This window comes from Tursiops truncatus, unplaced genomic scaffold, assembly GCF_011762595.2.
Source record: "Tursiops truncatus isolate mTurTru1 unplaced genomic scaffold, mTurTru1.mat.Y mat_scaffold_93_arrow_ctg1, whole genome shotgun sequence".
Classification (NCBI taxonomy): domain Eukaryota; kingdom Metazoa; phylum Chordata; class Mammalia; order Artiodactyla; family Delphinidae; genus Tursiops; species Tursiops truncatus.
This window is the reverse complement of record NW_022983463.1, coordinates 235-70610: the sequence shown is the minus strand read 5'-3', so window position 1 is coordinate 70610 and position 70376 is coordinate 235. Positions and strand designations below refer to the sequence as shown.

Sequence of the window (70376 nt, the reverse complement as noted above, 5' to 3'; positions counted from 1 at the left end):
CAATCCAAGCCAATGCTTGAGGCACAAGACTCTGCAGTTTTCTGGTCTAGTTTGTTTGTGAAGAGCTGAGATTCGCTGGAGCATCAAAAAATGGAAATGTTCCTGCAGATTGTCACCAGAGAGAGCGGAACTGATGGATGTTAGAAGATAATCTGGGGATGGGTCCTCAGCAGCGGGGAGAGCTAAAGGGCCAATGTAGGTGGTTATTGGAGAAGTTATCTGGATTGTTTTTAATGAGAGACATTCTCACCTCAATGGGTTTCCTAATGAGTTTAGGTGGTGGAAAACATCATTAAAACAGAAGAAACATCAGTATTTTCCAGGCCCTGAGGGTAATCCACCTACTTTTCCTGGATGAAGTCCCTTCTGAAGAGATATACCATTCTCTTTTAAAAAGATGGGTGCAGAAGCCCAGGAATTCAACCCGCGGATTTCCCTGGTGGTCCAGTGGTTAAGACTCCAGGAGGGGCGTTAGCCTAAGGGGTCCCTGCGGAGAAGCCCCCAAGGCAGCGAGCTGAGAGGAGGCCCCGTTTTCTCCTCCGTCATCCTCATCACGGCCTCACACCTCAGCCTCAGCGATAGGCCCTCTAGAAGCTGCCACACAAACGATAAAATCCCCAGGTCCTGGGGCAGCACAGCTAAAACCCCTAAACCGCTGAGGGTGAGAGTGGAAGGAAAGAAAAGGAGAATAAGGAGAGCAGGCGAGAAGGAAGAAGGCGCAGCGGCGAGGAAGGAGAAGCAAGTTGCAAGGAACGGAGCAGGGCCGGTCAGTGAAACGACCACAGGCCAGGAGGCGGCATCTCCCGGGGAGAAACAGCGCCACCCAGCTGTCCAGCTCCGCGCGGCTTGCCAGGGCTTCTCTTTGTCCTGCCGTTTCCAGCCGGCGCTGCCCTTTCTGTGCTCCCGGCTACCGCCGCTGGTGAGTGGCGTTCATTGAGGTCCTCAGCCGGGAGCCTGGGGCGGTTTCAGGGTCCGGGTGGGATTCGGTGAGCGTCGCGGGGACCGTCTCACTTGCGGTGCAGCGGGGTGGGGAGTGGGGGCGGGGGAGTGGGGGGAGTCGGGGGCGGGGTGAGGCCGGGGAGGGGCCGGGAGCGGCTCGCGGCCTGTGGCCACCAAATAACGTTCCGGCTTTTCAGTCTCTTTCCGACTCCCACCCTCTGCTGCCCCTGCTGCACCCGCCCTCCCTGCTTTCCTCTTCCTCACACATCCGCGTCCTCTGACTGCCCTGGGTGGGAAGGCTGCCCCCAAGCCCGGGTTGCTCCCGTCAGAGGCGATCAAGGGCTCTTGGAGGTCCGACGCTCAGGCGGCCACTTCCCACCGGTGTGCGGGACGCCCTCTTAGGCCCCTGAGCGCTGTCCTCTCCTCCTGTTCTCAGTTCTGCCCTCTTCCCGTTTCTGGCCTCGGGAATCAGGGGGCTTCCAGGCAGGCAGCGCTCAAGGGCCTCAGGCCTTAGAGTTGAGGGTCTCTTTCTAGTGACTGGAGCTCTAGGAAGGGCCCAAGGGCCTGAACCACACTTCCTACTGCTGTGGGCACCGTGGCCGATCCTGGCTTTCACTGAGGGAAGCGACAAAAAATGTTTGCACATATTCAGATACAGAAAAGTCATTCTGTCTTATACATGAACTAAGTTCAATTTTGGGCTAAGTAACTTGCCTCTTTGTGGCCTGTCAGACATACATTGTACATCTGCTTTAATTATTAAAGGAAAGGGCACATTGACCAGAAGTAAAGAATGTCCATGTTAAAAATAAAGACTAGGGCTTCCCTGGTGGCGCCGTGGTTGAGAGTCTGCCTGCTGATGCAGGGGACGCGGGTTCGTGCCCTGGTCCGGGAGGATCCCGCATGCCGCGGAGCGGCTGGGCCCGTGGGCCATGGCCGCTGAGCCTGCGCGTGCGGAGCCTGTGCTCCGCAACTGGAGAGGCCCGCATACCGCAAAAAAAAAAAAAAAGACTAAATGCCCCTCTTCCTGGGACTCCAAGGCTGGTTCACCTTTGATGATAAGACTCCCTTCCCAGGTGCCAAGGCCATACAGTATGTGCTGCACGTGTACGTGCTGGTCTGTTTGTTTTTTTTAAACCTTGGAGAAATGTAGCCCTGACTTGTTCAATGTTTGTTCTGACAAGTTATAAAACTGTGCTGAAGGGGAATTCCCTGGCGGTCCAGTGGTTAGGACTCAGAGCTTTCGCTGCCGTTGGCCGGAGTTCAATCTCTGGTCTGGGAACTAAGATTCTGGTGCGAGGCAGCCAAAAAACTACCCCCCCCCCAAAAAAACAACAACAACAACAACAAACGACTGTGCTGAAAACCCTGCTTCTCCAGAGCAGTTTCTCAGAGTTATCTGGGAAGCTGGCTTCCCGGCTAGTCCTTAATTTGGCTCAAATAAAACACTCTACTCTTTTTTTTTTTTTACTATATTTTATTTTTTATTTTTTGAATTTTTGAATTTTATTTTATTTATTTTTTTATACAGCAGGTTCTTATTAGTCACCCATTTTATACACATCAGTGTATATATGTCAATCCCAATCTCCCAATTCATCACACCCTCTACTCTTATTATAGATTGTTTATTCATTATTTTCACTGAGAGAAGTTAGGGTCTGACCGTTTTGGAGCCAAGGGATTCTTCCTGTGATTTCTGTGGTCTCCACTGCCCCCGCCACCAATGTTAATTCTTATTTTCTGCTGTGCCCCTGTTGCCACCCCTGATTCTCTCCTTGCCTCCTCCCCTGCCATCTCTTGCGCCCCCTCAGGATTTGCCCTCACCCTCCCTGCTGTTCCCTCCTCCCTGCGGTTCTCTGATCCCTTCCTAGGGCGTCCTCACCCTCATCCTCTCGTCCCTCATGGATCTTTACCTGCAAGGATCAGTCACCTGTATGGCTCCTACCTTCCCCCAGCTTTCACTGACCTTACATTTCTGGGATTGACTTTTGCCCACACTCACTTTTGCCCAGTATGAATTCCCTACATCCCCACTAGTTTCAACACCAGGGGGAGCTGTGGTGATGGGCCTTGACAATTGTACCCTGAGCACAGTACACAGCCCCTGTGGGAGGACCTCTCCCCCGGTCTTGGCACCCATCCTCCTACCTCCGCCGCAGTGCAGGCACCAGCTCTTGGCCCTCATTAACTGTGGGCCTTTCACCCAGCACTGCCCCTTCCCCACTCCTGCATCCCAAACATCACCCTCTGGAGGCTTCCACTCTCCAGGCCTCAGGTGCTGGACTCCACTTGCCCTGGTCCCTCTGTACCTACCCCATGGCACCTTGCCCAGCTCGCACGCCGTGTCCACCTGCCGTGGGCCCTCACCACGTTCTCATCAATCACAAGCTTCCTCCCAGGAATCACCACACCATCCTCACCCTCCCTCAACCAGAGCACCCCTCCTCTCCTGTCTTCACCCTAACCCAAGAGCCCCCAGAGTCACCCCTGAGGCATGCTCATCCCCTGCCCCCCAATCCACCCTCACCACTGTCTCCTCTGCAGCCCCTTGCCCTTCCTCCCTCCCCAATAGGAATACTACCCTTGGTCCAACTGCCCACCTCCTTGGCCTTCATCACCCTCTCTTGGGTTCACTGACCCCAGTGGGCTCTCACTACATCAACCATGTATCCAAAATCCTTGTTGATGCCACTTGGTCAGTTGGCCTTTCCCTACAGGGGGGTCTTCCCCCAGCCCTGCCCCTCCTGTGCTGGCTGCCTGACCCATGCCCTCTGTGGAGGTGTGACCTGCCCCCAACCACTCCCACCATGCAGGTCCCTCCCAACGTGCACCTTGGCTTTTCAGTTCTATTTTCTCTTGCCAACCCTCCTTCTAATTCTCCATGACCCTTGGGCACATGGCACTGACTCAGGCCCCCAACACCCACCTCTCCCAGGGGACACTGGCAGGTCCAGCCACCTCCCCACCTGGGGCCTCACCATGCCTCTTGCACTCTGGGCCCAGACTGCTTCACCTCCACCAGGGGTACTGGCCCACCTTCCACTCTCTTAGGGCCACAGCCCAGCCCCTCAGGCCCCTCTGCCTCGTGCCTCACCCTCCCTTGAGTCCACCTTGTCCATGATGAGCCTGCCCCACGGGCAGCAGCCCTCGCTCTCCATCTCACCTGACCCGCCTCTAACCAGGGATGCCTCTGATCCTGGGCCTGACACTGCCCCTCCCTCCCCTCTGACTCCACCTCCCCTCACCCTGGTCTTCCTGCCTCTCCCTTGCCCCCTGCAGGCCAGCTTCTCCCCTTGGCCTCCTGCCTGGACCCTTAGGGAGCCGGTGCCTCCCTGTCCTGGCACTTGTCCTGCATGTTTGCCCATCTCCACCCCTCCCTCCACTCCTCAATTCCCCTCTCCTTCCCTTCTCTTTTTCTTCTTTCCCCTGTGTTGGAAAAATTCTCATTTTGGTCCCTTGTACATGTGCATGTTCTGCATCCTCAGTCCTGGAGCAGGTCAGGACAGCAGAACTTGTCTGGTAAACATTTGATGCGCACTTGTTTCCGGAAAGCTCTTTCATCTGCGGTTCCCCCTTCCCCAGGATCACACAGTCTTCATTACAACCTCACGGCGCTGTCCCGGGATGGATCTGTGCAGTCCAGCTTTTTCGCTGGGGGACACTTGGATGGCCAGGCCTTCCTGCACTATGACCGTGAGACAGGCAGGTAGAACCCCGGGGGCTGTGGGCAGAAGAGCTGGGAGCTGAGACGTGGGACACAGAGTCCAAGGACTTGACAGAGACGTGGAAGGACCTCAGAGAGCTTCTAGCAGAAATCCTGGCCCTGCAGGAGGAGAAAGGAGGTGAGAGTGGGGAGGGTCCGAGAGTGCTGGGAGGCCTTTCACTGGATTTGGGGGCAGGGGCCAGAGGATAGGGGTCTGTGAGTTCAGCAGGGGGGTGGCCGTGACTCAGCAGCCCTGGGAAGACATGAGGGGAGCAGGGAGGGGGCCCTCTGGCTGGAGTTTCTCACTTGGGTGTGAGGACAGAGGGACACGGGGACTGGAGGAGTCACTGCTGGTGGGGTGGGGTGCAGGTGTGAATTCCCTCCAGGAGATCTGGGCTGTGAAATCCGAGAAGACAACCACGCCTGGGGCTTCAGGTTTCGCTACTATGATGGGGAGCTCCTCCTCTCCTGTCACCCAGAGACCCACGGATGTACAGCGCCCCAGTCCTTGGCTCGGAACTTGGCCATGGAAATGGAGAAGTCCTGGGACACAGATGGCTTTCAAAGCAAGTATTACCAGGCCCCCGTGCAGGGAGAGCTTTGTGGAAGACTGCAGGGCTATCTGGAATCCTGGACAGGCTTCAGGGAGAGAACAGGTACTGCTCCTGGGCCAGGGCCCTTCCTCTCCCCCAGACCCCTAGAGCCTCCCCGCCGTGACTCTGCACACGGAGACCCTTCCTGTCCTCTGGGTGCACATTTGCTCTGCTGGCGTGGTGTCCTGCAATCTCCTGCTCCGTTAAATCCACTGTAGAAAGACGGGCAGGTGGGGAGGGGAATGAACCGCACCAGTGACGATCATCCAGGGGAGCAGTGGGCCCTCCGACAGAAACTGGACCAGGGAAGAGGGGTGTCAGGCAGGAGAGGAAGCCCCTAGACCAGGGTGGGCGCCCCTGGCTCCCAGCCTGCCCGTCCCAGAAAGTTCCCTCCTGGTCCCCAGGAGCCCACCCTGCACGGCCCCCTCCTCAGCATCAACACGTGGATCCAAGAGAGTGAGGCCCCATCCCAGCCGCTCCTCCTGCCCGGCTGAAGGAACGGGGCCCCAGGGTGCAGACCAGACTTGGAGCAGGTCTGCGGTGGACAAGGGCTCAGCCAGAGGTGGAGCGTGTTCTCTCCGTCTCCCTTAGAGGGAGCAGGGCTTGGCCCCAGGCCTCAGTGGCTCTGTGCTTTCTCCCACAGGGCCCCCAGCCGTGAACGTGACCCACAGCCAGGACTCAGAGGGCACAGTCAACCTCACATGCTGGGCTTTTGGCTTCTTTCCCCAAAATATCTCTGTGGCCTGGTTTTGGGATGAGGAACCCATGAGCCAGGAGGCCCAGCGGTCTGGGGGTGCCCTGCCTGATGGGAACGGGGCCTACCGGACCTGGGTGACCAAAAGTGTTTCCCAAGGAGAGGAGCAGCGGGTCCAGTGCCACTGGAACACAGCGGGAATCCCAGTGCACACACTGTGCCCTCTGCTGAGCCTGGGGTGATCCTGGAGGGGCTTGTGACCCTGGGTCAGAGGCCAGGGTCAGGGAGAGGAGAGCAGGCCTGTGGCTCTGGGGTGCCTGGGTTATATATAATAAGTCCCTCTCTCAGGAGAGACCCTGTTGCGTCAGAGTCAATAGTGGACCATCCTGGGTGTTGCTGCCTTTGCTCTTGTTTTTATCATCGGGCTTTGTGTCCTTTGCTACTCGAAGAAGAAGAAGAAGACAGCATTAGCTGTGGGGAGCCCAGGTGAGAAATCTGGGCGCGGGTGGGGATGGGAGGGGCTCTGCCTGGGATGTAGGGTCCCCCTCGTGTCCCTCTGCACAGATGTGAGAGGATGACAAGCCTCTATTCCAAGAGTTGGACATTGGGGTATTTGTGAGGGGAATGGGAGCCACGTCTGCTCTAACCCCTTGGTTCTGCCTAAAGCCAGGGCCAGGCTGGGGCCCTTAGTGTCCAGCGAGGCCTCTCCTTGCTCGGGTGAGACTGGGCAGCAGTGAGGGTTGCAGCTCCTTTTGTTCTCATCTCTTTTTCTCTACTCTCAGGCTCACCAGGGCTTGTCTGGGGAGCATGTGTTGGATCATGTGCTGGTTGGGAGGGTCTAGGTGATCCTGGAATCAGAGGGAACCTGAAGTAAAGTGTTTGTGACCTGGTGAGGAGGGGTTAAAAACTGAGGAGGAATTCAGAGGAAAGGTGATTTCCTGTCTGCATTTCTCTCCCCCAATTTTTCAGCCAGTATTAAGAATCCAAGTAGAAGAATCATAAGGCTCAAACTAGGGTTCAGTGGATGGTGCCAGAGCCCTGCCTGTGATGCTCCCTTGTGAGGCCCCACCTAGAAATGTTTTGCAACCTCTCCAGTTCCTCCTCCATGAGCTGTCTTCTGAGTTTCGATTCCTCTGGGTCACCCCCAGCCTGCATCCTTCTCAAGTTCCCATGCTTGCTGGGATTTCCTTCATATGGAGGAGTAGTGAGCAGATACCGCTTGACCATTTAGGGAGAGGAGACCAGCCAATCCTTGGACACCTGGGGTCACTGATTTTATCTTACCTCCAGGTTCTTTCCTGTCCAGCCCCTCAGGACACAGTCCAAGGGCTCTTTAGAGGAGGGCACTGGGTCTGCGTTCTGTGGCCTCACCCTGCCCTCCCTGAGCCAGTTCCCTTGCTCACGGTGGTCACTGCCCTGTAGATTTGGACAAGGGGATGGTCACACTGATTTCCCCATAATCAGGTTGCTTGAGGGGAGAGGAAAAGAGCAGCAGAGCTTTGTGTTTGGCAAAGAGCAAAGGCAGAGCGTGGAACAGTGAAAGGGTGGCGTGTGCAGGCTCAGCTCCTTCTGTTGATGCCACCTCTTTGTGTCACTGGCGTGCTTGGGAATGCGGTTTCTCATCCACGAGCCTAATTCCCTTATCATTTGGCCTTCAGCCTGGGCATACAGGGATGGTTAGTCACCCTGCCCCACAGCGAGAGGCTCTGTCCATGCAGCACCCAGAGCGGGGGACCAGGCAGCTCTGTAGTTGCTCCTGTTCTCACCTGGGGCACCCCGACCCCTCCCCACCCACCCCACCCTCTCCCTGAGAGAGGGACTTATTATATATAACCCAGGCACCCCAGAGCCACAGGCCTGCTCTCCTCTCCCTGACCTTGGCCTCTGACCCTCCCAAGGTCACAACCCCCTCCAGGATCACCCCAGGATCACCAGGGGGCGCAGGATGTGCACTGTGATTCCCGCTGTGTTCCACGTGACACTAGACCCGCTGCTCCTCTCCTTGGAGAACACTTATGGTCACGGAGGTCTGCTGGGCATGCTGGCACATGGGTTCCTCATCTGGAAACCAGGCCACTGAGATATTCTGGGGAAAAAAAGCCGAAAGCCCAGCATGTGAGGTTGACTGTGCCCTCCAAGTCCTGGCTGTGGGTCACGTTCACGGCTGGGGCCCCTGGGGGAGAAAGCACAGAGCCAGTGAAGCCCGGGGTCAAGCCCTGCTCCCTCTAAGGGAGACGGAGAGAACACGCTCCACCTCTGGCTGAGCCCTCGTCCACCGCAGACCTGCTCCAAGTCTGCTCTGCACCCTGGGGCCCCGTTCCCTTAGCTGGACAGGAGGAGCGGCTGGGATGGGGCCTCACTGTCTTGGATCCACGTGTTGATGCTGAGGAGAGAGTCTGCTTGGGTTTTGATTCCTACTTCCTGGCTTGACGGCCATTCCCCAAACTATTTTTTTTTTGAAGTTTTAAAATTTTTATTTTATATACGAAGAGTTAGTATTGTTTCTGAGGAAGGTAGATATGCGTGATGACCCATTTAAGAAGTTCACACTTAGTCCAACTTAACGAAGCCGATGTCCTTCGAGTACTGGCGGAAACACTGGCGGCACATATTGAGGCCGTATTTCCGGATCAGACCGTGCCGGTTTGAGCAGACGGGGCAAGAACGAGAACCCTGGCCGAATTTTCTCGGATGGCTCTGGTAAAGCTGCTGGTGCCCCATGTTGCTTTCTCGGCTGCAACAAGGCAAAAGCCCCAAACTATTCTTGTGTCGGCTCCCGGGCTCACTGCTCTCACTTTAGCTTCTCTTCTTTATATCTGAATCACAGGCATGTATTTCCTTGAGTTTCTAAAAATTGTAGTGATTTTTTTTCAATTCAGCATTTCTGAGGGCTTTCAGTAAGAAGAATTCTATGTTATTCTAAGAATTCTTAGAAAGAATTATTTCAAAAATCCAAGAAAATCATACTTGCATGAAGGACAACACCCATAGAGAAGTGGGCAGCTCATAAGTGTGCAGTGGATTTTCACCAAGTGAACACTGGGGTAAACAACACTCACAAGTAACCTTTCCAGCATCCCAAGAAACCCTCTTGCATCCTATTCAGTCATAAAGGAACCTGCCCATCCCACCCCTCAGAGTAATCATTATCTTGATTTTTAACGCCATACATAGGTGAGTTCTGCCAGTTTCTGATTGGAAAGAATTATGCAGTGGATGCCCCCCTGTGTCTGGCTCTCTCACTCAACATTATGTCACCGGGTCTCACCCCTATTGCTGTGTGTGGTTGTAATTTATTTACTCTCGTGGTGTTCCATTATAGGAATAGACCACATTTCTCGTCCTCTACTGTTCATGGGCATTTGTGTTATATCCAGATTTTACAAATCGAGCCGCTATGAATAATATTTTCATATGTTTGGCACACATATGCATGCATATTTATTGACTATATAACTAAGAGTGGAAATGCTGGTGAGTGAATGTTTGGTTACCACCAAAAACGTTTTCAAAGTATTTGAATCAATTTACTCTCCCACTAGCAATATATGAGAGATAATTAGCCCAAATTCTTGCCAGCAACTGATTTGGCGTGGTTTTTTCATTTTAACAACTCTGGGCAGTGTTCAGCGATGTCATATTACGGTTAATTTGAATTCCCCCTCTGACTAAAAATGTTGAGCAATTTTTCATGAATTTATTTGCCATGTAAATATCCTCGATAGGAAGGTGGACTGGACTACTTGTTAATGACTGAATGGGACTCTAGTCATGTGTCAGCATCTTTTAACTGTTATGGTCCTTCTGCTCTAAGGGATCTGTGGTCAAAGACAGGGGCTATCTGAGTGATAAAAGCATCTTTGGGGTGCTAGGGCGATGACTCTTGGCTGAAAGGTCCTAGAAGCTTCAGGATGGGGTCTGGTCACCAGAAAAACAAGCCATGATCAGAGGGTTGGAACTTGCAGCCTCACTCCCTGACCTCTGGGGAGAGGGGGGCTGGAGGATGAGGTCAATCAGTAATGGTCAATGATTTAATCAATCATGGCTACATCATGAAACTTTCATTACAAACCCTAAAATGACAGAATTTGGAGACCTTCCAAATTGGTGAACACATCCACATGCTGGGAGAGTAGCACACTTCAACTCCACGGTGACTGAGGCTCCTACACTCGGGACCTTTCCAGACCTCGACTTAGGTACCTCTTCATCTGGCTGCTCACTTGTGTCATTTACTATAGACTGTAATGGTAAGCATAGCATTTTCCTGAGTTCTATGACTTGTTCTACCAAATTATCAGTCTTGGGGGGAACCCCTAGCTTTGTAGTCAAGTCAGACAGAAGTGCAGGTAACACAGGGACTTGAGGCTTGCAACTTGCTTCTGAAGTAAAGGAAGTCTGCGGGACTGAGCCCTGAAACCTGTGGGGTCTGATGCTAATTCCAGGTAGCTCGTGTCAGAATTGAGTTGAATTGTAGGACACCCAGTTGGCGTCTGAGAATCAGAAAATTGGTTGCGTGAAGGAAAAAATCCCTCACCAGCTCACAAAGAAATTCAGAGTAAGAGTAGTAAGCAAGTAAATCTCTACCTTGGATGTCATTTATTAGTCACTTGTTCTTTCAACCAAACCCGAGTGCCTACAATGTACCAGATCCAGTTCCAGTCTCAGATCTTTGCTCTAAGAATTGAAATTTGACATTCTTTTTCCATCCCTCACCACCCCCTTACCTGATTAGGACAATTCCTAGATTAGGAGAATTCCACACTAAAAGAGTCTTGGTAGGAGGCAGAGACCACCTTCCTCCATAAAAGAGGAAAACCCACTTTCCCAAACATTCTTGCAGGTGGACACAGCATGGAGCTCAGGCCTCACCACTCAGGAGACCACATTTCAGGCTCTACTCAGGATGTGGTGACACAGAGAGGCTGGGACTGAGCAGAATGCATTTGGCAAGGCTGGTGTGAGTGGGAGTTACACAACCTCCAGCTGTCAGCAACCGCAGTGACAGCCGTCCTCGCCGCAGGGTCCACGTCCAGCATGCGGGGCTCACTGTGTGAGCAGTGACATCTGTGCCCAGCAACAGGGGCGAATGTTCCTATGTGGGACCTGGCCTAGGGTGGACACTGTGGGTTCTGTTCCCGTGGAGCCTCAAGCCTGGTTCTGTAGCCTTCCCAAAATGATATGAGCCCCCATATCATATATATATGGTACTTTAGGCCTAAATTAGAAAAATTTTGGATCCTATTGTTTGTTCCAAGAGTGAGTGAGAACTCAGTCTGGAGAATAACTTCAGAGAGCACGGATTTCATTAGGCTGAACTGTGAACCACTTCCTAAGTCTTCCACCCGACTATACCCCATAGTAGAGAGAACTACATGTATTTCCCAACATCACATCTCATAATTGACAATATAGGTTCTCCCTTTTCTTTCTGAAAAAAAAAACAAAACACTTTTAAATGTGGATTTAAGACCCTTCTCTGGCCACTCTCTGTCGCTGACCTTGGTGGTTCCCAAAGTGGCTGAGCATCAGGATTGCTTGTGGGGCTTCTTCCAAAATGCTCAGGCCTCTCCCCAGGACCACCTTCTCAGAGTATTAGGCACAAGATCAAGGAAAAGCTTATTCAGCAAGTCCTATGCGTAAGGCTGATGCACAGCCATGTGGGAATCCTGGTCTATGAACGTTCTTGCTACTAAAAGTGTGATCTGGGGACTTCCCTGGTGGTCCAGTGGTAAAGAATCTGCCTTCCAATGCAGGGCACTCAGGTTCAATCCCTGGTCGGGGAACTAAGACCCCACGTGCGGCGGAGCAACTAAGCCCGCATGCCACAACTAGAGAGACACCTGCACGCTGCAACAAAGAGCCCACGAGGGGCTTCCCTGGTGGTGCAGTGGTTGAGAATCTGCCTGCCAATGCAGGGGACATGGGTTCGAGACCTGGTCTGGGAAGATCCCACATGCCACGGAGCAACTAAGCCCTTGCGCCACAGCTACTGAGCCTGCGCGTCTGGAGGTTATGCTCCACAACAAGAGAAGGCCGCGACAGTGAGAGGCCCGCACACCACGATGAAGAGTGGCCCCCGCTCGCCGCAACTAGAGAAAGCCCTCGCACAGAAACGAAGACCCAACACAGCCCCAGATAAATAAATAAAAAGATATCAATTCTCTAAAAAAAAAAAAAAAAAAGAGCCCACGAACACCAACGAAAGATCCTGCATGCTCAGCAAAGATCCCACATGCCACAACTAAGACCCGATGCAGACAAAAATAATAAATAAATAAATAAATTTTTTAAAAAGTGTGATCTGAAGACCAGCAGCATCAACACCAACCTTGTTCTAAACCCAGAATTTCATGCTTTCTGACTTCCTGAATCTTAAAAAGATGTCCAGGGCTTTCCTGTACAAAGCAAAGATCAGACTCCCGGGTCTCTGTGCCGTCTAGACACAGTGTCAGAACCACGCAGTCTGCTCAGCTGTGTGATCTGATCCGATTGCATAGCGCTGGGGGGGTCCAGGGTTCAGTCCTTGTCCTTCCTCTTCTACAGCCATCACTCCCTCCCTTGGAGACCTCATCAGTTCTCAAGGCTTTAAATATCATGATGTGGCATCGCCTCCCAAATCTATTTCTCCAGCCCAGACATTGCTCTTAAACTCCAGACTCATTTGTCCAACTGCCAATCCAACTACCTGGCTTGTATTTCTAACAAAATCTCAGCTCCAACATCTCTTAAACCAAATGCCCATAATGCCCCCTCTCCCCCAAAATTTGCTCCTTCGTCTTCCCCATCTCTGGTGAGAGTAATGCCATCTTTTTACTTACATAGTCCAAACTTTAGGGTGTCCTCCTTAACTCCTCTTTCTCATACCCCAGATTTAATCCTTTAGCAAATGCTGTAAAATCCACCTTCAGGACGTGTCCAGAATCTAATTACTTCCCATTACATCCACTGCTCACACCCAAGTCGAAGCAACGGCCATCTCCAGCCTGGACACTGCACTAGTTTCCCACTGCTTCCCTATGGCTTCACTCCCTCCTTGCCTCACAGTTCTGTTCTTAGCACAGCAGCCAAAGTGATGCTTTTAAAGGTGAAGTCCAATGGAATATACTCAGCCATAAAAAAGAATGAAGTAATGTTATTTTCAGCAGCATGGATGGCCCTAGAGATTATCATACTAAGTGAAGTAAGTGAGACAGAGGAAGACAAATATCATATGATATCACTCAAATGTGGAATCTAATTTTTTTAAAAAGGTACAAATAAACTTATTTACAAAACAGAAACAGACTTAACAGATATTGAAAAAAACTTATGGTAACCAAAGGGGAAACGTGGAGGGGAGGGATAAATCAGGAGGTTGGGATGAACACACACACACTACTATGTATAAGACAGATAACCAACAAGGACCTACTGTATAGCAAAGGGAACTCTACTCAGTATTCTGTGATAACCTATATGAGAAAAGAAACTAAAAAAGAACAAATATATGTATAACTGAATCACTTTGCTATACACCTGAAAGTAACACAACATTGTAAATCAACTATACAATAAAACTTAAATATTAAAAAAAAATAGGGACTTCCCTGTTGGCGCAGTGATTACGAATCCGCCTGCCAGTGCAGGGGACACAGTTCGATCCCTGGTCCGGGAAGATCCCACATGCCACGGAGCAACTGAGCCTGTGCGCCACAACTATTGCGCCTGCACTCTAGAGTCCATGAGCCACAACTACTGGGCCCACACTCCGCAACTACTGAAGCCCACGCGCCTAGAGCCCACACACTGCAATGAAGGGTAGTACCTGCTAGCCACAACTAGAGAAAACCAGCACGCCGCAACGAAGACCCAACTCAGCGTAAATAAATAAATAAATAAGAGAGATAAAACCTATTAAAAATAAAGAAAGAAGTCATACCATGTCCCTCTTCTGCTCAAAACAATCTTATAACGCCCATCCCACTCAGAGCAAAAGTCGAAACCCTCCCAGCATCCTCCAGGCCTTACATGGTCTGGCTGTACCTCTGATCCCATCTCAATTAATCTCTGCTCCTGCCATACTGGCCTCCTCACTTTAACTGGGACACACAGACATGCTTCTGCCCTGGTGCATTTGCCTGGAGGTTCCCTCTGCCTGGAAAGAACCTCCTCCAGACATCCTCAGGGATAATTCCTCATGTCCTTCAAATCTTTCCTCAAAGGTCACCTTCCCAGTGAGGCCCACCCTGACCGCCCTAGTAAAACACCCATTTTCCCTGTCCCCGTACTCACACTCTGAATCACCTTCTCCACTGCATCTTTTCCATTGTACGTATCCCCTAGTAACAGAACACTTTCCTTATTTACTATGCTGATAGCACATAGTCTCTCTCTTCCCACTAGAATACATGCTCCACAAGGCCAGCAATTTTTCTGTTTTAACTTCAGTGAAGTTTCCTAGATGCAAAACATTGTGTCATGTATCTGGCACACAACCGGTATCAGCTGAGTGAATGTTCAATGTAGAGCACCTCCCTATTCTAGAGACAGCATCTTTACTAATGTGACCTAAGGCCAAACGCTGTTTTGTGGCAGCTACAGCACAACATCTACTCACATTGACGTCAGTGCTGCCGGTGTTTTTCTCACAAGTGCTGTTCTCCCCTTCCCCCCAACCAACCCTCCTCCACACTGCCTCACACAAGTATATTTTTCTTTTCAGAAAACAATGATCCTTGACTTATGAGTCCTATTTTCCAACCAAATATAAACCTAAATTAGACTCTGCTTTATAAGTCCATGAGTTTGTACTGGAGCCAGCACTGGGATTACTAGAGCTAAGGGCAGGGAGAGTGGGTAGGCGAGCAGAGCAGAATTCCAACAGGAACTTACCTAAGACGAGACATTATGGTTTCCCGCCTTTCTGCTAATTCCAGAATCTGGATCCTTTGAGAAGGTTGGGGGAAATATGGAAAGAACAATCAAACCCTAGACAAAGGGCAAGAGCTGGATGAATCTGAAAATCCACCTCTGGACACCACAGACTCTCCTGTGTGCAGGGGCAGCCTTGGGCCTTGTGGGGACCACGACAGGCCAAACGACTCCTCCAGCTGTCAGAGGTGGGGGACACCCAGAGGAGAATAAAACACAAACTCAGGCAAGAACCTCTAAAGAAACAAAGAAACAACAAATAACACCCAAAAGATAGGGGCTGAGGACTGGACACAGGCCTGAGCCGAGGCTGACCTGGTGACTTCTTCTGAGATCACAGCTGCTGGTGGGACAAGGTTCTACTGAAGGGACAAGGACAAAAGAGCTGAGAAGATGTGACCAGGAGTGACCACCTCAAAGCCCACGATGCGGTGAGCATGGAGTGGGCACAGGCCGCGTCCACGCTCAGCTCCTCACAGCCTCCTCCTGTCCCACCTGCAGCAGACTCAGCACAGCAAGCACATGGAATCTGGAAGGGTCTCCGTGCTTCCATTTATTTCCTCTCAAACTTCAGGAATCCTCACCTTTATTATCCCATCAACCCCTCATGGCATAAATAGCAAAAAACAAATTCATATCCTGATTTTTTTTAAGGCACAACGTGAGTATATTTTAATACACAACCAAAAACAAAACACCATAGTAAACTGATGGCAGTAAAACATGGTATTTCATTTACATTGCATGACAAATTGTTAACATCCTTAGTCATAAATTAGTTCTTAGAAGCCAGTAACAAAGACGTTGATAATGCCAAGGGAAATGAATTAAAAAAAAAAACCAGAAGGAAACGAAATAACAGAAGTAACTAGTAATGATTAAGCATATATGAAGATGACTAAGCTGAACAATAACAGAAGGAAGCCATTTCTTTGTAATGTCATATTACCAAAGATTAAATATCTAACATTTGTACAGTTTTAGGAAAAAGACCCAAACAACCAAACACTGGGGGACAAGACCGATGAGGACCCATCTATATAGTAGGGGGAGAGCTGTAGTTTGGATCCTGAATTTCAATAGGATATGAAAGACATTACTTTTCAGCGCAAAATGAAGTTAAGACAAAGATGGAGACGGCCCAGCCCCGCCTCTGTTCGGTCAGGAAAGGCCATCAGGGAAGAGAACCCAGGCCAGTGTGGGGAGGGGTCGTGGTGGGCAGTGGTGGGCCAGGCTCCCCACCTCTTCATTTTATGCTAACAGGAACACAGACACATTCAGATGACGTTTGCAGAAAGTCAGAAGATCTTGAAGTCACAATGCAGGGGTGGGATGCGGAATCCTGCATCACTCAGTCCCCACAAGGCAGCTGTCTCAAACTATAGAAGAAAATAATCATGAACAAATTCAGGGCAGTCACGTAAGTGCTGACCTTCTGACAGCCACCCACCTGCTCAAATGTCCCACTCAAAGAATCCCCGTCTCCCAGGGCATCCCCTCTGCCCCATCCCCCGTCCTAATCTAGACCCTCCAGAGCCTCACCCTTACGATGCCTGAGAGACACATCAGAGCCTTGGGCACGGTCACTGCCTAGCGGAGAACAAAACCAGGATGTGGTCAGAACACACAGGAGAGAAACTAGAGAAGGAACTTTAGGAGGGTGAGCCCCCCATGGCCTCCTCTCTGCACACTCACAAGGGTCTCAGGAATCACAGCCCCTGCACACTTACTTGCAGCCTGAGCGTAGCTCCCTCCTTTTTCACCTGTAAGAAGAAAACATCACGTGAGAGGCCAGGGAGAAGACTGAGTTGTGAGATCCTAGAGGAACCCTCTAGTCCTGGACCACAGAGAACTTTCCAGAACTGTTGACCAAAACCCATGATAGGATCAGGAACACGAAGAAAGGAGATGTGCGGGGACTGGATCAACTTCTTCCCTCCTGGGGGTCTGTCAGCAGGAACATTCCCTCTCTGATCTTCAAGTGCTGGTAACCTGGTCCCCAACTGGAATTATGAAGGTGAAAAAACCTGTCTTTCATTTCCACACGTGCTTTACAAAAGGGTAAGAGCCAGTCTGCAGACTGACAAGCAATGTCTCTGAGTGGTGCTGCCCAATACACACGCAGGCAAGCTTCCACCTGGGCTTGAACCCCCCAGTGACACAAGAAAACTCAGATCCCTCCCCCCTTCCCTACCTGAGTGCTTCTTCCTCCAGATCACAGCTCCAGCCACCACGGCTCCAGTGACCACCAAGAGAACCAGGCCAACAATGAGGCCTATGATGGCGATGGTGGGCTGAGGAGGTTCTGTGGAGGAAAGGGAAGGGGCCCTGACCTCAGGCCTGAATCCCGACCTTGCTGAACGTGTCCAGAAGGACTTCTGCTTTATCTGAGAGGAAGCTCCACCCCACATGTCCCTCCTTACCCCATCTCACGGTGAGGGGCTCCTGAAGCCCCTCGTGCTGCACGTGGCACGTGTATCTCTGCTCCTCTCCAGAAGGCACCACCAGGGCTGCCCACTTCTGGAAGGTTCTGTCCCCTGAAGGCCTGGTCTCCACAAGCTCCATGTCCTGGGTCTGATCCTCCCCATCACGCTGCCAGGTCAGTGAGATCTCCTTAGGGTAGAAGCCCAGGGCCCAGCACCTCAGGGTGACCTCACGATCAGAGATGGGGTGGTGGGTCACGTGTGTCTTTGGAGGGTCTGAGGAGGAAGAATCAGAAAATTCACACTTAGTGTTACCTTCATGGGCCACTGAAGCAACATCATGTGACCATCCTGAGAATGAACAGCACAACAGGTTTGAAAAGAAGCAGCAAAAACACCAGACACCAGCCTGGACTCCAGGGTCTGGGAAGATCTCCCAGTCCTTGTCAAGTTCTATGATAAGGATGAAAGCCAAGGTAGGAGGCTCCATGTAAAGGAGAGAATACAGAGCAATGATCCTGACTTTGGTGGAGGCTGAATGACTCAGAAAAGCTGGAGTCAGGCCTCCTAAGATGTTCTTAGGCTGAGAACAGGCTTGAGAGAGAAAGTCATGGTTCACAAGATGGGGGTCAGGGTCAAAGGGCGCCGCTGGTCAGTTATTTCAGGGATGGTTTCCTGCTTCTTCCCCAAAGAGACTGGATTCCTTCACTGTCTTTTAGAGAAGTGAGGCCACCGGCGAGTCACTGTCTTGTACCGAATATGAAAACCTGGGCGGATTCCTCCCTCTCTCGACAAGAAGTTGGGGCGGTGTTCCCACAGGGACCCCATTTCCTCCCCTTGTGGGAAGCCAGCTCCAGCCCGAGGGGACACCAGGGAGGCCCCGCGGCCCCTCGTACCTGCGCGCTGCAGCGTGTCCTTCCCGGTCTCCAGGTATTTGAGGAGCCACTCCACGCAGGTGCCCTCCAGGTAGTTCCTGTGGCACTCCGCAGCACCGGCCGCCTCCCAATTGCCCTTGGTCTTCTGAGCCGCCGCGTCGGCCGCGGTCCAGGAGCGCAGGTCCTCGTTCAGGGCGATGTAATCGGCGCCGTCGTAGGCGTACTGGCTGTACCCGCGGAGGAGGCGACCGTCCGGCCCCACGTCGCAGCCGTACAACCCCTGGTAGGTGTGAGACCCTGACCCCGCCCCGACCAGCCGCAGCGATTAAACCCAAACTGAAAATGAAACCGGGTAAAGGCCCGCCGTTTCCTCCCGAGTCGCGGGGCCGGGCGGGTCCCGCAATGTTGGGGTTGCCCTCGGACCCGGAGACTCGGGGCGACGCCGGCCCGTCCCTGGGGATGGGGGTCGTGACCTGGACCCGGGCCCGCGTCGCTCACCGGCCTCGCTCTGGTTGTAGTATTCGAGCGCGGTGTTCAGGCCCACTCGGAAAATCTGTGCGGCGTCCTTGTAGATCCGCGTCTCCTCTTGCCAGTACTCCGGCCCCTCCTGCTCCATCCACGGCGCCCGTGGCTCACACCTCGGATTCGGGGCGTCGCCGTCGAACCGCACGAACTGCGTGTCGTCCACGTAGCCGACGGCGATGAAGCGGGGCTCCCCGCGGCCGGGCCGGGACACCCCGGTGAAGAAATACCTCAGGGAGTGGGAGCCTGGGGGCGGGGAGGGGTGAGACCCGGTCCGACCCTCCTCCCGGCGCGGGTCCCCGGGTCCCAGGTGACGAGGCCGCAGGGGGGAGGGGGCGAGGGGCTCGTGAGACGGAAAAGGTGTGGAGGTCGGAGAAGGGCCGGCACCTCGCGGGGAGAGAAGAGGGGGCGGGAAGCAAGGGAAGGAGAGGCGGGGACCGGGGTGAGGGGGCGGGTCTGGACCGGGGGCGGCGGCGTGGCTCCTTCCCTGGGAGTCCTGACCCCCGACCCCCGGGGTCTCCTCGCTCCTCCCCGCAGAGGCCGTTCCCTCCCGACCCCGCACTCACCCGCCCAGGTCTCGGTCAGAGCCAGGGCCCCGGAGAGGAGCAGGAGGAGGGTTCGCGGCACCATAACCCACAACCTCGGCGTCTGGGGAGAAACTGCGGCGGGTCGGTGGAGACATTATAACCGGGAACCGCGGGGACGCTGATTGGCTTCTAGAAACCGGACACGCAATGGGAGTGAGAAGTGGGGTCGCGTCACGAGTGTCCAGGCAGGAGGGCGCGACACTGGTTGTGAGAGAGAAAGTGAAACTCCGGGAGACTGGGAATCCCCACCACGGAGCGTTCCCGCCCCAGAGACCGCCTGACGCCGTGAGAGCCTGAGAGCCTGCCCCTCCCGGGACCTGGACTCTGCCTGATCCCTCCCCTCCTGCACCGAGAGCTCTTTGTCACAGTGTCTCCCTGAGTCCTGGCCCAGGGACTGTGTAGTCAGCGATTTTCACGACATTGTGGTCAGAATATTTATACAGTCTTACAAACTAGTGACGACCCCAAAGATAATTTTATGTGGTTACTTCTATCGGTACTTTCCAAAGTAGAAATAATAGAGTTTAAAATTTTTAAATTAATTTATTTAGAATAATATTAATAACCCATGATTTAATATGAAAAATAACTACTTCCCAAAATAAACACGGTAGTGGGAAAAGTGGAGCTTTTCAGATTTTTATATTTTTGCAAGTCTCTCTGTTTCTTGTCTGTCTCATTAGAAGACCCCTGGATGTTCATGTTTGCTTCTTCAATGAATCCGTTATTTTGATTGAAGTCTATGAAAATAAACAGGCCCACACATATGTAGGAGTAGTATTTTCAAAAACCTTTCAGACAGTCATGGATGTTAGTCTTTGATACAAAACGAAAACTACACAAGTGGTAGTTTCTCAAAGGTTATTTTCAAAGTGGACCTGAAACAATATTATTGACTATTTCCTATTCTGTTACGTTAAACTCCATAACCCTATTTTGCACATTGAATGTCTCTTGGACTAAGGTAAGATTTTAAAAAAGTAATACGTTGTTTCACTAAGTTATATAGATCTTCCAGTGTCATTCATTCTTTCAAGTAAACATTGTATTCCATGAAGAAGAGGGTAGTTCAGGTCACACAAATTATTTTCCTTGGGACATAGTACTTTGGAATGTAGCAGAAGGGCTTGATGGGTACTTCCCATGTCATCTTAGAAGGTACTTTTAAAATGTGGATTTAAGGGCGTTCCCTGGCCGTCCACTGGTTAGGACTCAAAGCTGTCACTGCCATGGCCTGGGTTCAAGGGTTCAATCCCTGTTCAGGGAACTAAGATCCCACATGCTGTGGGGCGTGGCCAAAAAACAAAAGTGGATTTAAGGATGATTTAGGAAACAAAAGAATTTTTATGTATTTTTTAAAGTTTTTTTTAATGAGGTATAGTTGATTTACAATGTTGTGTTAATTTCTGCTGTACAGCAAAGTGATTCAGCTATACATGTGTATATACATTCTTTTTCATTTTCTTTTCCATTATAGCTTATTAAGGAAAGATAAAAATTTGTAATACATCAACCAGAATGTTTTAAAGCAAACCTGCTTTTTTTTCTTTCTGCAAGTAAGTTGTTGTGAAAATAATTATATTGCAGTTTGCTACAGTAGTCTCCAGCACTGCTAAGTTATACCTCAAAGCAAATGTCGACACAGTGGAAAGTCAAATAATATCTTAGTAATGCTATGAAAGTAGGTTTCACCTCATGGATCTCATGAAAGGGTCTCAGTGACTTCAAGGGTTCCACAGATCACACTCTGAGAACTGCTGTTCGAATAAACCTGGGAAAATCTCCTAACTGACCCTTGCCTTTGCCTCCTCTTCGTTTTGGAGAATCCCTCTCCCTGAGCTGGACTCCCTGCCTCCCCACACTTAGCTGAGGGCCCTGCCCCCGGGGCTCCTCTAGGAGAGAACTCACCCCTTGGAAATTGATCCCAGAGAGTGTCCTCAGTCTGGGAAGGGAGGTAGGGGGACAGGTGTTTCCCCTTTGAACCTGGAAACAGTTTGTGCCTGAAGGCACCGTACCCACTCATAACCTAGTTTGGTTTTGTTACACACCAGCTAAGTATGTATTCATATCCCAGACAGAAATCTGACATCATCTCTAAGAGAAATAATATTGACCCTTTCATGGGTCCATTATATCTGACTTGAGGCCCAGAAAACATGAAGAGCAGTCCTGTCCAATAGAATGTTCTGTGGTGAAGGAATTGTTCTATATCTGTACTGTCAAAATCAGGTAGCCACTAGCTACGGGTCGCTATTTAGCACCTCAAAAGTGGCTACTGTGCTGAGCACCTTAATGTTATTTAGTTTAAATAACATTAAATATGTGGCTAGTAGCTAGCCTATTGGGCATTGCATATCTATAATGTTCTTAATTTCCAGTCTCTTCCCCCAAATAGATACTGTGTGACTCATAAGTTGATGCATATTAAAATAACCTACATATGGAAATCATGGATTTGTCTATGTGGGTCTTAGATATATCCTTAAAATGCAGCATGCGCAGAAAGTTTCATTAACATGTATTTTAACAACTAGAGTGTTCAGACATTAAGGACACCGTGGTTTATAACCTTAAGGTCATATGTGTTCAAGACTGCCCATCGCTGGGCTAATTCTTGTCTTTATAAGCTTGAGCTCTTGCTGTTCTTTTCATTAACCTGGTAAATATAAGCAGACACTGAAGTCTTCACTTAGCCCAAGAGAAAGTATTCACTGAACACAGCATACATCAAATACCTTGCAGGACCTGTACATACTTGTGAAATGATAAAGCAGGAGATGTAAACCTTAGAATCCACCAGCTTAGAATTCTTTACTGACTGCTCCTGCTATTCATTCCCCCCAAATTCAATCAGTTCTGTTTCCCTTCACCCTTGGACCCCTCTCTCCTAGACATAAAAATACTTGAATTTTCTACATTTGGGGAATGAAGAGTTGTATGACCCAAAGGTGAAAAACCACTAAAAAATCATAAATTTTCTTTATGTCAACCAGACATTCACAAAGATACTAACACATGCCCCTATCAAACTCAAAGACAAAAACATTGACAAACAGGTAGCAATGTTTTTCAGCCAAAGACCACCAGGAGAACATCTGTGGGCAAACAAGTCGGATTTATTACTGGATGCAGCGAGGGAGATGACACACCATCGGGGACCACAGTGTCTTAGTGTGAGGTGTTAGAACATATACAGGATGTGGGGTCTGGTTGGGTGATTTGGAAGAGGGTGTATGGAGGAGGGGCTCACTCTACATTGGGTGTTGTCAGGAAGTGGGGGCAATTCTGTGACTGGGCATGTCGGTGAATCTTCCCTGTAAGGAGGAAAGACTAGAGTGAGGATGCAGCTGTGATTGGAAAGAAGCCGTGGTCGCTGGTATCAGCACAGGGAGAGGTTTGATACATTGTGAGGTGCATAGTGCCGCCTCATTTGGTCTGTGCTTGGACAAAATGATGTTGTGGTCTTGTTTTGTCTCACTGTGTCATGGTCTCAGGTGTCCTTGTCTGATGCTGATGTTCTGTGGGGTGACATATGTCCAACAGGAGAAGAACACGGCTGCGTGGTGAGCACCAGCCCAGCTTCTGGCAACGCTGAGGCCTAAGGTAAACGTCAGACCAGCTTCTGATGTTGGAGGCTGCTTTGTCCTTCCTGAATTCAGTGTTTAAAATAACTAAATCCCAAACAAAACATAATTAAAGTGTATTAGAAAACAATTTGCAAAATAAGAAATGCAAATGTCAAACAAATATATAACAAATAAATGTAAAGAAAAATGCAAATCTGGAATAAAAAATGGGAATAAATTAAAATCTATCATCTTGTCAAAGATAATAGTATGAGGAGAGTATTGACAGGAATTTAGGGAGAATATACTGTCATAAAGATTGATGGGATTGAAAACTGGTACAAAAATTTTAAAGGTCACTATGCAGAACGTCTCAATTTCAGTATATTTACATTAAAAAAATTTTTTATTTTGTATTGGTGTATAGGTAATTTACAATGTTGCGGGGTGTTTTGTTTTCTTAGGTGTACAGCAACTTGACTCACTTATGCATAGACGTATATATGTCCTTTTTTGGGTTCTCTTCCCATATAGGTTATTATAGAGTGTTGAGTAGGGTTCCTTGTGCTATACAGTGGGTCCTTGTTGATTATTTTATAAATAATAGTGTGTATATGTTCATCTCAACCTGCTCATTTTTCCCTGCCCACCACCTTTCCCTTTTGGTAACCGTAAGTTTCTTTTCTAAGTCTGTGAGGCTGTTTCTCTTTTGTAAAGAAGTTCATTTGTATCCATTTTTAGATTCCACCTGTAAGTGATATCATAGGATACTTGTCTTTTCCAGTTTCGCTTCCTTCCTTGTGGCTGCAAATGGCATTATTTCATCCTTTTTATGGCTGAGTAATATTCCATTGTGTATATGTATCCTATCTTCATTATGCATTCATCTGTCCTTATACACTTAGGTTGCTTCCATGTCTTGGCTATTGTACATAGTGCTGCCAGGATCGTTGGGGTGCCCGTGTCTTTTAAAACTACGGTTTTCTCCGGATCTAGGCCCAGGATTGGGATAGCTGGGTCACATGGTACTTGTATGTTTACTTTTTTAATCAACCTCCATACTGTTCTCCCTAGTGGATGTACCGATTTACATTCCCACCAACAGTGTAGGAGGGTTGCCTTCAATATGCTTACATTATGACATAGAAATTTCTCTTTCAGAAATTTATCCTGCGAAGATAATCACACATGTTCTCAAAAATACATATTCAAGGATGTTCTTGAATTGTGGTTTATAAAAGCAAAGAATGGAAACAAGCTAAATGCTATAGTCATTGTAATGATGGTAACTATGAATAGAGGAACACTTAATAAGAATTAAAGCAATAATGCCATGTGATTTACATAGTGGGTCAAATTTATTCTTCAAAGCAAACCCACGAGGGGACTTCCCTGGTGGTCCAGAGGCTAAGACTCCGAGCTGCCAATGCAGGGGGCCCAGGTTCGATCCCTGGTCAGGGAACTAGATCCCGCATGCCACAATGAAGATCTGGTGCAGCCAATAAATTAATTAATTAATTAATTAAAAAAAAGCAAACCCATGAGGCACCCAACATGTGATCCCTTTGTACAGACACAGAGAGAGAGACTCAGAGAGAGGAGACACAGAAGTGGAGACCGAGAGAGGTTAAGGAGTGTATATCTCAAGACCACCTTCAATCAGGATCTGGAGACACTGGAGAAAAAATGAAGAACAACAGTTAGGACCTGGGTGATGTGCGACAGGCACAGTGGTGAGGGAGATGGACAGAAATGACAAAGATAAATGTAAATCACTACTGAGCTAAGTGCTGTGAGGAAGAAGTTCATGATATCATGAAAGTAGATAACCAAGAGACCTGACAGCTCCCCTACCACTGTTAGCAATAATATTTGAAAGATGTAAAAGATATATGGTATATTAAACAAAAACAGAATTCTATACAATTATATAAAATCATAGAACCAAAAAGGGCTCTTTGAAATTAAAAATAATGTCATAGAAGTGTATAATTCAGTAGATGAATTGAAAAATTACAGTCATACTCACAGTAAGTAATAGGAATAGAAAAGTAATAGCAAGGAGGAGAGAAGACCTATAAGAATATTCCGCTATCAATCAAGAGATTCCAGCGAGTAAGCAATACAAGTTTCAAAAATAAGGGAGAGTAGGAAATAATAAAAAATTATTTTCAAGGAAACCTCTCGGAGTTTACAGACAAAAATTTACATCTGGAATGGCCTAAGCAAACTCTTACTGCAGTAGATGAAAACAAACCGACACTAAGAAACATCACAGTGAAATTGCAGAAAGGATGGAAAAGAAGAGAGACCTTGAAAACTTCAAGAGGCAAAAAACATGGGCCTGGAGGCTAGAAGACAGTGAAGCAATGCCTTCCGAATTCTAAGGAAAAAAATCAGTATTTCCAACACAGAGTTCTATATTGAGTCAAGATGAGAGTAAGTCCTAGGATAGCCTAAGACATATCAGAGTTACAATGTTTTCCTTTCCATGTTCCCTTCTTCAGGTTACTGTTAGACAAAGTGCGGGGGAAATGATGGAGAAAACCAACAGCAGGGAAACATGGGATCCAGGCAACAGGGAAGCCTTGTAAAATTATACAGTAGGAGAGAGAGGCAGAGGGCTGCCCAGAATGAGGAGAAGGAGATCCGGGACGTCAGCCCTGCCCCAGGGGTGCAGGGAACCAGTCTCCGTGTGGCAGCACGGAGGGCTGTGGGAGAGTCTGTGCAAAGAGGTGAAGTTGGTGGAATATCCGATGTGCTTGAATGTACTCAGAAAGGCTTAGATTCTGCACAGAGTTTTAGAATGATTTAAAATGAGTACAATATGGGGCTTCCCTGGTGGTGAAGTGGTTAAGAATCCGCCTGCCAGTTCAGGGGACAAGGGTTTGAGCCCTGGTCCGGGAAGATCCCACGTGCTGTGGAGCAACTAAGCCCGTGAGCCACAACTACTGAGCCCGCCTGCTGCAACCACTGAAGCCCGCGCACCTAGAGCCCATGCTCCGCAACAAGAGAAGCCACTGCAATGAGAAGCCCGCGCACCGCAACGAAGAGTAGCCCCGCTCGCTGCAACTAGAGAAAGCCCACATGCAGCAATGAAGACCCAAAGCAGGCAAATAAACTAAAAAAAAAAAAAAAAAAAAATCAGTACAACCAAAGTAAGACATTATTTATTCCACCGAAATCTTAAATATCAATTCAAGAAAAGTAATCATAGTCTGTTAAATGCTCACTGTGACTATCGTTTCCGTCATCATCATAAGGCAAATACTGCACAGCGAGCTAATCAAACTTACAAAACTGATAGATGTATAATTATAAGTTATAACTATTTTGGGGTGTGTGAAAGAAAAACCAATTAACTAAAGATGATACATAAAACTGAAAGCAAAGGAGTATTAAAGGCATGCATTTTAGAGACATAGAAGAAACAATTAGAGAATCAGCTTAAGAACTAAAAGAGCATCTCTCTGAGATTCAAGAGATGGGGGACATGGAAGATTGGGGACATCGGTCTAGATATCAAGTCTTTTAGAAGTATTTTACTTTTTAAAACTATGTGCACATATCCATTAGCTAAAAATAAAAAGACAACCTAGTAGATGAGACAATGGCCTTTGGCCTTAGGAATTGTTCTGTTAAGAAGAGTCATAGAAATGGAGCAGCAGTTGGAAGGAAGCTGTACACAGAGTGGTGGATGTTTATGGGAGAATTTTGTTTTGATTTATTTATTTTTGTTTGATTAATTTTAATGGGAGGAATTGCAGCATGTTTGTAGGCAGGGATGAAGGAGCAGTAGAGAGTGGGAAACTGATGACACAGGGGAGGATGGAGTCGGATCCTGTACCCATGCTGAGGGGCTGCCTTAGACAGGAGGGGACCATCCATCATCACTGGTGGGAAGGTGAGATACAGGTGCAGATGTGGGAATAGTGGAGGAGGAGGATGTAATTCTCACCCGAGTGCTTTTTTTGTCTGAGTGAAAAAAAAAAAGCTCATCCTTAAGAACAGGGAGTGAGGGATGAGTGGAGGGGTCTGAGGGGAAAGGAGGAAATGAGAAATCGCCCTCTCAGGGGTGTGAGGGTGAGCTGACTGGGAAATGGCGTCTGCAGAGTGCAGGGTGGGGGCCACTGAGGTCTGGGCTGTTCAGCTTAGAGAAATTTCCAGCTCTTGGGCAACAACAGGAGGATGTATAAGAAATGAAAGAAAAATGCAACAAAATATCTGCAAACGTGAGGATTACATTCTTTTTACTTTGTCATTTATCACTTTCGACACTTTATTACTTACTTTACAGTGAACATACATTATATCCTATATTATACGTTACACATATACATCATAATAAGAATTCAAAAGCTTTGTTTAAATTTTTAAAAGGAAGGCAAGTGGGCAGAAAAAGTGAAGAGCTGTGGGCCCAGAGCTGGACGTGCTGGGCTCCGTGCCTGAGCTCTGGGCAGTGAACTCACACAGCCTTTTCTCCTTTTCAGGACCGTGTTTTCTTTGGAGACCAAGCAGGATTTTTCCCTTCTTTTTTCAGTGTGGTCACTTATTAGGACCTTGTCACCTCTTTGATGCTTCTAAGATAGTTTTTATATTTTACATGGCATTTTCAGCTATTTTCAGTGAGCAGAATTCTCCCTACAATCCAGCCCATCTTCTCCAGTAATGGAATTTCTGTGGCAGAATAGCTCAGTTAAAAGACTTTGGGTGCCAAAGTAGAGAATGTGTGTCCTAATGCACGATCTTAAGAGGATCTGTCAGGTGTTTTACAAGTGCAAGGGATTTTAATGTAATTTTTGAAAGCATATTTACCTACACAGAAGGGGACTGAAAAGGTACTCAAGGGTATACAAAATAAATAATTCATGTTCTCCCTCTCGTCCCCCATTTGCCCAAGTCCTCTACTTGGAAACCACTGCGGTTGGCAATTTCTCATTTTCCTTCTCCCCAAATATATCTCTGCATTTATGAATACTCTTATGTCAGTGAAAGAGCTCAGGCCACAGACTGGGAGAAATTATTTGCAAATTCACATATCTGATGGAGGACTTGTTTTAGAATATACATAGAAAGCTTAAACTCAATAATATGAAAACAATTTAAAAATGAAGGAAAGTCTGAACACACACCTCTTCAAGAAGATCTATCCATGGAACTGCATATGAAAAGATGCTCAACATCATATATTATTAGGAAATGTAAATTTTAAAAAATGATGTATCATCACACCTATTAGAATAGCTAGAATCCAAGAACTGGTGATACCAAGTGCTGTCCAGGATGTGGAGCGACAGAAACCCTCACTCACTGGGGCAGGAATACGAAGCAGCACAGCCCCTAGAAATGATGGTCAGCAGTTCCTTATAAAGCTGCACATAGACCCTCCATCCAGTCTACTGAGCGCTCTAGTCCTCATGCAACTCATCTGAAAACTTATATATGCACAAACCCCGGCACACCAAAGTTTATAGCAGAGCGCCCCTCAAGTGTGGGCTGCACGTAGTGACTTCCTTCTAAAGGCTACAGTACGGAAAGTTGGGATGTAAAAATAAAAGTTCACATGGAAAAACCTGGGAAATGTACCTTAGCTGGGTGATAAGGTGAACTTATTACTGATTATCAAGTGGAGAGTATACACCCTTGTTGTGTGGAGAATGTCACTTCATCTCTGTGGTCTTCTTCCCCAAAATACTTTGCCCCAGTCAACCAACTGGAATAGAGGGACATTCTACAGTATCCCTGAGGAATACTCAAGAACATCAAGGTCATCAAACACAAGGGACCTCTGAGAGACTGTCACAGCCACAGGAGCCTGAAGGAGACATGATTGGGACTTAACACAATGTGTCTTTGATAGGATTGTAGATCAGGAAAAGGAAAAACGAATGAAGTCCAAATAAATTCTTGAGTTTAGTAATAATGTATCAACATTGTTTCATTAGCTGTGACAAATGTATGATGGTGATATAAGATATTACCACAGGGAGACTGAGCGTGGGAGTTACAGGAACTCTCTACTAACTCTGCTACTGTTTTTGTGAATCTCAAACTACACTAAAATGAAAAAAAAAAAAAAAAAGAATATCTGCCAGAAACGAACAGGGAGTGAAATAAGAATCGACTTTGAGTTTTCCAGAGTGTTTTCATCAATGAGCTGGAGAGATGGGTTGTGGAGAGGAAAGATGGAAACCTCAGACACAAGGCAGGGCTCCAGGGCTCTCCTCCCCTCTAATCCCCGCCGCATCCCCGAGCCCGACCCCAGAGCTGCTCAGGCAGCATCTTCATCCCCCCATTGCTGACCAGCCTCCAGGGCAGCCATCTCTGTCAGACTCAGACCACAGCCCCTCCTCTCCCTTCCCTGTGCTGAATAGGAGAGGGCGGAGTGGTGGCGCCCCCGGGGGTGTGGCCACAGTTGCTGATGACAGGAGACCTGAGCTCCCCTTTGACCCCCTTACAAAAGACCTGCCCAGGGTTTCCTTGGGCTCCTAGCAGTGGGTGAGTGCTGCGCACAGAAGTTGGAGTTCATCCAGTGTCAAGTTCAAAGTCTGAACTGTTACTCAGAATACATGCTGACACGGACCTTTTTCTCCCCATCAAACCACCAAGGACTAAGGCCTCAGGGAGGATTAGATTTCAAGGCCATTAACAGCTGGTTCCCAAGTCCAGGGCGGACTCCACAAACAGACTGGGTGTCCTCAGTCTCCACGGGTGGGACCTTGAACCCCAAGTCCTTGTGACTTCTTGCAGCTGCTGACAGGGTTATAGACTCTTCCTCTAGGGAATCAACTCTGGAACCTCCATCCCTAGAATGGGGTAGAAGGGGGGAGGGGGAGGGGGAGGAGATCCCCTAAGATATCTGCCTATGAAGATGGGGAGGCTCCTGGAGAAGTGAGGAGAGGAAGGAAACAGTGACATTAGGGGATGGAGGCCAACAGGAGCGGAGGGGGAGGAACGAGAAAGGAGAGGGGCAGGGCGGCTCACTCAGTGGACACGTATGCGGGGAGGGTGGGGTCTGTGTGGGGAGAGGCTCAGGGGCTTCTGGCCTGGGCGCTGGTAGAGGCTCTGTTTTTCACCTGGATGATAAGTACACAGGTGTCAGCTCTCTATTTTGCTGGTAAACTATGCTTATGTTTTCGGTGTTTTCCTGTCCTTACAAGTATGGTATAACTCAAATACACCTGGAAGAAAGAGAAAAGAGAAAAGGAGAGAGGGGAGGTGGTTAAAGGAATTCCTCTCTTCCAGAGAAATAGCCTCACCCCCAGTCCTCACTCCACCCCACACACACATGGTGCTGGGGGCAGCAGGGAGACTCAAGGAAGGGAGAGTGCATCCCAGCTCACAGCCCGGGGCTACCTGGACATCGTCTCCCTGTGAGCTAAGACAGCGGTGACCACCGTGCCAAAAAGACTGGCTAAAGACCTTTGGAAAAAGACCTGCCCAGCTGGTGGAGGTGGAGAGCAGAGGACAGGAGAGCAGAGGACAGGACATGGAGTGGAGCCTGGAGACCACAGTGGGACAAGGAGATCAGCCATGAGTCTGGGCCCGGGGGTCCCCCTAACATTTCCCTGAGACACGAAAACGACCTCCCCCATCCCCAGACCTACAGGACCCAGGCGTCCCAACACCGTACCCAAGGACACCAAGCATGGCCCCTCCTGTCCAGGCATGAAATCCGCCACCGTTTGAAGCCTCAAGGGTCCTCTCCGCTCCTCCCCAGTCCCGAGAGCCCGGGACACCCCAGTGTCCTGTCTCTTCTTCCCCTCCGTGGACCTAATAATAGACAGGGACCTGCTGTCTGGATCCCTCCAGCCACTTCCCAACCTGAATTTAAAGGCCCTGTGGTCCTGGACTCAGATCTAATTTCTGGCGCTGATGTTGACCCAGGACTTCGGGGTCAGGGGTCAGGGGAGGCTCCCCAGGGCCCCACAGGCTGCAGCTGAGCCAGGCTTCCAGCTGAACAGAATCGGCAGATTCTGGACATAAAACTGCGACCTGGAGGAGACACATCAGCCACACGGAGGAGTGAAAAGCTGCCTTTGTCTCTCCCCCCTTCCATCCACAACCAGGAAACATCCACGACACACCACAGGTGACTCTGCCCAACACACCAGGACTCCGGAGAATGCCACCCAGTGTGCATGGAAAGGTGGGTGGACTGGGACACAGAGACGAGGCTGAACCGAGGGAAGACCAGAGGCGGAGCCTGCGATCCTGTTCTCCACCTGCGGCCACTGAGCTGGAAGCCCCAGAACACCCAGTAGCAGCCGCAACAGGACACAGGAATCCAGCCTTCCAGCCTCAGCAGTGCCCAGGGCCCCAGGTAACTAGGCAGCAGCAGAAGTGGGTCCTGGGGCCCCAGCCACCAGCCCCTGAGACGCCCATGACTTTGGCCCCTCCAGCCACCCACTGGCAGCAGCAGAGCCGGAGAACCTTACAGCTCGGGACATGGCAGAGGTGCCTGCACCACCCCAGCTACCCACGCCCCCCTCTTCCCTCGTGGTTCAGGGGATCCCGGACACGAGGGAAGAGCCCACTATCCCAGGTCACCAGGCAGCGATGCCAGTGGCACAGGCAGCAACAAGGCAGCAAAATCCCTGGAGGCACAAGAAGCAATAAGAGGGCACGGGACCACACCCCTGATGGGGGTGGAAAGCGCCAACTCTCCCAAGCAGGTAACGCAGGTAGGGGAACCCCAAACCTGTGCTCTAGCGCCACCTCCTGGAAGAGAAGCGAAAAGCCTCTGCTCTCTAATTTGTTGAATGGTTAGAATGAAGCAGAAAAGTGCTCCGCACTTCATCAGTGCTGGCAGAGGAACAGCACAGCAAGCACACGAAGAACCACAGTAACACTGCATCACGAAAAGTAAAGGACAGTTCTCCAGAAACCAAACTTAAGGTCATGGAATACTGTGACATAACTGATAGAGATTTCAAAACAGCTCATGAGGAAACGCCACAAGCTACAAGAAAATTCAGAAAGGCGGTATAACGAGCTCAGGAATACTATGAATGAACAGAAGGAATACTTTACCAAAGACATTGAAACTCTAAGCAAAACTATATAATTTCTGTGTACTTATGTGGCGCACTTTCTTTAAATTGATACCTAAATATTTTATCCTGATGCTATTATAAATTGCATTTAAACGTATTCATTTTCCCAGTCCCGCGCTCCGGTGTGCTCCCGCCCAGCCACCCGCCCCGGACCCGGCGCCACCGTGCCCAAGTGCCCCAAGTGTGACAAGGAGGTGTACTTGGCTGAGAGGGTGACCTCCTGGGGAAGGACTGGCATGGCCTTGCCTGAAGTGTGAGAAATGTAGAAAGACGCTGACCTCGGGGGGAGGGGACACACTGAGCATGAAGGCAAGCCCTACTGCAACCAACCCTGCTACTGGGCCATGTTCGGACCCAGAGGCTTTGGGCGCGGTGGAGCGGAGAGTCACACTTTCAAGTAAATCCAGGTTTTGGAGACCCCATCCCCGGCTGCCCCCGGGGCCGCGGCCCTCCAGGCCGATGGCGGGCCTTCTCCACAGGCACCTGGGGCTGTCCTGTAGACCCCCATGCCCTCAATAAACCCGTACACTTGGAAGAAAACACATTTATTCATTTTCCTAATTTTATATTTCTGGCACAGAACTCTTAAAATCCTTCGAATTTCCTAAGTGATGAGAGCCACAGAGGTGTGTTTTGTTATGTTAAAGGTTGGCTTTTGGACTGAACCTAAGGATGGGGGCTGGTTACCAGGAGAAGCAACCATGTTAATAGGCAGTTGGAACTTCCGGTACCACCGCATCCCCCACGTCCTGGGAGCCGAGAGGGGCTGGCGGTTTCACCTACTGCAATGGTCCATGATGTAATCAATCGTGCCTGTTTAATGAAGCCTCCATAACACCGCAAAATGATGAGGTTCAGAGAGCCTCCACGCTGGTGAATACACGGGGAGAGTGTCCCAATCGGAGAGGACACGGAAGCTCCACGCCCTTCCCACACACTTGCCCTTTGTGTCTCCTCCGTCTGGCTGTTCCAGAGTTACACCCAGTAGTCTAGTAAGGAAAGTGTTCCTGTGAGTTCCGTGAGCCGCTCTAGCAAATTAATCAAACCCGAGTGGGGGATCATTAGAACATCCAATCTGTAGCCAGTCGGTCAGAAACACAGGTGACAACCTGGACTCGAGACTGGCATCTTAAGGAGGGGGCGGGCGTGCAGGACTGAGCACTAACCTGTGGGGTCTGACGGTGCCCGCGGTAGAGTCAGAGTTGAGTGAATGGGGTCGCAGGGGAAATCCAAACATGGGAATATTGTAATCTGATGATCGCAATATTAATGGTAAGGAAAGAAGGACGGGAGGGTGGGAGAAAAAGCCTGGGTTTTGCCTGCGATCATCTGTCTCCTGCTACACAGAATGGCCAGCCTGGGAGAGATGGGAGAGCTCCAGAAAAGAGAAGGAAACAATAGTTTTACCCACTGTCATCTTACACCTTCCCCCAAGGAGCTGAAATAGACACTGTTTGATTTCACCCCTCCCTTCCTAGAGTTTTAGACAAAGTTTCAACTAAGTAATTGGTGTGGACCTGTGCAGGTGTACCGCGTCTTATTGCATTTTGAAGATACTGCATTTTTTACTAATTGAAGGTTTGTGCCAACCCTGCAGTGAGCAAGTCACCAGCGCCACTTTTCCAACAGCATTTGCTCACTTCATGTCTCTGTGTGTTGGGCTGCACCCCGCAGGCCTACAAGGCCTGTGCTTGCCCAGCTTCAAGACAGAAGAAAGGCTCGGAGTCAGCAACAGAGGCATCAGTGGTGTAATGGATGGGGAAGCTTACACGTCTGAAGCAAGATCCTGGAGCGACACCCCACCGTGTGCGGGGGCCAGGGGGTATATTACCAGTTATAGGGGAATTGACATCAGGTGGGCTTATCAGTTACCAGGGAAACCAGTAGAGGGCACACCCCTCACATCCTCCCTGATAAGAACAATCACTAGCTAGGGCTAGGGGCAAGTATGTAGCAGGTCAGTCATGTGTAGGTGAAGGAGGCCTTGGTCGGACAGGGGATGTACAAGAGATCAAGAGAACAGCCATCCTGAGTGGCCTGACCATACACTGTATCAGAGTTTGGTAATTCTCACAATATTTCAAACTTTTCATTATTATTATATTTATTATGCTGGTCTGTGATCAGTGATCTTTGATGTTATTATTGTAATTGTTTGAGGGCACCAGGAACCACTCCCATAGAAGACAACAAACTTATGGATAAATCTGTGTGTGTTCTGACTGCTCCACCGACCAGACGTTCCCTCATCTCTCTCCCTCTCCTCAGGCCCCCCGATTCCCTGAGACACAACAACATGGAAATTAAGCCAATTAAAAACCGTGCAATGGCTTCTAAATGATCAAGTGAAAGGAGAGTAGCATATGTTTCACTTTAAATCAAAAGCTAGGAATGATTAAGCTTAGTGAGGAAGGCATGTCAAAAGCCTAGATAGGCTGAACGCTAGGCCTCTTGCACCAAACAGTTAGGCAAGTTGTGAAAGCAAAGGAGCAGTTCTTGAAGAAAATAAATAGTGCTACTCCAGTGAGCACACGAATGGTGAGAATGCAAAACAGCCTTATTGCTGATATGGAGAAAGTTTTAGTGTTCTGAATAGAAGATCAACCACCCACAACATTCTCTTCAGCCAAATTCCAAACCACAGCAAGGCCCTAACTCTCTTCAATTCTATGAAGGCCGAGAAGGTGAGGAGCTGCAGAAGAAAAGTTTAAAGCTAGCAGAGGTTGGTTCATGAGGTTTAAGGAAAGAAGCCACCTCTGTAACATGGAAATGCGAGGTGAAGCAGCACGTGCTGACGTAGAAGCTGCAGCAAGTTATCCAGAAGGTCTAGCTAAGACCATTATTAAGGCAGCTACACTAAATAACAAATTTTCTGTATAGATGAAACAGCCTTCTATTGGAAGAAGGTGCCATCTAGGACTTCCATAGCTAGAGAGGAGAAGTCAATACCTGGCTTCAAAACTTCAAAGGCCAGGCTGACTCTCTTGTTAGGGGCTAATGCAGCTGGTGACTTAAACTTGAAGCCAGTGCGTATTTTCCATTCCTCAAATCCCAGGCCCTTTAACGTTTATGCTAAATCTACTCTGCCTGTGATCTGTAAATAGAACAACAAAGCCTAGATGAGAGTACATCTGTTTACAACATGGTGGACTAAAGGTTTTCAGCCCACTATTGAAACTTACTGCTCAGAAAAAGATTCCTTTCAAAATATTACTGCTCATTGATGATGCACTTGGTCACCCAAGAGCTCTGATGGAGATACACAATGAGACTTTCCCTTCTCTCCTGCTTTCGCTGGTTGCTCATGGACCAATGACATGGTCTTAGGTATGTTGGGTCATGCTGATAAGGGCAACATCCCAGGGACAGCAGAAAACAAAGGTCAAGGAGACCTGGATGCTTGGACAGCCTCGTGGTGCAGAGCCACCCTAGCAGCCCTGGAACTGCCTGCCTCACTGTCATGGGAGCCACACACTAGCTTCCATCCTGTGAGACCACTGTTATTTGGGTTTCTGCTGCACATACTGAATTAATACATATCGAGAGAATAGGACTTCCCAGGAGTGTGTGGCCATGGTGGTCTGTTCTGGAGATGAGCAGAGATATATTTCGTGTCACCTCTGTGGGCTCTTGGGACATTACTGTGAGTTAGAGAAAGGGAGAACTGGGCCAGAGGGGGCAGCACAGGGAGATTGGAGATTGTTACCCTCCTCATCTCTCTAGCCATGGGATCTGGCCTAGGCAAGTGTTTGGGTCACCGGGTGTTAGATTTGGCAGTCCTTGTTTCTTCACTTCCTGTCCTCCTTGCAGACCAGACCTCCTGCTCATCCTACCTAGGACCAGAATCACTGCTGGTCACCTCCTCATCACCCTGTCTGATGACAGGGATTGTGGAGGTGGAAATCTAGAGGATTAACCCCTCAGGTAGAAAAGGAGTGCAGGGTCATTCCGCCTCAGATTCCGTGAGGACTGTGTGCTTCCCCCAACTGGTTTGAACAGCTGACTTTTGGATAGTTGACCTCCGGTCCCTCATATCCTGTGCCCTGATGATCATAAAATTCTATCACTTCACTGTATTCTCTTTATTACAAATGAGTCACTAGGTCCAGCTTATACTCCAAAGGTGGGAATTACACAAGTGCATGAACACCAGGAGATGGGAATCACATCTTAGAAGTGTGTGCACCACAAGGGGGACTCTAGTAACCACCTGAAAGTGTGGCATCTCACAGGGCTGTGGCCAGGAGTGCAGAGATCAGAGCTGAGGTCCAAGGGATTTTGTATTCATCCCACAGGAATACAGGACAAAATTATGATGCCAGAAAGGTAGCCCAGTCTTCTAGGTAATTTGGGGAATGGAAGAGGCAAAAGGCTAGGTAGAAATATAAAGGAGAGGAAATAAAAGGACACCCAGCAGTTCTAATAGTTAATGTTCTCACTTATTTTCTTATGTTTCTGAGAATTTGCAAAAGTCATTTTGTTTAATAGTTACATGGTTTAATAATCAGCATGACCTTAAATAACTCAGGAAATATAATGAACCGAGGGATGAGGAAATCACATGACTCAGGCCTGACAAGTCAGGTTACCACGTTGTACCACATCCACCTAGCAACAGGGACTGGTCCAAGGGTAGTCTTTCCTCTCCAGTACTTTATGTATGGTCAGTGTGAGAAAGATGTTTATCTTTCTGCTAAAGTTGTGAAAGTGGGTAATGTGAGGGGCTTAGAGATCATATTGTCTGTCTTCCCCAGGAACAGTGAAAGAGAAGAGAAATTGAGGTCTGATGACAAGTTTGAGTCTCCGGGTCCAATCATGTATCTAACTGGCCTCACCCCCGGCCTTCCCCGGTAAATCAACATGTTAAATCTCTTTTGCCAAAGCTAGATTCATTCCAGTTTTGTTAACTTGCAACTGAAAGAGTCCTCTCACAAGAAGGCAGACTTTTCTGTGCTGCTGGGTATTTAGGTAACACTCGTTCACATATTATTAAGACTTTATTTTTGTAGAGTAGTTTTAAGTGCACAGCAAGATTGAGGGGGATATACAGAGATTTCCCATATACTCCCTGCCCCCATACATGCATAGCATGCCCCATTATCAATGTCCCCTGAAGAGTGGTGCGTTTGTTACCACTGATGGACCTACATTGACACATCATCGTCACCCACAGTCCATAGTTTATATTATGATTCACTCTTGGAACTCTACATTCTGTGGGTTTGGACAAATGTATAGGAACATGTGTCCATTATTATAGTGTCAGACAGAGTGTTTCACTACCCTAAAAATCCTCTATTTTCTGCCTACTTATTCCTCCCCTCACTCCCTAACCCCTGGCAACACATCTTTTTACTGTCTCCAGAGTTTTGCCTTTTCCAGAATGTCATATGCTTGGAACCATACAGTATATAGACTTTTCAGATTGGCTTCTTTCACATGGTAGTATGCATTTAAGGTTCCTCCAAGTTTTTACAAGTCTTGCTAGTTCGTTTCTTTTTGACACTGCATAATATCCCATTGTCTGGATGTACCAGAGTTTATTTATCCCTTCACCTACTGATGGATGTCTGAGTTGCTTCCAAGTTTTGACAATTATGAATAAAAGTTCTATAAATATTCATATGCAGATTTTTGTGTAGACATGTTTTTAACTCTTTTAGGTAAATATCGAGGAACACAACCGCTGGATTGTCTGGTAAGAGTACATTTATTTAGTTTTGTAAAAAACTGCCAAACCGTCTTCCAAAGTAGCTGTACCATTTTGCCTTCCCACCAGCAATGAATGAGAGTTCTTGTTATTCCACATCCTCTCCAGCATTTGGTCTTCTTAGTGTTCTGGATTTTGGCCATTCCAATGCGTGCATAGTAGTATCTCATTTTTTTAATATGCATTTCCATAATGACATAAAATGGGAACATCTTTTCATATGCTTATGTGCCATGGGTATATCTTCTTTGGTAAGGTGTCTATTAAGGTCTTTGGTACTTTTTTTGTTTTTTGGCTGCATTTGGGTCTTTGTAGCTGCGCGCAAGCTTTTCTCTAGTTGTGGCTAGCGGGGGCTACTCTTCGTTGCAGTGCGTGGGCTCCTCATTGCGGTGGCTTCTTTTGTTGTGGAGCACGGGCTCTAGGCACATGGGCTTCAGTAGTTGTAGCACGGGGCCTCAGTAGTTGTGGCTCACAGGCTCTAGAGTGCAGGCTCAGTAGATGTGGCGCACGGGCTTAGTTGCTCCGCGGCATGTGGAATCTTCCCAGCCCAGGGATTGAACCCGTGTTCTCTTCATTGGCAGGCGGATTCTTAACCACTGCACCACCAGGGAAGTCCCTTTGGCCCATTTTTAAATGAGACTGTTTTCTTATTGTTGAAGTGTAAGTGTTCTTTGCCTATTTTGAATAAGAGTTCTTTATCAGATGCGTCTTTTGCAAATTTTTCTCCCAGTCTGTGTCTTGTCTTCTCATTCTCTTGACATTGCCTTTCTGTGAGCAGATATTTTTCATTTCAATGAAGTCCAGCTTATCACTTGTTTCTTTTATGGATTGTGCCTTTGGTGTTTTATCTAAAAAGTCACTGCCATACTCAAGGTAATCTACGTTTCCTCCTATGTTACTTCTAGGTGTTTTACACTTTTGCATTTTACCTTTATGTCTGTGGTCCATTTTGATTTAAATTTTGTGAAGGGTGTAAGGTCTACATCTAGATTCTGTTTTTTTTTTTTTTTTCGCATGTGCACGTCCAGTTGTCCCAGCCCCATTTTTCGTTTTAACATCTTTATTGGAGTATAATTGCTTTACAGTGGTGTGTTAGTTTCTGCAGTATAACAAAGTGAATCAGCTATATGTATACATATATCCCCATATCTCCTCCCTCGAGCTTACCTCTGGGCTTTCTGTCTTGTTCCGTTGATCTGTGTTTCTGTGTTTTTGCAAGTACCGTATTGTCTTGATTACTGTAGCTTTGTAGTATAGTCTGAAGTCAGGGGGTCTGATTCCTCCAGCTCCGTTTTTTCCCCTCAAGTCTGCTTTGGCTATTGGGGGTCTTTTGTGTCTCCATACAAATTTTAAGATGTTTTGTTCTAGTTCTGTAAAAAATGCCACTGGTAATTTGATAGGGATTGCATTGAATCTGTAGATTGCTTTGAGTAGTATAGTCATTTTCACAATATTGATTCTTCCAATTCAAGAACATGGTATTTCTCTCCATCTGTTGCTATCATCTTTAATTTCTTTCATCAGTGTCTTATAGTTTTCTGCATACAGGTCTTTTGTCTCCCTAGGTAGGTATATTCCTAGGTATTTTATTCTTTTTGTTGCAATTGTAAATGGGAGTGTTTCCTTAATTTCTCTTTCAGATTTTTCATCAGTATTGTATAGGAATGCAAGAGATTTCTGTGTATTAATTTTGTATCCTGTAACTTTACCAAATTCATTGATTAGCTCTAGTAGTTTTCTGGTGGCATCTTTAGGATTCTCTATGTATAGTATCCTGTCATCTGCAAACAGTGACAGTTTTACTTCTTCTTTTCCAATTTGTATTCCTTTTATTTCTTTTTCTTCTCTGATTGCCGGGGCTAGGACTTCCAAAACTATGTTGAATAATAGTGGTGAGAGTGGACATCCTTGTCTTGTTCCTGATCTTAGAGGAAATGCTTTCAGTTTTTCACCATTGAGAATGATGTTTCCTGTGGGTTTGTCATATATGGTCTTTATTATGTTGAGGTAGGTTCCCTCTATGCCCACTTTCTGGAGAGTTTTTATCATAAATGGGTGTTGTGTTGAATTTTGTCAAAAGCTTTTTCTGCATCTATTGAGATGATCGTATGGTTATTATTCTTCAATTTGTTGATATGGTGTGTCACATTGATTGATTTCATGTATTGAAGAATCCTTGCATCCCTGGGATAAATCCCACTTATTCATGGTGTATGATCCTTTTAATGTGTTGTTGGATTCTGTTTGCTAGTATTTTGTTGAGGATTTTTGCATCTATATTCATCAGTGATATTGGTCTGTAATATTCTTTTTTTGTAGTATCTTTGTCTAGTTTTGCTATCAGGGTGATGGTGGCCTCACAGAATGAGTGTGGAAGTGCATCTTCCTCCACAGTTTTTTGGAAGAGTTTGAGAAGGATGAGTGTTAGCTCTTCTCTAAATTTTTGATAGAATTCACCTGGGAAGCCATCTGGTCCTGGGCTTTTGTTTGTTGGAAGATTTTGAATCACAGTTTCAATTTCCTTACTTGTGATTGGTCTGTTCATATTTTCTATTTCTTCCTAGTTCAGTCTTGGAAGTTTATACCTTTCTAAGAATTTGTCCATTTCTTCCAGGTTGTCCATTTTATTGGCATAGAGTTGCTTGTAGTAGTCTCCTAGGATGCTTTGTATTTCTGCAGTGTCTGTTGTAACTTCCCCTTTTTCGTATCTAATTTTATTGGAGTGAGTCCTCTCCCTCTTTTTCTTGATGAGTCTGGCTAATGGTTTATCAATTTTGTTTATCTTCTCAAAGAACCAGCTTTTAGTTTTATTGATCTTTGTTATTCTTTTATTTTTTTCTATTTCATTTATTTCTGCTCTGATCTTTATGATTCTTTCCTTCTGCTAACTTTGGGTTTTGTTTGTTCTTCTTTCTCTAGTTCCTTTAGGTGTAAGGTTAGATTATTTATTTGAGATTTTTATTGTTTCTTGAGTTAGGCTTGTATAGCTATAAACTTCCCTCTTAGAACTGCTTTTGCTGCATCCCATAGGTTTTGGATTGTCGTGTTTTCATTGTCATTTGTCTCTAGGTATTTTTTGATGTCCTCTTTGATTTCTTCAGTGATCTCTTGGTTATTTAGCGATGTAGTGTTTAGCCTCCATGTGTTTGTGTCTTTTACATTTTTTCCCCTGTAATTCATTTCTAATCTCATAGCATTGTGGTCAGAAAAGATGCTTGATATGCTTTCAATTTTCTTAAATTTACTGAGGCTTGATTTGTGACCCAAGATGTGATCTATCCTGGAGAATGTTCCGTGAGCACTTGAGAAGAAAGTGTAATCTGCAGTTTTTGCATGGAATGTCCTATAAATATCAATTAAATCTAACTGGTCTACTGTGTAATTTAAAGCTTTTGTTTCCTTATTTATTTTCATTTTGGATGATATGTCCATTGGTGTAAGTGAGGTGTTAAAGTCCCCACTATTATTGTGTTACTGTTGACTTCCTCTCTTACAGCTGTTAGCAGTTGCCTTATTTATTGAGGTGCTCTTATGTTGGGTGCATATATATTTATAATTGTTATATCTTCTTCTTGGATTGGTCCCTTGATCATTATGTAGTGTCCTTCCTTGTCTCTTGTAACATTCTTTATTTTAAAGTCGATTTTATCTGATATGAATATTGCTACTCCAGCTTTCTTTTGATTTCCATTTGCATGGAATATCTTTTTTCCATCCCCTCGCTTTCAGTCTGTATGTGTCCCTAGGTCTGAAGTGGGTCTCTTGTAGACAGCATATATGTGTTCTTGTTTTTGTATCCATTCAGCAAGCCTGTGTCTTTTGGTTGGAGCATTTAATCCATTCACGTTTAAGGCAATTATTGATTTGTATGTTCCTATGGCGATTATTCTTAATTTTGGGGGGTTTGTTTTTGTTGGTCCTTTTCTTCTCTTGTGTTTCCCACTTAGAGAAGTTCCTTTAGCATTTGTTGTAGAGCTGGTTTGGTGGTGCTGAATTCTCTTAGGTTTTGCTTGTCTGTAAAGCTGTTGATTTCTCCATTGAATCTGAATGAGATCCTTGCTGGGTGGTGTAATCTTGGTTGTAGGCTCTTCCCTTTCATCACTTTACGTATATCATGCCACTCCCTTCTGACTTGCAGAGTTTCTGCTGAGAAATCAGCTGTTAACCTTACGGGAGTTACCTTGTATGTTATTTGTCGTTTTTTCCTTGCTGCTTTCAATAATTTTTCTTTGTCTTTAATTTTTGCCCGTTTGATTACTATGTGTCTTGGCGTGTTTCTCCTTGTGTTTATCCTACAGGAGACTCACAGCGCTTCCTGGACTTCGGTGGCTATTTCGTTTCCCATGTTAGGGAAGTTTTTGACTATAATCTCTTCAAATATTTTCTCAGGGCCTTTCTCTCTCTCTTCTCCTTCTGGAACCCCTATAATGCGAATGTTGTTGCATTTAATATTGTCCCAGAGGTCTCTTAGGCTGTCTTCATTTCTTTTCATTCTTTTTTCTTTATTCTGTTTTGCTACAGTGAATTCCACCATTCTGTCTTCCAGGTCACTTATCCGTTCTTCTGCCTCAGTTATTCTGCTATTGATTCCTTCTAGTGTAGTTTTCATTTCCGTTATTGTATTTTTCATCTCTGTTTGTTGTTCTTTAATTCTTCTATGTCTTTGTTAAACATTTCTTGCATCTTCTCGATCTTTGCCTCCATTCTTTTTCCGAGGTCCTGGATCATCTTCACTATCATTATTCTGAATTCTTTTTCTGGAAGGTTGCCTATCTCTACTTCATTTAGTTGTTTTTCTGGGGTTTTATCTTGTTCCTTCATCTGGTACATAGCCCTCTGCCTTTTCATCTTGTCTATCTTTCTGTGAATGTGGTTTTTGTTCCACAGGCTTCAGGATTGTAGTTCTTCTTGTTTCTGCTGTCTGCCCTCTGGTGGATGAATCTGTCTAAGAGGCTTGTGCAGGTTTCCTGATGGGAGGGAGTGGTGGTGGGTAGAGCTGGGTGTTGCTCTGGTGGGCAGAGCTCAGTAAATCTTTAGTCCCCTTGACTGCTGATGGGTGGGGCTGGGTTCCCTCCCTGTTGGTTGTTGGGCCTGAGGCAACCCAACACTGGAGCCTACCTGGGCTCTTTGGTAGGGCTAATGGCAGACTCTGGGAGGGCTCATGGCAAGGAATACTTGCCAGAACTTCTGCTGCCAGTGTTCTTGTCCCCACGGTGAGCCACAGCCATCCCCCGCCTCTGCAGGAGACCCTCCAACACTAGCAGGTAGGTCGGGTTCAGTCTCTTATGGGGTCATTGCTCCTTCCCCCAGGTCCTGATACACACATCACTTTGTGTGTGCCCTGCAGGAGTGGAGTCTCTGTTTCCCCCAGTCCTGTCAAAGTCCTGCAATCAAATCCCGCTAGCCTTCAAAGTCTGTTTCTCTAGGAATTCCTCCTCCCGTTGCCAGAACCCCAGGTTGGGAAGCCTGATGTGGGGCTCAAATCCTTCATTCCAGTGGGTGGATTTCTGTGGTATAAGTGTTCTCCAGTCTGTGAGTCACCCACCCAGTGGTTATGGGATTTGATTTTGCTGTGATTGTGCCCCTCCTACCTGGTCAGGGAGCTAGATCCCGTGTGCTGCAGCTAAGGTGCGGCGCAGCCAAATTAATAAGTAAACATTTTTAAAAGATAGAGAGATTGGGTATTTCTCCCCCCTCATCAACCTTCCTCCTTTCTGTTAAGGACCAAGGTGCTCTGTGCCCTCTGACATCTAGCCCTCTTCTCACCATGCACTACCCCCCAGGCAGGCCTGCCAGAAACCCTCCTTGGTCGCCCCAACCTTACCACTCCCACCTGTGGAAAAGGAAGCCCAAGCCCCTCCCTGAGCACTGAGACGTTGTGTGGTGGACAGCTTTCATCTAGGGCTCTGCATCAGAAAGTGATGCCACCCACGCTGACAAGTTTGATCCCCTGTTATGCTCAACTCTGGGCTCTGGGCAGAGCCAAGATCCCCTTCTTGCACTTATGACATCTCCCTTCTGCCCTGGCCCTCCTCTGCATCAAATTCTTCTTCCCTTGATTGACAGAGAGTAAAGAAGCAGGCTGTTCCTCCCTGAAAGAAGGAAGGAAGACCCAGGCATCCTGGATTCCTTTGTAGCAGCACATATGAACCCCACAGCCACTCTGTGCTTAAGGAGAAGGAGAGATAGAAAAAGTAGAGAGAAGGAGGGAGGAAAAAGCATCCTGGGTTCCAGCCCATTTGGATTCTCTTGAGGTGAAAAAAGGAAATGTGCTGCCTCATCCCTTCTCCTGCTGCTGCTTCTGTTCCGGTGTTTGGAACTGGGTGAGTGAACTATTTTTGGAGAGAAGAGTGCAAAGGTTCCCCAGGGTCTGGAGAGGTAGGGGCCGGGATCCCTGGAGAAGGAACCTCTTAGGACTCAGGCAGGGCCAGTCTTGAGAGAAGGTGTGGAATAGGTGAGACATCCTTGGGGAGCTCCACACCCTGGTACCTACCCCCAGTTCCCTGTCACAGGGGAGTAGGTTCCGATGGTCCTGTTCATTATCTTTCTTACGTCCTCTTTTAAGGAAATGTTCTGCTTTTCATTATTTAGATCTTAACTTTCTGTATTTCATCCCTCCTTGGGAAATGAAATATTTGAGCCCTATTTGGGAATCGGCAGCAGGTAGGGGGGAATTGTTTTGAGCAGAGGAGCCGAAAACCCCAAAATTTATGCCATGTGGGCTGCACTTATTCATAAGGATAAACACTCTCAGTCCTGATGCCCTGCAGGTGGAGGTGGTGGGAGGTGGAAAGATCCATCTCTCCCTTCTACTTATACCCAATTCAGTGCTTCTATCAACCCCAACCAGACCACATCCACAGCCCCTTGTGACTTCTCCTACCCTCAAACCACCTTGAATATTACCTGCCCTCAATCTTGACACTTTGGCCCCAGATCTGACCCAGGAGCTGCCTCATTCTAAAACATATACCAAGCCACGACCTGAATTCAATCTCTAATAAAAATCATGGCTCCTGCCTCAATTGTTTACCAGAGACCCAGGCATAACTGGATGAGAGGTGACACAAAGAAACATGGAGTCTGAATACCCGGGATACTGAAATACCAACCCAGGGGGAAGGGAGGTTTAGAAAGAGTCAGGCTTACTTTTCCATGGAAAGAGACCAGAACCACCAAGGGCAGAATCAAAGGCTGGGTGAGAAGATCTTCTAAGGACATGACTTAGCTCTGGGTACTCCATCTTGTAGTGCATGTTGTAGAATGTTTTATCAGAATTAAACCTAAAATATCAAATGATCCTTAGCTCAAATAAATAAAATCACATTATATGGGGAGAAGTGTCATTTGAATGGGCAAGATACTTGTGAAGAATAGTAAGCAGGGCTTCCCTGGTGGCGCAGTGGTTGAGAGTTTGCCTGCCAATGCAGGGGACACGTGTTCGCGCCCCGGTCCGGGAAAATCCCACATGCCGCGGAGCGGCTGGGCCCGTGAGCCATGGCCACTGAGCCTGCACGTCCGGAGCCTGTGCTCTGCAACGGGAGAGGCCACAACAGTGAGAGGCCCGCGTACGGCAAAAAAAAAAAAAAAAAAAAAAAAAGACTAGTAAGCAAAGCAGATGATGATGGGCCATCAATGATCCACATTAAAAGAGATTATTTTTGAGTAGGAACAAGCCAAATGTTTCCACTAAAGACCCAGAGACCAGCCCTGAAAACTCTATCACTTTTGACCCAGAGACCACTAAGGATCATGTCACTGAGGGCCCAGGCACCACAGAGGACTACACCACCCCAGACCCGGGCACCACAGAGGACTATACCACCCCAGACCCAGGAACCACGGAGGACTACACCACCCCAGACCTGGGGACCACAGAAGATTATACCACTGAACATCCAGACACTAAACCAGAGGGAACAGATTCAGTAACCGCAGCGAAACCCCCTGGGCTCCTGACACCCATCAGAATCCCCTTCATTTCCCTGCCACTGCCACCACTGTTGCACTCTTTGTTGGATTCGGCTTCCTAGTGGTGAGCACCTGGCTCTGAAATGTGCAGGACATTATGGGAATAAGGGCACCTGAGGAGGATGAGGTGGGCAAGGGGAGCTGAGGCATAAGAAATTGTCAAAGGCGAGGAAACGTACACAGAGAGAGCTCTGCAAAGACGCAGAGAGACACAGAGATGGAAAGAAAAGGGGCAAGAAGCATAAAAATTGAGGGCAGAACTGAGGGACAAAGGAAGGTGTGAGAGACAGAGGGAAAAGGAGAGAGGAGGGAAGGGAAAGACAGTATGGAGAGAGATAAAGCAGACAGAAAGAGGAGCATAAAAACACAAATATAGTAAGACATGGTGAGAGCTGGAGTGAGGCTTAAACTATTAAATAAATACAGATGTAAAACTTTGGAAATTTTTATAAGATGAGAAATTGGTCGGGTAAGAGAAGAGGAGAAAATGGAAACATTTTTGGACATCCACTCATGTCAGAAATTATGTTATTTTGTATTAACTACTACCCACTCTGGAATTCTGCAGAAGATTTTTTTAAACCAGGATTGGGTAGGTTTTTATGAGCAGGGCTACTCTGTCTTGGAGAGACAATGGGTGACAGCTCTCAAAGGGGGGCTCTAGGTGTTTCTCTGTCTCTGAGGGGCCTTGTTTCTAAAAAGGGAGATAAAAGGACTCCATGCCAACCCTGTGACTTCCTCTTGCTGACTTTCAGTCTAAAATCCAAGCCTTCAACTTCTGGCCTCTGCTGGACATGGAAGGGCCGGCCCTTTGGGGCCATCCTGACTGAAGCATGAAGTGCATGTTGGAATCTTAGCAGGGGCGCTTACATGATTAGCCAGCTCATGCAGGTCATTAAAACCTCATTCATTCCTGTTGGTCACTGATGCCACTGTGCACTGACCTCTGCCCCAAGAGGCAAACCCACAGTGCAGGATCCGTTTGTAAGTGTGATTAAGCCAAAAGTAATGCTTTATTCAGTTGAAGTGTTCAGTTTAGTTCCACCAAAAGCACATCATGAAACTAGGGCACTCTGAAGAATGGCTAAGAAAAGGAAAAAGGGGATGAAAGCCTTCATATGTACTTGACACACGCATGAATCACGTTCAGTATTCATCAGTAGAGGGAGGCCCTTCTGGACTTCACTGTAATCACAAACAAGTGGCTTTTTGATCATGTGGCTCGTGATGAAAAGTCAGATACTCTCGCTCCAGGTTGGTGGAGCCTTTTCTCACTGCAAACCAGGACTCTAAGTCCTGGCAATGGCACCTTCTTAACCTCTTATAGAGACTAAAACCGAGAGATGATTCAAAAGACTCAGTGTACAGAAAGTAAGAGGAAAGTTTGTATTACCAAACTTGCTAAATTTTTAACTTTTAAATATTTGACCAAAAAAAGTTTTTAAAAAAGAATTATCTGTATTTCCATCCCTCCCCCAATTCCACTGATCAAAATAATTTTATTTTTCCTATATTACTTCAACATTTTTGGAAATTGTGTATCTTTAGTGGTATCAGGATCTGAAGAAAGTGGTAAACAGGAAGGAGCCATAGAGATGAGCTGAGTAGATCTTTATAAATCACAAACCACCGGGACTAAGAGAGGAACCAAGTCTTAAAAACAAACCACTTTCTTTCTCCCTAGGAAAATTGTTTCCTTCATCCATTAAATCCATCCACCAGAGTTGTTTATCATCCCCATCATGGATTGGCAGGCACCATAAAGAGGATCCCAGCAGTGGCTACAGTTGGTTCTAGAGCAAACCAGCCTCCTCAGCCCGTAAAGGACCATGAAGTATGATGTGTGTTGTCCTCAGGCCTCCACTCCCCTCCCCCAGTCTGGAGCCCTGGAATCACCAGATGAGGAAGGTGGCTGGCCCTGGGAATAAACATGTTAGGGACACTCAGAATGCCTGTCTTCTCTGAGTATCACCTAATTCTGGCCGTGATTACGCCCTCAGGAAAATTGCCTTTACTTATCTACCAGGTTTAGTCATAAAAACTATTTGCGGGAGATACGTACAATTCAAATATAAGAGATATTCATTAAGTATTATCAAAGAAATAAAGCAAATATTTGTTCCAGTCTAGGTCACATATCTAAATCCATTCATTTAACAACACAGTTATTAAGTGCCCAGCAGGGGTCAAACACTCCATGCCTTTTTGTCTGTTCATCTCGGTCTGTCTAGCTGAGGGATACAGGTTTCTGTTCTCTCGAAAGCACCACATCCAAGTCATCCCAACACCCAGGCCAAAAGACCATGTCTACAGGAGGTAGCCCACTGGTCACTCATCAAGTATGAATTGAGTACCAGTTGGACTAGAGGGAAATTCAGTCTCAGTTCTTTTTGCTGCTTCCACAGATCCTGGGGTTGTACATAGGATAGTGGCATAAAGGAACATAGGATAAGGGAAACTCTTAAAGTCAACTGGCCCATACTAATTACCCCCAAGACACCCATGTCCCTCTGGGTCAGCAGTTCTGCCAAAAGTGCAGGGGCTTTGCTGAGTCCACCTCCCTCATCTTACCATGTAGCCTCCATCTCCAGAATGTGGCCACCTCTGCAAGGTGCTGCTAGGAAGGGGGGCATGGTTCCTGCCTTTAAGGACCCACAGAGAGATGCATGGCCATCTGGTCTCTGGACAGTACTGAAGGTAGAAAACGACAAGGTGAAGACGCTGCAGAAACATCCCGAAGGAAAAAAATGAAGCCTTAAAGAGTAAGGGAGGAATTCCCTGGTGGCACAGTGGTTGGGAGTCCCTGCCAATGCAGGGGAGACGTGTTTGTGCCCCGGTCCGAGAAGATCCCACATGCCGCGAAGCAGCTAGGCCCGTGAGCCATGGCCGCTGAGCCTGTGCTTCCGGAGCCTGTGCTCCGCAACGGGAGAGGCCACAGAAGTGAGAGGCCCGTGTACCGCCAAAAAAAAAAAAAAAAAGAGTCAGGGAAATCCCGCCCTTAGTCTTGGAATCCTGAACTACAAGATTTGGTAGTTGGCTTCCAAGTCATATTACTCATCATACTCATTGTGACACTTGTAATTTGCTACATATATCTATGTGTGTCATCTATTTAGTGACTGTATACAGCTCACTCCAGCATGTGAGTCCAGCCACACTCATCTAATCCTCCTTTCTTCTTTATAAAGCCCAATGTTTAGAGGATGTCTTTCTTTAGGTATTGTTAAAGGGCAGTACAAAATCCAAGTGACCCCAATTGGCACCTGCTGTTACTGTGCTGCCCAGATTGAGGAAACTGAGCAAGCACACCCCTTAAAGAATTGTTCCCGAACAGGATTTACGCCCATTTGTCACCTCTCACAAAAATGTCTGCGAATGCACATTCCCGTCCAGTCTCCCATCTTTACAAACGAGAATGTTTGGTGAAGTTGTCCAGCAATAGTGATTCAACATTCTCCTTGCAAAGGAAACCATAAACAAGACCAAAAGACAACCCTCAGAATGGGAGAAAATATTTGCAAATGAAGTAACTGACAAAGGATTAATCTCCAAAATTTACAAGCAGCTCATGCAGCTCAATAACAAAAAAACAAACAACCCAGTCCAAAAATGGGCAGAAGACCTAAACAGACATTTCTCCAGAGAAGACATACAGATTGCCAACAAACACATGAAAGAATGCTCAACATCATTAATCATTAGAGAAATGCAAAACAAAACTACAATGAGATATCACCTCACACCAGTCAGAATGGCCATCATCAAAAAATCTACAAACAATAAATGCTGGGGAGGGTGTGGAGAAAAGGGAACCCTCTTGCACTATTGGTGGGAATCTAAATTGATACAGCCACTATGGAGAACGGTATGGAGGTTCCTTAAAAAACTACAAATAGAATTACCATACGACCCAGCAATCCCACTACTGGGCATATACCCTGAGAAAACCATAATTCAAAAAGAGTCATGTACCAAAATGTTCATTGCAGCTCTATTTACAATAGCCAGGAGATGGAAGCAACCTAAGTGTCCATCATTGGATGAATGGATAAAGAAGATGTGGTACATATATACAATGGAATATTAGTCAGCCATAAAAAGAAACGAAATTGAGTTATTTGTAGTGAGGTGGATGGACCTAGAGTGTGTCACACACAGTGAAGTAAGTCAGAAAGAGAAAAACAAATACTGTATGCTAACACACATATATGGAATTTAAGAAAAAAAATTCATGAAGAGAACCTAGGGGTAAGATGGGAATAAAGACACAGATCTACTAGAGCATGGACTTGAGGATATGGGGAGTGGGGAGGGTAAGCTGTGACAAAGCGAGAGAGAGGCATGGGCATATATACACTACCAAACGTAAAATAGATAGGTAGTGGGAAGCAGCTGCATAGCACAGGGAGATCAGCTCGGTGCTTTGTGACCACCTAGAGGGGTGGGATAGGGAGGGTGGGAGGGAGGGAGACGCAAGAGAGAAGAGGTATGGGAACATATGTATATGTATAACTGATTCACTTTGTTATAAAGCAGAAACTAAAACACCATTGTAAAGCAATTATACTCCGATAATAAATAAATAAATAAATAAATGGTTGTCATCAAAAAGAACACAAATAAGTGTGGCAGGCGTCCGAGCAGGGGTTCTGTCCCTGCTGGGCTGCCGCCCCCGTTGGGCTGCCACAATGGAACTCGGTGCCGAGTACCGCCGGGAGAAGCTGCAGTGGGACCTGGGGGTGGAAATGCAGGACATGACTCCCAGCCTTTGTGCGTCCAGCTTCCGGTCCTGGTGGTGTCGGCCAAGTTCGAGGGGAAGCCGCTGCTTCAGAGACACCGGCTTGTGAACACTTGCCTAGCAGAAGAGCTCCTGCACATCCATGCCTTTGAGCAGAAAACCGTGACCCCAGAGCAGTGGACCCGTGAGCAGCAGAAATAAGGGACCCAGACCTGCACGCCTATTAAATTATGAATCAGACCCCCACCCCCACAGAAAAAGAACACAAATAACAAATGTTGGCCAGGATGTGGAGAAAAGGGAACCCTTGTACAGTGTTGGTGGGAATGTAAATTGGTGCAGCCTCTTGTGGAAAACAGTATGGAGGTTTCTCAAAAAATTGAAAATAGAAGTACCATATGACCCAGCAATTCTACTCCTGGGTATATATCTGAAAAAAACAAAAACACTAATTCGAAAAGATATATGCATCCCAATGTTCAGAGCAGCACTATTTACAATAGCTAAGATATGGAAGCAACTGACAAAGGTATCAGTTGGATACAAAAGTATCCAACAGATGAATGGATAAAGAAGATGTAGTACACATATACAATGGAGTATTACTCAACCACAAAAAAAGAAGAAAATTTTGCCTTTTGCAACAACATGGATGGACTTGGAGGGTATGATGCTGAGTGAAATAAGTCAGACAGAGAAAGACAAATACTGTATGCTATAACATATGCGGAATCTAAAAAATAGAACAAACTAGTAAATATAACAAAAAAGAAACAGACTCACAGATATAGAGAACAAACTTAGTAGTTACCAGTGGGGAGAGGGGCGGGGGGAGAGGCAAGATAGGGGTTAGGGATTAAGAAGTGCAAACTACTATGTATAAAATAAATAAGCTACAAAGATATATTGTACAACACAGGGAATATAGCCAATATTTTATAATAACTATAAACCTAAAAATTGTGAATCACTATGTTGTACACTTGAAACTTATATTGTACATCAACTACACCTCAATTCAAAAAAAAAATAGTCTCATCTTAAAAGTTTCAATTCAATGGGGCTTCCCTGGTGGCGCAGTGGTTAAGAATCTGCCTGCCGGGCTTCCCTGGTGGCGCAGTGGTTGAGAGTCCGCCTGCCAATGCAGGGGACACGGGTTCGTGCCCCAGTCTGGGAAGATCCCACATGCTGTGGAGCAACTAAGTCCATGCGCCACAACTACTCAGCCTGCGCTTTAGAGCCGGCGAGCTACAACTACTGAAGTTCATGCCCCTAGAGCCCGTGCTCTTCAACAAGAGAAGCCACGGCAATGAGAAGCCCGCACACCGCAACGAAGAGTAGCTCCCGCTCAGAGTGGCAGAGTGCAAGTGGAAGAGGTGGAGTTAAACTCGGGTCTTCATTCACTGTTTACCTCATTAGAGCTGAATCTCAAGTGATGAATAACTGCTCAGCACCCTCCTCATAAAACCTTTATCCTTCAGCTTTTCCTTCTCTAGGCTTTCAATGACAGGTCCCTGGACCTAGCCTTTAATCTGTTTTGAGTTTTGAGCCAAGCAAGAGAAACCAGACACCCTCCCCATTCTTGGGGAGCCCCCAGCCTGAAAACGAATTTTGGACATGCAGACACAAATAAACCCATCTGTGTGTACAATGAACAGTAGGAAATGTGTCATCAGTTTTGACATTTATGGCATTCATTTGCCCTGACAGGTGCATTCTGCTTTTTAAAATATTTGCAGCATCTCAGGCCTCACCCTTGAAAGAATTTGAAGACGACACAAGCAGAGTTGCTCCATTTTTGGCTTACGACCCCACCCAAGAGTTTTTAAGGCAGCATCCCTGAATCAGGGCAGCTTCAAGGTATTTTTGATTTTCTCCACCCAGGAGAGTTTTTCAGTTCCTCTGCTCTACCCATGGGAGAAATGGTGTATGATGATTCACTTAACCATCCATCAGATCTTTACATAGGACACATATGCCAGTTACTATGTGTGGCTCTGAGGACACAGTGGAGAGCCATATAAACAGCTTCTGCCTTCAACGTGCCTGGTGGAAGCTCGTGGACATTGCTGTCATGTAGATGCAAAAGTTATGAAATATTTTAGTGTTCTACACCCTCTTTGGGAACCTTAAAAAAAACTCATGGAGCTTTCAGCAGTGACATTTACCATCGGTCATGTAACCACATGGGGCAGCAAGCAAAGTGAGGTACAGGTGCACCCCTGAGCAGAGGCATTTTCTCTCACACTGAGACCACAACAGACACATTCTTCCTTGTTCTGATTAGTATTCACTGCTTGTGTTTAGCTGCTTGCAGTTGATACCCGATTTGTGAATGGAGCTGAAGTATAACGCATCGTTGGATACTGGATCACAGAGCTGCAAGTGTTTAAAAAGCAAAACTCACTAGTGAAGTCAGACAAATAACATAAATGTCAGGATTGATGAAAACTGGCATTAGAAAAATTTGGATGTGGTAAAATTGTTACATTGACATGAATGAAGATTTAATCTGAATACAGAGCTAGCATGGGAAAAGAGATAATGGGGGGGCGGGGGGAATGCAATGAAAAGAAACTGTAGAAACAAATGGCCTGAACAAAAAGAGGCTCCCAGACTGCCTGTATCTTCCTGATTAAATGTCTTGATGAGCCCTCTAGTGGCAATGGCTGGGTAGTGGTCCTCTGAGAGATGAGCCTCTCTTGGAAATTGATCGCCTGGAGTATCTCAGGGGAAGTTGGCTTGCATTACCATCTCACAGTGTCACACACCAACTCCCTCCTTGTCTTGCACTTGCTGGGCACTGAGCACAGCATATGTCCACATATGTCTTATAATTTATAAAATATGATAAGTGACTTTTGGTGAGTCGCTTAACATTTCTGGAGCTGTGTTTCCCTACTTATAAACAGCTACACCGTTCATTCATTTACCCGTTCATTCATTCTACACATATTTACTAAATGCCAGCTCTGGGACAAGCATTGACTTCAGCACTGAGGCTACAGTAGTGAACAGGTGTCCTACCTTTGTGGGGTTTTTGTTCTAGTGACTGTAGGATGTCTGATGATTTTTGCCACAAATGAGTTCCTCCTTTTTTGACCATAGATGAGTTACAGACTGAAAACAGACACCAGAAAAGAAAAAGTCAAAAAGCCTGGGTTCCAATCTAGTTCTTCCCCTTTATAGAGTGTGTAATCTCTCTCAGCCTTAGTTTATCCATTAATTAAGTGGGGTTATTATTGTCTGTCCTGCCTAGATCATTGTTAAATCAAGAAAAAGCTATATTTTTTCTCATAGCACAGTCCTTCAAACTACATGTAATGACAGTCAAAACAGCAATGCAGCTGTGGAAACAGTGTGCATTCTTTCCTGTCCCTGGGTCAAAAAAGTTCCAGAGTTTCTCTTGTCATTTTCAGGTGTTAAGCAGTATTGTTTTATATACATAAATGTCTAATCCAGAATAATTTGTCGCCTTCAGGTGTTAAACAGTATCATTTTATATATATATGTATATATATTTATATATACATATATTTTGTATACATAATAGATATGTATTATATTTGCATATATTTGTATATATATTATATATATTTGTATATATATTACAATTTGTATATATATTTGTACATATGTATATATATTTATGTGTATATATAAATATGCTATATATATACACAAATGCTATATATATAAATGTTTTATGTATATATATATACAAATGCTATATATATATAAATGCTATATATATGAATGTTTTATATATATATATAAATGTTTTATATATATATATATATATATACATACACAAATGCTAAAGGAACATCCCAAGAGGCACCTATGTGGGACAATAAGGGATCAACAGGTCCAGATTGAAACAGGAGTTTGGGGCCAAGGCCTCAGGAATAAAGAGAATTACTTCACCTGGCTACAGAAGTCTATGTCCAAGAAAAAGATAAAATTGATTAATTGTCATGCATTTGAATGGAGAGGAAAACTACACTGTTGAAGGAGAATTTGGTGACAGATTAGTGATAAATTTATATACAAGCCATTAAAGGAACACCAAACATATCTACATTGTTCTGGCTGTCATTCCATAAGGCTCAGCTGAGAACTTGCTCCTTCAGCCCTTTTAAAGATTTCAAAAGCTCCTAACAGCCTTTGTAAAATCCCTTCCTGTTTAATAAACCTAGAATAATCTCTAGTTCCTTCACTCAACCTTGACTGATACAACTTGTTATTAAAAATAGGAAGATAAAAGCCAACTGAGTATTGAAATGTTTGCATCTAGCGAAAGAGAACTAAAGATTGGGAAAGTGGTAATAAGGACCACAGCTTTTTGTTATAAGTCTTGTAGGACCTTCTGCCTTTTAAAATTATATACATGTATAAATTTGGTAAAAATTTAAAATAGTCAAATGAGCAAAAACACATTTGGGAAATAATATACAGTAAGACATATACTGGGTTTAAAAAATAAGCTCCACCATCCATGCAGACTGTGTTGTTTCTTTAAAAGTCGTGTCTGAAACATTCCCACATCTTGGAACATTTACAAATGTATGATAAGGACACCTCTCCTAAATGTATATGCCTCTCAGTTTTTCCTGACAACATATTACAGGTTGTCTTCATTTATCCCTTTCCCCTGGTATCCTGAGGTTGGTATCCTTACACTTTTTAGTGAATGCGGCACCTCGCATTTCTAGCAGATATCAAATAAATTTCAGGGCCCTATATTCTCCACCTTTCCGTCTACTGCTCTCCTCTACACCCTGCAGAAACCCAAGGCTTCCTTAGCTTCGTGCCAATGAAGCAGCTGCGGTCACAAATAAGCTTGTGCCTGTGGGGACCAAGGAGATTCAATGTATTTTCAATCCCCTCAATCTTGGTTTGTGCCCAAGAGAAGGCAGCTGCTCTTGAACTTTCAGACTCTCAAGTGACTCAACTCTCCAATTCCCAGGGTTCTGCGTATACCCTCCTTGATGTCATCTTCCAGACCGTGCCAGATGTTGGGCAAGTCTTCAAAGTTGACATAATCAAGATCTAAATCCCAAAATCCTCCATCAGTCACCTACGAGCTCCAATGGCCCTGCTGGGGTCCTGAGGGAGATAAGTGTGAAACGTACTCCAGGCAAAATCACTCTTTAAGGCTGGTCCGTGGGAATTACTCAGAGCCCCTCCTGCTGGTGAGGGACACTTCGCCCCTCTTTTGAAGGCCCAAGAGTGAAGGACTCATGGGACATGTGACAGGGCATGGTGAGGCGGGCTTCTACACAACCGTGCCTCTTGTCTAGGCAAAGAGTCATTGCGATTAGACACGTTCACTAATCCAGCTTACTAAGGTCAGAAGCCACAATAGAGTTAGGGCCAAACCTCAGGAATAAAGAGTCCCTTTTCCTGGAATGTCCTCAATTTCTCATTAAGGACATTTTTTAATGTCCCTCCTCATCCTCCTCCTTTTCTTCCTTTTCTTCCCCTCCCCCCACTCCTCCTCCTCCTCCTTCTTTTCATTTTGCAATAATTCTAGACTCACCAAAACAATTACAAAAATAGTTCAGATATGTCCCACACAACCTACAGCCATCTTACCCCAATGAAAGCATCTCACGTACTGTAGTACGTTGCCAAAACCAGGAGTCAACGCACTTTTTTTCCTCGGGTAGATTTGGTACTTGAAACTCCGGAAATGTCTTTCCATCATGACTAACAAAACAGGTTTATAGTTTTCAAGGTGCCGCCCTTTGAAGAGGAAGTGCTTTGAGTCCAATCCAAGCCAATGCTTGAGGCACAAGACTCTGCAGTTTTCTGGTCTAGTTTGTTTGTGAAGAGCTGAGATTCGCTGGAGCATCAAAAAAATGGAAATGTTCCTGCAGATTGTCACCAGAGAGAGCGGAACTGATGGATGTTAGAAGATAATCTGGGGATGGGTCCTCAGCAGCGGGGAGAGCTAAAGGGCCAATGCAGGTGGTTATTGGAGAAGTTATCTGGATTGTTTTTAATGAGAGACATTTCTCACCTCAATGGGTTTCCTAATGAGTTTAGGTGGTGGAAAACATCATTAAAACAGAAGAAACATCAGTATTTTCCAGGCCCTGAGGGTAATCCACCTACTTTTCCTGGATGAAGTCCCTTCTGAAGAGATATACCATTCTCTTTTAAAAAGATGGGTGCAGAAGCCCAGGAATTCAACCCGCGGATTTCCCTGGTGGTCCAGTGGTTAAGACTCCAGGAGGGGCGTTAGCCTAAGGGGTCCCTGCGGAGAAGCCCCCAAGGCAGCGAGCTGAGAGGAGGCCCCGTTTTCTCCTCCGTCATCCTCATCACGGCCTCACACCTCAGCCTCAGCGATAGGCCCTCTAGAAGCTGCCACACAAACGATAAAATCCCCAGGTCCTGGGGCAGCACAGCTAAAACCCCTAAACCGCTGAGGGTGAGAGTGGAAGGAAAGAAAAGGAGAATAAGGAGAGCAGGCGAGAAGGAAGAAGGCGCAGCGGCGAGGAAGGAGAAGCAAGTTGCAAAGGAACGGAGCAGGGCCGGTCAGTGAAACGACCACAGGCCAGGAGGCGGCATCTCCCGGGGAGAAACAGCGCCACCCAGCTGTCCAGCTCCGCGCGGCTTGCCAGGGCTTCTCTTTGTCCTGCCGTTTCCAGCCGGCGCTGCCCTTTCTGTGCTCCCGGCTACCGCCGCTGGTGAGTGGCGTTCATTGAGGTCCTCAGCCGGGAGCCTGGGGCGGTTTCAGGGTCCGGGTGGGATTCGGTGAGCGTCGCGGGGACCGTCTCACTTGCGGTGCAGCGGGGTGGGGAGTGGGGGCGGGGGAGTGGGGGGAGTCGGGGGCGGGGTGAGGCCGGGGAGGGGCCGGGAGCGGCTCGCGGCCTGTGGCCACCAAATAACGTTCCGGCTTTTCAGTCTCTTTCCGACTCCCACCCTCTGCTGCCCCTGCTGCACCCGCCCTCCCTGCTTTCCTCTTCCTCACACATCCGCGTCCTCTGACTGCCCTGGGTGGGAAGGCTGCCCCCAAGCCCGGGTTGCTCCCGTCAGAGGCGATCAAGGGCTCTTGGAGGTCCGACGCTCAGGCGTCCACTTCCCACCGGTGTGCGGGACGCCCTCTTAGGCCCCTGAGCGCTGTCCTCTCCTCCTGTTCTCAGCTCTGCCCTCTTCCCGTTTCTGGCCTCGGGAATCAGGGGGCTTCCAGGCAGGCAGCGCTCAAGGGCCTCAGGCCTTAGAGTTGAGGGTCTCTTTCTAGTGACTGGAGCTCTAGGAAGGGCCCAAGGGCCCTGAACCACACTTCCTACTGCTGTGGGCACCGTGGCCGATCCTGGCTTTCACTGAGGGAAGCGACAAAAAATGTTTGCACATATTCAGATACAGAAAAGTCATTCTGTCTTATACATGAACTAAGTTCAATTTTGGGCTAAGTAACTTGCCTCTTTGTGGCCTGTCAGACATACATTGTACATCTGCTTTAATTATTAAAGGAAAGGGCACATTGACCAGAAGTAAAGAATGTCCATGTTAAAAATAAAGACTAGGGCTTCCCTGGTGGCGCCGTGGTTGAGAGTCTGCCTGCTGATGCAGGGGACGCGGGTTTGTGCCCTGGTCCGGGAGGATCCCGCATGCCGCGGAGCGGCTGGGCCCGTGGGCCATGGCCGCTGGGCCTGCGCGTGCGGAGCGTGTGCTCCGCAACGGGAGAGGCCACAACAGTGAGAGGCCCGCATACCGCAAAAAAAAAAAAAAAAAAAAAGACTAAATGCCCCTCTTCCTGGGACTCCAACGCTGGTTCACCTTTGATGATAAGACTCCCTTCCCAGGTGCCAAGGCCATACAGTATGTGCTGCACGTGTACGTGCTGGTCTGTTTGTTTTTTTTAGACCTTGGAGAAATGTAGCCCTGACTTGTTCAATGTTTGTTCTGACAAGTTATAAAACTGTGCTGAAGGGGAATTCCCTGGCGGTCCAGTGGTTAGGACTCAGAGCTTTCGCTGCCGTTGGCCGGAGTTCAATCTCTGGTCTGGGAACTAAGATTCTGGTGCGAGGCAGCCAAAAAACTACCCCCCCAAAAAAACAACAACAACAACAACAAACGACTGTGCTGAAAACCCTGCTTCTCCAGAGCAGTTTCTCAGAGTTATCTGGGAAGCTGGCTTCCCGGCTAGTCCTTAATTTGGCTCAAATAAAACACTCTACTCTTTTTTTTTTACTATATTTTATTTTTTATTTTTTGAATTTTTGAATTTTATTTTATTTATTTTTTTATACAGCAGGTTCTTATTAGTCACCCATTTTATACACATCAGTGTATATATGTCAATCCCAATCTCCCAATTCATCACACCCTCTACTCTTATTATAGATTGTTTATTCATTATTTTCACTGAGAGAAGTTAGGGTCTGACCGTTTTGGAGCCAAGGGATTCTTCCTGTGATTTCTGTGGTCTCCACTGCCCCCGCCACCAATGTTAATTCTTATTTTCTGCTGTGCCCCTGTTGCCACCCCTGATTCTCTCCTTGCCTCCTCCCCTGCCATCTCTTGCGCCCCCTCAGGATTTGCCCTCACCCTCCCTGCTGTTCCCTCCTCCCTGCGGTTCTCTGATCCCTTCCTAGGGCGTCCTCACCCTCATCCTCTCGTCCCTCATGGATCTTTACCTGCAAGGATCAGTCACCTGTATGGCTCCTACCTTCCCCCAGCTTTCACTGACCTTACATTTCTGGGATTGACTTTTGCCCACACTCACTTTTGCCCAGTATGAATTCCCTACATCCCCACTAGTTTCAACACCAGGGGGAGCTGTGGTGATGGGCCTTGACAATTGTACCCTGAGCACAGTGCACAGCCCCTGTGGGAGGACCTCTCCCCCGGTCTTGGCACCCATCCTCCTACCTCCGCCGCAGTGCAGGCACCAGCTCTTGGCCCTCATTAACTGTGGGCCTTTCACCCAGCACTGCCCCTTCCCCACTCCTGCATCCCAAACATCACCCTCTGGAGGCTTCCACTCTCCAGGCCTCAGGTGCTGGACTCCACTTGCCCTGGTCCCTCTGTACCTACCCCCATGGCACCTTGCCCAGCTCGCACGCCGTGTCCACCTGCCGTGGGCCCTCACCACGTTCTCATCAATCACAAGCTTCCTCCCAGGAATCACCACACCATCCTCACCCTCCCTCAACCAGAGCACCCCTCCTCTCCTGTCTTCACCCTAACCCAAGAGCCCCCAGAGTCACCCCTGAGGCATGCTCATCCCCTGCCCCCCAATCCACCCTCACCACTGTCTCCTCTGCAGCCCCTTGCCCTTCCTCCCTCCCCAATAGGAATACTACCCTTGGTCCAACTGCCCACCTCCTTGGCCTTCATCACCCTCTCTTGGGTTCACTGACCCCAGTGGGCTCTCACTACATCAACCATGTATCCAAAATCCTTGTTGATGCCACTTGGTCAGTTGGCCTTTCCCTACAGGGGGGTCTTCCCCCAGCCCTGCCCCTCCTGTGCTGGCTGCCTGACCCATGCCCTCTGTGGAGGTGTGACCTGCCCCCAACCACTCCCACCATGCAGGTCCCTCCCAATGTGCACCTTGGCTTTCCAGTTCTATTTTCTCTTGCCAACCCTCCTTCTAATTCTCCATGACCCTTGGGCACATGGCACTGACTCAGGCCCCCAACACCCACCTCTCCCAGGGGACACTGGCAGGTCCAGCCACCTCCCCACCTGGGGCCTCACCATGCCTCTTGCACTCTGGGCCCAGACTGCTTCACCTCCACCAGGGGTACTGGCCCACCTTCCACTCTCTTAGGGCCACAGCCCAGCCCCTCAGGGCCCTCTGCCTCGTGCCTCACCCTCCCTTGAGTCCACCTTGTCCATGATGAGCCTGCCCCACGGGCAGCAGCCCTCGCTCTCCATCTCACCTGACCCGCCTCTGACCAGGGATGCCTCTGATCCTGGGCCTGACACTGCCCCTCCCTCCCCTCTGACTCCACCTCCCCTCACCCTGGTCTTCCTGCCTCTCCCTTGCCCCCTGCAGGCCAGCTTCTTCCCTTGGCCTCCTGCCTGGACCCTTAGGGAGCCGGTGCCTCCCTGTCCTGGCACTTGTCCTGCATGTTTGCCCATCTCCACCCCTCCCTCCACTCCTCAATTCCCCTCTCCTTCCCTTCTCTTTTTCTTCTTTCCCCTGTGTTGGAAAAATTCTCATTGTGGTCCCTTGTACATGTGCATGTTCTGCATCCTCAGTCCTGGAGCAGGTCAGGACAGCAGAACTTGTCTGGTAAACATTTGATGCGCACTTGTTTCCGGAAAGCTCTTTCATCTGCGGTTCCCCCTTCCCCAGGATCACACAGTCTTCATTACAACCTCACGGCGCTGTCCCGGGATGGATCTGTGCAGTCCAGCTTTTTCGCTGGGGGACACTTGGATGGCCAGGCCTTCCTGCACTATGACCGTGAGACAGGCAGGTAGAACCCCGGGGGCTGTGGGCAGAAGAGCTGGGAGCTGAGACGTGGGACACAGAGTCCAAGGACTTGACAGAGACGTGGAAGGACCTCAGAGAGCTTCTAGCAGAAATCCTGGCCCTGCAGGAGGAGAAAGGAGGTGAGAGTGGGGAGGGTCCGAGAGTGCTGGGAGGCCTTTCACTGGATTTGGGGGCAGGGGCCAGAGGATAGGGGTCTGTGAGTTCAGCAGGGGGGTGGCCATGACTCAGCAGCCCTGGGAAGACATGGAGGGGAGCAGGGAGGGGGCCCTCTGGCTGGAGTTTCTCACTTGGGTGTGAGGACAGAGGGACACGGGGACTGGAGGAGTCACTGCTGGTGGGGTGGGTTGCAGGTGTGAATTCCCTCCAGGAGATCTGGGCTGTGAAATCCGAGAAGACAACCACGTCTGGGGCTTCAGGTTTCGCTACTATGATGGGGAGCTCCTCCTCTCCTGTCACCCAGAGACCCACGGATGTACAGCGCCCCAGTCCTTGGCTCGGAACTTGGCCATGGAAATGGAGAAGTCCTGGGACACAGATGGCTTTCAAAGCAAGTATTACCAGGCCTCCGTGCAGGGAGAGCTTTGTGGAAGACTGCAGGGCTATCTGGAATCCTGGACAGGCTTCAGGGAGAGAACAGGTACTGCTCCTGTGCCAGGGCCCTTCCTCTCCCCCAGACCCCTAGAGCCTCCCCGCCGTGACTCTGCACACGGAGACCCTTCCTGTCCTCTGGGTGCACATTTGCTCTGCTGGCGTGGTGTCCTGCAATCTCCTGCTCCGTTAAACCCACTGTAGAAAGACGGGCAGGTGGGGAGGGGAATGAACCGCACCAGTGACGATCATCCAGGGGAGCAGTGGGCCCTCCGACAGAAACTGGACCAGGGAAGAGGGGTGTCAGGCAGGAGAGGAAGCCCCTAGACCAGGGTGGGCGCCCCTGGCTCCCAGCCTGCCCGTCCCAGAAAGTTCCCTCCTGGTCCCCAGGAGCCCACCCTGCACGGCCCCCTCCTCAGCATCAACACGTGGATCCAAGAGAGTGAGGCCCCATCCCAGCCGCTCCTCCTGCCCGGCTGAAGGAACGGGGCCCCAGGGTGCAGAGCAGACTTGGAGCAGGTCTGCGGTGGACGAGGGCTCAGCCAGAGGTGGAGCGTGTTCTCTCCGTCTCCCTTAGAGGGAGCAGGGCTTGGCCCCAGGCCTCAGTGGCTCTGTGCTTTCTCCCACAGGGCCCCCAGCCGTGAACGTGACCCACAGCCAGGACTCAGAGGGCACAGTCAACCTCACATGCTGGGCTTTTGGCTTCTTTCCCCAAAATATCTCTGTGGCCTGGTTTTGGGATGAGGAACCCATGAGCCAGGAGGCCCAGCGGTCTGGGGGTGCCCTGCCTGATGGGAACGGGGCCTACCGGACCTGGGTGACCAAAAGTGTTTCCCAAGGAGAGGAGCAGCGGGTCCAGTGCCACTGGAACACAGCGGGAATCCCAGTGCACACACTGTGCCCTCTGCTGAGCCTGGGGTGATCCTGGAGGGGCTTGTGACCCTGGGTCAGAGGCCAGGGTCAGGGAGAGGAGAGCAGGCCTGTGGCTCTGGGGTGCCTGGGTTATATATAATAAGTCCCTCTCTCAGGAGAGACCCTGTTGCGTCAGAGTCAATAGTGGACCATCCTGGGTGTTGCTGCCTTTGCTCTTGTTTTTATCATCGGGCTTTGTGTCCTTTGCTACTCGAAGAAGAAGAAGAAGACAGCATTAGCTGTGGGGAGCCCAGGTGAGAAATCTGGGCGCGGGTGGGGATGGGAGGGGCTCTGCCTGGGATGTAGGGTCCCCCTCGTGTCCCTCTGCACAGATGTGAGAGGATGACAAGCCTCTATTCCAAGAGTTGGACATTGGGGTATTTGTGAGGGGAATGGGAGCCACGTCTGCTCTAACCCCTTGGTTCTGCCTAAAGCCAGGGCCAGGCTGGGGCCCTTAGTGTCCAGCGAGGCCTCTCCTTGCTCGGGTGAGACTGGGCAGCAGTGAGGGTTGCAGCTCCTTTTGTTCTCATCTCTTTTTCTCTACTCTCAGGCTCACCAGGGCTTGTCTGGGGAGCATGTGTTGGATCATGTGCTGGTTGGGAGGGTCTAGGTGATCCTGGAATCAGAGGGAACCTGAAGTAAAGTGTTTGTGACCTGGTGAGGAGGGGTTAAAAAACTGAGGAGGAATTCAGAGGAAAGGTGATTTCCTGTCTGCATTTCTCTCCCCCAATTTTTCAGCCAGTATTAAGAATCCAAGTAGAAGAATCATAAGGCTCAAACTAGGGTTCAGTGGATGGTGCCAGAGCCCTGCCTGTGATGCTCCCTTGTGAGGCCCCACCTAGAAATGTTTTGCAACCTCTCCAGTTCCTCCTCCATGAGCTGTCTTCTGAGTTTCGATTCCTCTGGGTCACCCCCAGCCTGCATCCTTCTCAAGTTCCCATGCTTGCTGGGATTTCCTTCATATGGAGGAGTAGTGAGCAGATACCGCTTGACCATTTAGGGAGAGGAGACCAGCCAATCCTTGGACACCTGGGGTCACTGATTTTATCTTACCTCCAGGTTCTTTCCTGTCCAGCCCCTCAGGACACAGTCCAAGGGCTCTTTAGAGGAGGGCACTGGGTCTGCGTTCTGTGGCCTCACCCTGCCCTCCCTGAGCCAGTTCCCTTGCTCACGGTGGTCACTGCCCTGTAGATTTGGACAAGGGGATGGTCACACTGATTTCCCCCGTAATCAGGTTGCTTGAGGGGAGAGGAAAAGAGCAGCAGAGCTTTGTGTTTGGCAAAGAGCAAAGGCAGAGCGTGGAACAGTGAAAGGGTGGCGTGTGCAGGCTCAGCTCCTTCTGTTGATGCCACCTCTTTGTGTCACTGGCGTGCTTGGGAATGCGGTTTCTCATCCACGAGCCTAATTCCCTTATCATTTGGCCTTCAGCCTGGGCATACAGGGATGGTTAGTCACCCTGCCCCACAGCGAGAGGCTCTGTCCATGCAGCACCCAGAGCGGGGGACCAGGCAGCTCTGTAGTTGCTCCTGTTCTCACCTGGGGCCACCCCCGACCCCTCCCCACCCACCCCCACCCTCTCCCTGAGAGAGGGACTTATTATATATAACCCAGGCACCCCAGAGCCACAGGCCTGCTCTCCTCTCCCTGACCTTGGCCTCTGACCCCCCAAGGTCACAACCCCCTCCAGGATCACCCCAGGATCACCAGGGGGCGCAGGATGTGCACTGTGATTCCCGCTGTGTTCCACGTGACACTAGACCCGCTGCTCCTCTCCTTGGAGAACACTTATGGTCACGGAGGTCTGCTGGGCATGCCGGCACATGGGTCCTCATCTGGAAACCAGGCCACTGAGATATTCTGGGGAAAAAAAGCCGAAAGCCCAGCATGTGAGGTTGACTGTGCCCTCCAAGTCCTGGCTGTGGGTCACGTTCACGGCTGGGGCCCCTGGGGGAGAAAGCACAGAGCCAGTGAAGCCCGGGGTCAAGCCCTGCTCCCTCTAAGGGAGACGGAGAGAACACGCTCCACCTCTGGCTGAGCCCTCGTCCACCGCAGACCTGCTCCAAGTCTGCTCTGCACCCTGGGGCCCCGTTCCCTTAGCTGGACAGGAGGAGCGGCTGGGATGGGGCCTCACTGTCTTGGATCCACGTGTTGATGCTGAGGAGAGAGTCTGCTTGGGTTTTGATTCCTACTTCCTGGCTTGACGGCCATTCCCCAAACTATTTTTTTTTTGAAGTTTTAAAATTTTATTTTATATACGAAGAGTTAGTATTGTTTCTGAGGAAGGTAGATATGCGTGATGACCCATTTAAGAAGTTCACACTTAGTCCAACTTAACGAAGCCGATGTCCTTCGAGTACTGGCGGAAACACTGGCGGCACATATTGAGGCCGTATTTCCGGATCAGACCGTGCCGGTTTGAGCAGACGGGGCAAGAACGAGAACCCTGGCCGAATTTTCTCGGATGGCTCCGGTAAAGCTGCTGGTGCCCCATGTTGCTTTCTCGGCTGCAACAAGGCAAAAGCCCCAAACTATTCTTGTGTCGGCTCCCAGGCTCACTGCTCTCACTTTAGCTTCTCTTCTTTATATCTGAATCACAGGCATGTATTTCCTTGAGTTCTAAAAATTGTAGTGATTTTTTTTCAATTCAGCATTTCTGAGGGCTTTCAGTAAGAAGAATTCTATGTTATTCTAAGAATTCTTAGAAAGAATTATTTCAAAAATCCAAGAAAATCATACTTGCATGAAGGACAACACCCATAGAGAAGTGGGCAGCTCATAAGTGTGCAGTGGATTTTCACCAAGTGAACACTGGGGTAAACAACACTCACAAGTAACCTTTCCAGCATCCCAAGAAACCCTCTTGCATCCTATTCAGTCATAAAGGAACCTGCCCATCCCACCCCTCAGAGTAATCATTATCTTGATTTTTAACGCCATACATAGGTGAGTTCTGCCAGTTTCTGATTGGAAAGAATTATGCAGTGGATGCCCCCCTGTGTCTGGCTCTCTCACTCAACATTATGTCACCGGGTCTCACCCCTATTGCTGTGTGTGGTTGTAATTTATTTACTCTCGTGGTGTTCCATTATAGGAATAGACCACATTTCTCGTCCTCTACTGTTCATGGGCATTTGTGTTATATCCAGATTTTACAAATCGAGCCGCTATGAATAATATTTTCATATGTTTGGCACACATATGCATGCATATTTATTGAGTATATAACTAAGAGTGGAAATGCTGGTGAGTGAATGTTTGGTTACCACCAAAGACGTTTTCAAAGTATTTGAATCAATTTACTCTCCCACTAGCAATATATGAGAGATAATTAGCCCAAATTCTTGCCAGCAACTGATTTGGCGTGGTTTTTTCATTTTAACAACTCTGGGCAGTGTTCAGCGATGTCATATTACGGTTAATTTGAATTCCCCCTCTGACTAAAAATGTTGAGCAATTTTTCATGAATTTATTTGCCATGTAAATATCCTCGATAGGAAGGTGGACTGGACTACTTGTTAATGACTGAATGGGACTCTAGTCATGGTGTCAGCATCTTTTAACTGTTATGGTCCTTCTGCTCTAAGGGATCTGTGGTCAAAGACAGGGGCTATCTGAGTGATAAAAGCATCTTTGGGGTGCTAGGACGATGACTCTTGGCTGAAAGGTCCTAGAAGCTTCAGGATGGGGTCTGGTCACCAGAAAAGCAAGCCATGATCAGAGGGTTGGAACTTGCAGCCTCACTCCCTGACCTCTGGGGAGAGGGGGGCTGGAGGATGAGGTCAATCAGTAATGGTCAATGATTTAATCAATCATGGCTACATCATGAAACTTTCATTACAAACCCTAAAATGACAGAATTTGGAGACCTTCCAAATTGGTGAACACATCCACATGCTGGGAGAGTAGCACACTTCAACTCCACGGTGACTGAGGCTCCTACACTCGGGACCTTTCCAGACCTCGAGTTAGGTACCTCTTCATCTGGCTGCTCACTTGTGTCATTTACTATAGACTGTAATGGTAAGCATAGCATTTTCCTGAGTTCTATGACTTGTTCTACCAAATTATCAGACTTGGGGGGAACCCCTAGCTTTGTAGTCAAGTCAGACAGAAGTGCAGGTAACACAGGGACTTGAGGCTTGCAACTTGCTTCTGAAGTAAAGGAAGTCTGCGGGACTGAGCCCTGAAACCTGTGGGGTCTGATGCTAATTCCAGGCAGCTCGTGTCAGAATTGAGTTGAATTGTAGGACACCCAGTTGGCGTCTGAGAATCAGAAAATTGGTTGCGTGAAGGAAAAAAATCCCTCACCAGCTCACAAAGAAATTCAGAGTAAGAGTAGTAAGCAAGTAAATCTCTACCTTGGATGTCATTTATTAGTCACTTGTTCTTTCAAACCAAACCCGAGTGCCTACAATGTACCAGATCCAGTTCCAGTCTCAGATCTTTGCTCTAAGAATTGAAATTTGACATTCTTTTTCCATCCCTCACCACCCCCTTACCTGATTAGGACAATTCCTAGGATTAGGAGAATTCCACACTAAAAGAGTCTTGGTAGGAGGCAGAGACCACCTTCCTCCATAAAAGAGGAAAACCCACTTTCCCAAACATTCTTGCAGGTGGACACAGCATGGAGCTCAGGCCTCACCACTCAGGAGACCACATTTCAGGCTCTACTCAGGATGTGGTGACACAGAGAGGCTGGGACTGAGCAGAATGCATTTGGCAAGGCTGGTGTGAGTGGGAGTTACACAACCTCCAGCTGTCAGCAACCGCAGTGACAGCCGTCCTCGCCGCAGGGTCCACGTCCAGCATGCGGGGCTCACTGTGTGAGCAGTGACATCTGTGCCCAGCAACAGGGGCGAATGTTCCTATGTGGGACCTGGCCTAGGGTGGACGCTGTGGGTTCTGTTCCCGTGGAGCCTCAAGCCTGGTTCTGTAGCCTTCCCAAAATGATATGAGCCCCCATATCATATATATATGGTACTTTAGGCCTAAATTAGAAAAAATTTTGGATCCTATTGTTTGTTCCAAGAGTGAGTGAGAACTCAGTCTGGAGAATAACTTCAGAGAGCACGGATTTCATTAGGCTGAACTGTGAACCACTTCCTAAGTCTTCCACCCGACTATACCCCATAGTAGAGAGAACTACATGTATTTCCCAACATCACATCTCATAATTGACAATATAGGTTCTCCCTTTCTTTCTGAAAAAAAAAAACAAAACACTTTTAAATGTGGATTTAAGACCCTTCTCTGGCCACTCTCTGTCGCTGACCTTGGTGGTTCCCAAAGTGGCTGAGCATCAGGATTGCTTGTGGGGCTTCTTCCAAAATGCTCAGGCCTCTCCCAGGACCACCTTCTCAGAGTATTAGGCACAAGATCAAGGAAAAGCTTATTCAGCAAGTCCTATGCGTAAGGCTGATGCACAGCCATGTGGGAATCCTGGTCTACGAACGTTCTTGCTACTAAAAGTGTGATCTGGGGACTTCCCTGGGTGGTCCAGTGGTAAAGAATCTGCCTTCCAATGCAGGGCACTCAGGTTCAATCCCTGGTCGGGGAACTAAGACCCCACGTGCGGCGGAGCAACTAAGCCCGCATGCCACAACTAGAGAGACACCTGCACGCTGCAACAAAGAGCCCACGAGGGGCTTCCCTGGTGGCGCAGTGGTTGAGATATCTGCCTGCCAATGCAGGGGACACGGGTTCGAGACCTGGTCTGGGAAGATCCCACATGCCACGGAGCAACTAAGCCCTTGCGCCACAGCTACTGAGCCTGCGCGTCTGGAGGTTATGCTCCACAACAAGAGAAGGCCGCGACAGTGAGAGGCCCGCACACCACGATGAAGAGTGGCCCCCGCTCGCTGCAAACTAGAGAAAGCCCTTGCACAGAAACGAAGACCCAACACAGCCCCAGATAAATAAATAAAAAAGATATCAATTCTCTAAAAAAAAAAAAACAAAAAGAGCCCACGAACACCAACGAAAAGATCCTGCATGCTCAGCAAAGTCCCACATGCCACAACTAAGACCCGATGCAGACAAAAATAATAAATAAATAAATAAATTTTTTAAAAAGTGTGATCTGAAGACCAGCAGCATCAACACCAACCTTGTTCTAAACCCAGAATTTCATGCTTTCCTGACTTCCTGAATCTTAAAAAGATGTCCAGGGCTTTCCTGTACAAAGCAAAGATCAGACTCCCGGGTCTCTGTGCCGTCTAGACACAGTGTCAGAACCACGCAGTCTGCTCAGCTGTGTGATCTGATCCGATTGCATAGCGCTGGGGGGGTCCAGGGTTCAGTCCTTGTCCTTCCTCTTCTACAGCCATCACTCCCTCCCTTGGAGACCTCATCAGTTCTCAAGGCTTTAAATATCATGATGTGGCATCGCCTCCCAAATCTATTTCTCCAGCCCAGACATTGCTCTTAAACTCCAGACTCATTTGTCCAACTGCCAATCCAACTACCTGGCTTGTATTTCTAACAAAATCTCAGCTCCAACATCTCTTAAACCAAATGCCCATAATGCCCCCTCTCCCCAAAATTTGCTCCTTCGTCTTCCCCATCTCTGGTGAGAGTAATGCCATCTTTTTACTTACATAGTCCAAACTTTAGGGTGTCCTCCTTAACTCCTCTTTCTCATACCCCAGATTTAATCCTTTAGCAAATGCTGTAAAATCCACCTTCAGGACGTGTCCAGAATCTAATTACTTCCATTACATCCACTGCTCACACCCAAGTCGAAGCAACGGCCATCTCCAGCCTGGACACTGCACTAGTTTCCCACTGCTTCCCTATGGCTTCACTCCCTCCTTGCCTCACAGTTCTGTTCTTAGCACAGCAGCCAAAGTGATGCTTTTAAAGGTGAAGTCCAATGGAATATACTCAGCCATAAAAAAGAATGAAGTAATGTCATTTTCAGCAGCATGGATGGCCCTAGAGATTATCATACTAAGTGAAGTAAGTGAGACAGAGGAAGACAAATATCATATGATATCACTCAAATGTGGAATCTAATTTTTTTAAAAAGGTACAAATAAACTTATTTACAAAACAGAAACAGACTTAACAGATATTGAAAAAAACTTATGGTAAGCAAAGGGGAAACGTGGAGGGGAGGGATAAATCAGGAGGTTGGGATGAACACACACACACTACTATGTATAAGACAGATAACCAACAAGGACCTACTGTATAGCAAAGGGAACTCTACTCAGTATTCTGTGATAACCTATATGAGAAAAGAAACTAAAAAAGAACAAATATATGTATAACTGAATCACTTTGCTATACACCTGAAAGTAACACAACATTGTAAATCAACTATACAATAAAATTTAATATTAAAAAAAAATAGGGACTTCCCTGTTGGCGCAGTGATTACGAATCCGCCTGCCAGTGCAGGGGACACAGTTCGATCCCTGGTCCGGGAAGATCCCACATGCCACGGAGCAACTGAGCCTGTGCGCCACAACTATTGCGCCTGCACTCTAGAGTCCATGAGCCACAACTACTGGGCCCACACTCCGCAACTACTGAAGCCCACGCGCCTAGAGCCCACGCACTGGAATGAAGGGTAGTACCTGCTAGCCACAACTAGAGAAAACCAGCACGCCGCAACGAAGACCCAACTCAGCGTAAATAAATAAATAAATAAGAGAGATAAAACCTATTAAAAATAAAGAAAGAAGTCATACCATGTCCCTCTTCTGCTCAAAACAATCTTATAACGCCCATCCCACTCAGAGCAAAAGTCGAAACCCTCCCAGCATCCTCCAGGCCTTACATGGTCTGGCTGTACCTCTGATCCCATCTCAATTAATCTCTGCTCCTGCCATACTGGCCTCCTCACTTTAACTGGGACACACAGACATGCTTCTGCCCTGGTGTATTTGCCTGGAGGTTCCCTCTGCCTGGAAAGAACCTCCTCCAGACATCCTCAGGGATAATTCCTCATGTCCTTCAAATCTTTCCTCAAAGGTCACCTTCCAGTGAGGCCCACCCTGACCGCCCTAGTAAAACACCCATTTTCCCTGTCCCCATACTCACACTCTGAATCACCTTCTCCACTGCATCTTTTCCATTGTACGTATCCCCTAGTAACAGAACACTTTCCTTATTTAC

At 47.8% G+C, this 70376-nt stretch overlaps 3 protein-coding genes, 1 long non-coding RNA gene and 4 pseudogenes across 6 annotated transcripts; 4 read left to right on the top strand and 4 right to left on the bottom strand.

The window, feature by feature from the left end:
• The first annotated feature begins 4295 nt into the window (after window positions 1–4295).
• LOC117310980 (MHC class I polypeptide-related sequence B-like) lies at window positions 4296–12232 on the top strand (annotated as a pseudogene).
• On the bottom strand, window positions 8381–8653 carry LOC117310982 (small ribosomal subunit protein uS14-like). Its single transcript, XM_033850489.2, has one exon. The coding sequence runs from the start codon at window positions 8651–8653 to the stop codon at window positions 8483–8485; it is 171 nt and encodes a 56-aa protein (XP_033706380.1). The 3' UTR covers window positions 8381–8482.
• Window positions 12233–15383: 3151 nt separating the features above from the next.
• LOC101320295 (BOLA class I histocompatibility antigen, alpha chain BL3-7-like) lies at window positions 15384–19438 on the bottom strand. Of its 3 annotated transcripts, none has more exons than XM_033850484.2 (8): window positions 19232–19438; window positions 18642–18911; window positions 18165–18440; window positions 17269–17544; window positions 17040–17150; window positions 16541–16608; window positions 16388–16435; window positions 15384–16224 (listed from the first exon to the last, which is right to left on the bottom strand). In XM_033850484.2, the coding sequence occupies exons 1-8, from the start codon at window positions 19293–19295 to the stop codon at window positions 16144–16146; spliced, it is 1194 nt and encodes a 397-aa protein (XP_033706375.1). In that variant the 5' UTR covers window positions 19296–19438; the 3' UTR covers window positions 15384–16143. The 3 variants fall into 3 exon arrangements, with proteins under 3 accessions (XP_033706375.1, XP_033706378.1, XP_073655952.1); XM_033850487.2 differs by having other exon boundaries at window positions 16576–16608; window positions 19232–19381; XM_073799851.1 differs by lacking the exons at window positions 15384–16224; window positions 16388–16435 and having other exon boundaries at window positions 16582–16848; window positions 19232–19381.
• Window positions 19439–22076: 2638 nt separating this feature from the next.
• LOC141277797 (uncharacterized) lies at window positions 22077–57472 on the bottom strand. The gene is made up of 3 exons (XR_012329647.1): window positions 55892–57472; window positions 53321–53413; window positions 22077–22923 (listed from the first exon to the last, which is right to left on the bottom strand). It is a non-coding gene; the product is annotated as an uncharacterized lncRNA (long non-coding RNA).
• LOC117310977 (cysteine-rich protein 1 pseudogene) lies at window positions 31970–32307 on the top strand (annotated as a pseudogene).
• Window positions 50211–50507, top strand: LOC117310981 (bolA-like protein 2 pseudogene; annotated as a pseudogene).
• Window positions 57473–60382: 2910 nt separating the features above from the next.
• LOC117310979 (MHC class I polypeptide-related sequence B-like) lies at window positions 60383–67917 on the top strand (annotated as a pseudogene).
• On the bottom strand, window positions 64493–64779 carry LOC117310983 (small ribosomal subunit protein uS14-like). Its single transcript, XM_033850490.2, has one exon. The coding sequence runs from the start codon at window positions 64741–64743 to the stop codon at window positions 64573–64575; it is 171 nt and encodes a 56-aa protein (XP_033706381.1). The 5' UTR covers window positions 64744–64779; the 3' UTR covers window positions 64493–64572.
• Window positions 67918–70376: the final 2459 nt, after the last annotated feature.

Excerpts from the sequence above, each read along its gene's own strand:
- LOC117310982 (XM_033850489.2), bottom strand. The coding sequence starts at position 8,653 with ATGGGGCACCAGCAGCTTTACCAGAGCCATCCGAGAAAATTCGGCCAG.
- LOC101320295 (XM_033850484.2), bottom strand. The coding sequence starts at position 19,295 with ATGGTGCCGCGAACCCTCCTCCTGCTCCTCTCCGGGGCCCTGGCTCTG. Across the intron at positions 18,912-19,231 it reads TCTGACCGAGACCTGGGCGG|GCTCCCACTCCCTGAGGTAT; the intron begins GTGAGTGCGGGG and ends CCCCGCCCCCAG. Across the intron at positions 17,545-18,164 it reads GGACACGCTGCAGCGCGCAG|ACCCTCCAAAGACACACGTG; the intron begins GTACGAGGGGCC and ends CTTCCTCCTCAG.
- LOC117310983 (XM_033850490.2), bottom strand. The coding sequence starts at position 64,743 with ATGGGGCACCAGCAGCTTTACCGGAGCCATCCGAGAAAATTCGGCCAG.